The following is a 71,895-nucleotide window of genomic DNA, read 5'->3' on the forward strand; positions in this document are numbered from 1 at the left end:
CCTGCTAACCACACCCCTTCTAATACACCCCAGGATGCCATTGGCCTTCTTGGCCACAAGGGGTACATTGCTGGCTCATGGTCATCCTGTTGTCCACTAGGACCCCCAGGTCCCTTTCCCCTACGCTGGACTCCAACAGGTCTGCCCCCAACTTGTACTGGTACATGGGGTTGTTCTTGCCCAGATGCAGGACTCTACACTTGCCCTTGTTATATTTCATTAAATTTCTCCCTGCCCAACTCTCCAGCCTGTCCAGGTCTCTCTGAATGGCTGCGCAGCCTTCCGTTGTGTCAGCCACTCCTCCCAGTTTTGTGTCATCAGCGAACTTGCTGACAGTGCACTCTATTGCCTCATCCAAGTCATTAATGAATATATTGAATAGTACTGGTCCCAGTACCGACCCTTGAGGGACTCCGCTAGACACAGGCCTCCAACTGGACTCTGTCCCATTGACCACCACTCTCTCGCTTCTTTCCTGCAGCCAGTTCACAATCCACCTCGCTACCCGATCATCCAGACCACACTTCCTCAGTTTAGCTGCGAGGATGCTGTGGGAGACCGTGTCAAACACTTTACTGAAATCGAGATAGACCACATCCACAGCTTTACCATCATCTATCCACCGGGTTACATCCTCATAAAAGGCTATCAAGTTGGTTAAGCATGACTTCCCCTTGGTGAAGCCATGCTGAGTGCCCCTAATGATCCCCCTATCCTTGATGTGCCTAGAGACAGCACCAAGGACAAGTTGTTCCATCACCTTTCCGGGGATGGAGGTGAGGCTGACCGGTCTATAGTTACCTGGGTCCTCCTTCTTGCCCTTTTTGAAGACTGGAGTGACATTCGCTTTCCTCCAGTCCTCAGGCACCTCTTCCGTTGCCCACGACTTAGCAAAGATGATGGAGAGTGGCCTAGCAATGACTTCCGCCAGCTCCCTCAGCACCCGCGGGTGCATCCCATCAGGGCCCATGGATTTATGGACGTCCAGATTGCTTAATTGGTCCCTGACCCAGCCCTCATCAACCAAGACAGATTCCTCCTCTATCCTGACTTCTTCTGGGGCCTCAGGGGTCCGGGGCTCCTCAGGACAGCCTCCAGCAGTATAGACAGAGGCAAAGAAGGCATTCAGTAACTCCGCCTTCTTTTTATCCTCTGTCTCCAGGGCCCCCACCTCATTCATCAGTGGGCCTACATTGCCTCTAGTGTTGGCTTTACCTGCAATGTATTTGAAGAAGCCCTTTCTGTTGTCCTTGACCTCTCTTGCAAGGTTTAATTCCAAGGAGGCCTTAGCTTTCCTAGTTGCCTCCCTACATCCTCTGACAACAGACTTATATTCCTCCCAAAGATGCTGAACACCCTTCTGTCATCATGAGTGAAATGTGCTTGATACAACCTGCCTAGATACCCAAATGACTTCAGCCACTGTAGTATCTGATTCATCACATCCGAGGAAAGTGGGATGGGATATTCTTCCCATGGTGCATGTAGGAACAACAGAGGAACTGAGACACAGGCAAGTAAAGCGTCTTAGCCAGAATCACACAAAAAGGTTCTTAAAAAACTGAGGGTCAGACACTGTTTTCTCAGTTCTCAAGCAAATACCTTGAACAGGGGAGATCTCACAGAATTGGACTCATGGCCTCATATTTCTTAAGACTCTCTTTATTCCATGCTGCAAAATAAAATGGTGGTTGGCACAAGGCTTCATACTATGTCTGTCCCTTCCCTGACACTCTGCAGTGTGCTAGACATGATTTGTGTGTGGTTTACTCTAACAAAAACCCTTGCTGAGAATATATGTTGACATTGAGTAGTGGTATGTGGGACTGGAAAAAAACAGAATCCAGCCTCAGCCCTGAGTCTTGGGGGCTTGAAACAGCTGGACCACAACTGCCAGTATCTCACTGCCAGTCACAGAATGCCTTATGAGGAAATGGGAACTTGAACATGACTGCAAGTACCAAAACAACTCTGGGAGATGCAGCAGTTGCTTGAAAGGGATAGTATGTAAAGGCTCTCTCATTTATAGAAATGCTGTTTTCTTCAGAGGAGATGTGATCTGATGGCCTCTGCCTCTTTAAGAGTGTTCTGGGCTGTTGGTCTAGGGTGGCTGTTTTCTTCCTCTGTGGAGTGGTAGGTGATACAGGAGCAACTCTTCATCTTGAAAGCCTTTTGTAATTATTATTTTTTTTGAGGAAGGGATCAGCATCTGGAAACAGGCCAAATGAAACCTGGCCATGCAACTCAATTGACAGCGGCCACCCAGATTTGGGTGCAAAGTGAATGGTTCCATGCTGATACTTCAAATACATAGACTGTTGGAAAAGGTTACTTCTTGAAGTATCAGCTGAGGAAAGGGCCCACAGTCATTCTGTTACAGCCATTTGGCTGTAATGAGGCAGTAAATTCTGCTATGCTTTGCAGTCATATGTGCTGTCAAGGCTTTCTGTATTCACATGGTCAATAGAGACATGGGAGAAATTGTCAACAACTTTGGAAGCTTCTACAGAGACCTCACCAGCGACAGGCAACTCTTCTAAGTAAGACACATTGGGGGTGCTGTTGTGAAAACCATAGTAACAAAGACATAAGTTGTGCATTGTCACAAAACATTTCCATTTTTATTCTTGGAAATTGGGAACATATCTGGTGCTAAGGCAAGCCAGTGTGCAAGTGACCACTCAGAGAGTTCCAGGTGGGTATTTGATGCAAGTCGCATCTACTTCTTTTGTAATTTTTAACCAATACAGATTCCTTCTTTTTTCCAGTATCAGTGACTTTTCCCTTTGCTGTGTTATCAACAGTGCTATCTTTTAATTTCTGGCGAACAAAATATCATTTAACAGAAACCGAGACATCGGTGAGTATCAAACCATTGTGGCTGACACTGGTAGATGTACATTTGTTTGCTCAACAGATTGGACCAGAGAAGGGTGCTGTGCACTTGGCCATAGCTGCTGTCCTGAATGCTCTGTGGGCCAAGTGAGAGGGAAAGGTAATGCTCATGGGATCTCAGTATAAGAATGCTCATTAATTCAGAGAGATTTCCTGCTCCTGGTTGCCCTTATTTGCACATCTGGTCTTGATTTTGCAGTAATTTATACATATGTTTAACTTTAAAATATCAAATAAAGTACAGGCATTGATGAGTTCTTGGAGATGCTGCACATGCTTAATTTTTGCAGGAGAGAAAATTGTAGCAACTGCACAGTGCTTAGTGGTGGAATTGGTCAGAACATTTCAGAGTCATTTTGTTGGAGTTCTGGCATTTCTGAACGAAAAGATTTTTGCCTAGCCCTGCTTATCCGATGTTTCTCTGTATGCCCTTCATAGAATCATAGAATCATACAATGGTTTGGGTCTCTTGATTTCATCTTCCTTATTTGGAGATTTTAATCTGAGATTTTAATCTTTTAGGCACTTCACTACTGAATGTGCTGTTGATCTGGGAGCCAAATCTTGTATACTTAGCACGTTGCTGGACATTAAAAAATAACCTATGTAGGCAGTAATGTGAGCAGCCATAAAGGCAGCCTGGTTAGAAGGGGAAATTACTGAGCAAAAGATATTGTCTGCTCAAAAATACTGACAGAGAAAGGGCTGCCAGCCTGGAACTGCGAGCCTGGGGACTAACCTCATGAACCATAAAAAAAATCCTTGAAAAGTACAGCTGGCCTCTTTGAAGTGCAGCCGGGGTACCTAGAAACCAGAGATAGCCACAGATACCACTGACAGGAGCAAAACAAGGGACTGTAATGGCAATTTATTGTCCGAGAAGGCAGAAAAGAATCTGAAAAATATAATTGCTCTGAAGGAATGGAAAACAGTATCATCTATTGGCTGTAACAGGTGAAAAATAGAAATTAACAGCATCTGTCGACTGCTCAATGTCCTACTCCCTCTTATGTGTCTGTGACATAAAAAGGACTTAATTTTTACCCAAAATGGAGCCTTTCTCTTTCTGAGAACTTCCCAGTTGAATCCCACATGAACTTTCTATGAGCTCTTGGGCTCTTCCCAGGGACGCCTTGCTGAAACCAGAGTCTGTGATGCGCATCATTTTGGAAGTAGGACTCTGCCTGCTGTCTTATTGACTCTGTCTGTCCTCCCCTCTTTTGGGGATGGTTGGTCCCCTTCTGGGATCTGTTTGTTCTCCCCTTTTGGGATGGTTTGGCTACTTCCGAAATCTGTCTAATTCACTTCTTATCATTATATATGTTCATATAAGTAATCTATCATAAATATATCTGCTGTTATATTGTTGGTAAGTTTGCTTCATTAATGATAAGCTGTAGTAATCTGTAATAGTACATAGCTACTTCGCTGCTGCTGTTATTGGTTGTACTACAGTACTGATTGACGCTATTATTGATTGATACCATACTATTGATTGATACTATATTATTGATTGCTGATAGTAATTTGTAATAGCTTGATATATATTCATTCATATTCATTTTATTAATCATAGGTATGTTTGCTAGTGGCAATTTTTGTGGTAGTATACTTACTTGTGGTGATTTTTGTGGTATTTGTGGTAATCTGTAATAAAGTAGAGAAATTTAGAGGACAAAGCTTCCATGTCTTTGTGTATTACAGAATCCTACAAACCCACAGTCATGATCTCTCCACACCTGTAGGCCAGGTAGCCCTTTAGGTTGTGACAGTCAGGAATTGGCCTTTTGCTCTATGAGCTTAAAATCCTTGGTATGGTGGAGTCCTAGTCCAGAACTAGTACTTCAGTCCCCTGCAGGAAGACAAATAATACCTGGTACAACATTGCTGTGGCCATATCCTGACAGGCACAGTTGGCCATGCTTGGTGTTTGCAGACCTTCTGATTTAAGAGGACAGAAACAGCAAAAAGCTGTAGCTAGCACTGACTGGAGTCGCCACTGTGCATGCTCATGTACCATGTGGCTTGGGACGTGCCACTACACTACCCTGACTGTAGAGCTTGCAGGGGAGAGTGGGCTTGAGTCCCACCAGCTCAGGCCTGCCAGCATCCACACTTCACTTCTGCTCTGTTGGATTGAGCCTTCATCTATCATTGCTTGTGAAGGCAATCAGCAACCTTCAGCTTGCCAAAGTCCAAGAGAGCCCAGAAAAGAGGCTCATAAAAAATTCACAGAGACATCTTATGTGTTGAAAGGGTAGTTTGTACGCTGATGATTTCCAGCAAGGGAGGGGGCCAGAAGGAAGGTCACCATTTCAGATAGATGGTATGAGGCGCCTTTTTTTTTCCTTTTTAATAATCACCCCACCAATACTGCCTCAATAATGAAACCAGGTTAAGAAGGATGCTCAATCCTTAACGATTTTGAGGGGAAAGTGTCAAATGTTCTTATTGGGGGTTGAGAACCACATTGCTTTGGCGTCAGTAATTAATTTTGTGTGCCAAATGTAAACACACTTGTACTTTGTGACACTTCCTCATAAAGAAAAAAGCATCTGCATGTTATTTCTTTTATGGCATCCATGTGGTTCCAGTTATTTAATTTTTTTTTTGTTTTCTAGGTTATGTGGAAGTTACTAGTGGCCATGGTAAGGAAATCTTGTTATATTTCCAGTCTGAAGGCAACTAACTGGGGCCCATTGTTTTTAACTGTATTCGAAGAGTACATGTCTTAGTTGGTGTCCAAACTAAAATGGTCTTACAGCTCATTTCAGACAGAAGCTGTTTCCCTGGTGGTGGGTGTTACTTTCTGCTCAGAGATGTCCTTCTCTCCCAACATACCTTCTTCATGTGTCTACCCTCATGCAGAGATGCAAACTAGCCCCTCTTCTGGGGAAGCTGGACAGCTTGTCTTGTCGCTCTAGCATCATAGCTGGCAGTGGGAAATGATGTCTACTGCTACTAGGAAGCTGTGTACTTGAAGATTGTGCTTTAATCTGTAGGTCTCCGTTTATGATTTGGCAGAGGAGCTGCTTTTCTTTAAGTCTGCATAATTGGGGGGTTGTTTTAATTTTTTTAATTGCTGGGGGCTTTTGCCTAAAAATAACTCCTTACTGAAAACTAAAAACTCAGTAATTGAACTGTATATGCTACCAATGCGTGCTAGCAAATGCTTGGGCCTTGTGTGTTGATCTGTTTGCTGTCATTTTGGGGGGAATTCTGTTCACTATTAAGATCTAAAAGAGCCTGCACTAAAATAACCTGGTTTTTCCTTTCCTGAGAGCAGGAGGTGTGACAACAGGGGTGCTTCACTGTCTTAATTTGACAGCTGAAAGTGTGACTTGGCTTTCCTGTTTAATTTTTCACTCCTGCTTGGATAGGGTTTAAAAGGAAGCTGAAAAGGGCTTATTATCAACTACTCACAGCCATGAAATTAGGCTCATAGACATTTGGCAGTGCAACACAGGCTGATGGGGCAGTTTGGAAGGAAGGTTTAGAATATCTGCTGTCTCAACTCCCTGCAGAGAAATAGGGAAAAGATTGACATCCATTCCTCAAGTGACTACCATTGCTTAATTTTTTTTCATCATACTGATGACATAGGTCTTTTTATTTTATATGTCATCCATGAATCAGGATGCCAAACAATTGCTGTTCTGCATGGAGATACATTTCAGACACATTACTGATGTGCTAACAGATTAAGAAGCTTATGGTAAATCATCTTTCCTTCAAAGCTGGACTTTGGTATCCTCCATCTTCCTAGCCCTTCAGTTATCTCATCGGTTTTGGTGGGAGTAGCTCACTCAGGAACACACCACCAGCCTGTGAGACTAAGGTTGGAGGGACAACTGCAATGATGAAAGCTGGAGGGTAAGGAGAAGTTGGTGTTCAGTGTAATTTATATTTTTCCTTGTTCCTCTACAGAAATACACCGCAATGGCCTGCTTGGGAAAAAAGAAAGGTGTGAGCTTAAACAGATCTGTACCTGATGAAAACCATTACGCTGCATCTCTTAGAAAATGGGACTGTGTGAGATGAAGCCTGTTGTTTGCTAGCATCTTCTCACGTGTTCCAGGAGTGCAAAGTCAGACATTTTTTTATGCTACGTTGGTGGCTTTTTGACATATAACACTTTCTGTTGGGTTAGCAAGGAGGTTGTGCTGTTCTCTGCTTCTTCCAAGGATTTATCCATTTTGCAGTCCTCTTGCAATGAAATAGCTAAGAAGAAGAGGGAAGGGTTTATTCAGCAAAATTGATCTATTTGATTAAAATTATGGCTTTCAAGGAAAAAAAGAAGTCAAAACACCTCAAAACCTTCAGTTTCCCCAAAGAAACATCCCCTCTGATGCACTATTTAACAAAATAATCCTCTGTCGACTAAAACACAGCCTGACTTGAAACCATCCTCATCTGCTTCAGAACAGCAAATATTGAAGCATGGAGATCTGGCTTATACAAAATCCTGTGTCTGGCTGGGCTACTCAGACCAGCAGTTAAACCAGGTTTGAATGTTCAGTCTTATAGTAGTAAAATTTTAAATGGTATGTGAAGTGGGGAAATGCTAACAGATGATGATCAATTCTCACTTCTTGCTCCTAAACACTTGGAAGCTTGCTGGACTGAGTAAAAATCTAACATTGCAGATCCATTTTGGGAGGTAAAAAGCAGGCCCAATGCCATTTAAGTAATTTTCCCAGTAAGGCAGAGTGTTACAGTCCTGTCTATGATCAAGGACATACCCAAGGAATATGAGTATTGAGAACAAGGTATTAAGGTAGAAATGGAAGTCTCTTTAGGTTGGTATATTGTGTATAACAGTGAGTTTGCATGGGTGCAGCTGTGTTGGTTTAAGCAAGGAGCTTATGCACATAGGGGTACTCAGAAGAGTGATGTGAATTAACCAAAAGTGTGATCATTAAGAGTGCTAATAAAAACACATAAAATCTGTGCTTGGACAGCTATGTTCAGAAGCACAGTGCCCTTAACCTGCAGTAACTTCATAGATTAGAAATGGGGTCGTCTCCTTCACAGACAACATGAACCTCAAAAGTTTGATAATTGCTGGTTTCTTCTAGAACTTCTGGTTGCCTTGGCTTTGAGGAGTACTCTGAAACTGTCAGCAGCAGAGGGCCCTTAGCTTCCTTTGTAGAGCAGCATCCTTATTGCCAGAGAGAGTTGCATGTGCTTGGCTTTCTGTGAAATATTGTGAAAGCTTTGGACAGTTTATCGGTGTCAAATTTAGTTAATACAGCTGGGATTTATCTTCTGGGAAATGTACACCTTGGTATATCTAGAAACAGTCTTGACGAGTCATAGAATGTTCATACCTGGATTAGAAAAATTTATCATGTTACAGTTGGCTGGGTTGAGTAGTTTGGTTCAGCTGGATGTTATTCATATATCTGATCTCATTTTATGATGGTTTTCTGCTACCTCCTAGGAAGAAATAAAAAGATTATTCTTATTCTGAAAATGTGTAAATTAATGTTATTCTAGATGCAATGTGGTAGAGTTGCTTGGAGGTGTATAACTGATGTAACTTTGCTTGCAGTTACACGCATAGGCCTTGAGAGAACGCTAGACAACATACAGTGAACATTTGTATTGAGTGTTATTTGTCTGTGTTTTATGCTTTGAACAGATGGACCAGACCTGGCCTAACTCTTCCAGGTCTATGATATGGGCAGTGATGACTTTGCTTCTGTATCTCTCTCAGACACTTCCCCCTTCTACTACTGCATCATGCTGCACTGCAGGAAAACAGTAACAGTATGGCAAAGCTGAGGGCTGATCACAAATGAAGATAAACGTGTTTCCATTCATTTATGAAAAAAACATTGCTGTTTTATTCTCAGAGTAGGATGAAGCTTAATCACAAGGGAAGAGAAGTAATAAGAAAGTTCTTTCTGTAAGACAGTGATGCAGAAATTGTAAATTCTAGTTTATGGATTCCAGTTTACTGCTGCATTAATCATTCAGAAGTGATCTATATTTTGTTCCAAATATGCATCTAGGTTCAAAGTAAAGGTGGGTGCAGATCTGCAGGATGATATTTGCAGATGCAGATTTATACCATAAATGATTGGCCCAGACAAAATTACAGTGAATATCATTTTTTGCTACTATACTATGTTATTTTCTGTTTAAAAACATTGGATGAAATATCTCTCATTATACACATTTCTTGACAAATATTTTTTTCTTCCTTCTTCAAATCCTGAATAATGATGGCAACCAATGTTGATATATATCAAAAAGAGCAGTATTGGACATGACCAAAGTAGATGTATTACTAAGAATTTTATCCTGTATTTCTGTGCCAGAACTTCCAGTCAAGTCTGCGGGGGAACTCCACTTCCAGGATTGTCTTCTGGAAGATTTAAAGTGCCTTTTATACCCGGGGAGGAAAAGGTACTTTTCCACTTCCAGAGGAAAGCCTGTTAATATTTTTTCACTCATGTTTGGCCAAAAATAAACAGCAAAAGAAGTTTTTTCAAACTAAACTATTTGAATGAAAAGTAATAATAGATGGAAGTCACACATTTTGATTTGGAAATGTTACTCTGTTGACAGCTATGGGCTGGATTCTTTGCCCCATGTGTTCCCTGACACGCCACAGCTGCCGACCTACTCTGGGTGCTGTGGTGCAGCACGGAGCTTTCATGGGATGCCATATATCATGAAGTGCTGAACCAGGAGCTCTGTGAAGACAGGATGGCAAGGACCTGAAGAGCCTGCAGAGGAACTCTGGTGTCATTTTCAGATGTTTCACTTCTTGTAGGGAGAAAAATTCTCCCTTGTGTGGGAGAGAAGTGCTGCTTGAGAACCTCATCTTATTTAAACTGCTGCACTTTTTTGTCAAGAAGCTCTTCTGCTGAAAATTTCAGGCAGCCACATCCACGTTTTAGGGTGCTGTACTCAAGTATATGCTGCCAAGGCATACTCATTCCCACAGAAGACTCTGCTCTACTTCCTACAGCTTCTGATCTGCTTGTTTCAAACCTAGTCTGGATATTGCTATAGTCATTGCAACTCAGCGTTAAGTGTGGCTGAGAGTACAATATGGACAGAATGGCAATTCCAGCTCTTCACTTCCTTTCTATTTCCTGAATTTCTACCACTTCATATCGATTTGGCAGCTCTTTCTATGAAAGTCTGACAGAAAAAAGAGTCAATAGAATCCTTCAGTGTATTTGATTCTTATTTTCCTTATCCCCAGATGCTGGATGCAAACCAACAATGGGAAATAAAGGAAGCAACAGAGCGGGTCACTAAACCAGCTGAGTTTAAACCCTCGTGGATTAAGAAGCCAACTTTTCCAGATGAGGATAAGCATGTCCAGATGGGACATGCAACCATTTCAAAGGTTGGAGAGTTATTTTTTTTATTTCAATAATAATACAGTGACTCCAGTCAGTACTGTAGTGTAATGTTGAAACTGTTCCTTCACATTTTCAGAGTTCAGGTTGAACTAGTTATTCAGTACCATTAAATGTATTTGCTACAGGACCTTGACACACAATCTGCACCTGTATTCCCTTAAGTTTAAAGAAACAGTTTGTTTCTAAAAAAAAATGCGTGAAAGGACTGTAATGGCTGCATGAGGAAGGCAGCCAACATTTAGTATGAAATGTGAATGAACTTTTTAAAAAAATGTGTGGTTTCCAGTGAAATTGGAAGTTTGGTTCAGAATTTGTGCTCCCAACATGCTATACGGCGGGAGTAACTATGACTCTCTTTAAAATGGGATTATAGTTACTGACTGGGCTGAGCTGCAGAGGCCACACCTCCTCGCAGTCCCACCGGATGCCCTTCGGGGTAACTGAGTTGGCCTCTGCCCCACTGGGAGTTATGGTTACTTCCTCCCTATCGATAGGCTTCACCAACCTATTGATAGTATTCCTAATGGTGAAACGCAGTCCGGCATGATCCGTGTGTCATTGCCTGTCCCCAGCCCAAGGCTGGTAAAAGTTGGCAAAAGCTGGGTGACTCCTGAGGGTGGGTTGCTTAAGCTAGGACAACCCTCACATGGATTGTGACACACGGCTTTGTGATGTCGGGATGGAAGTGCCCTTTGTCGGAAGCTGTGCACACCGATAACACCTGTCTCGGTTACTGGAAAAGATACTCTGGCCGTTTCAGCACTCGAAGGAGATCCTGGATGAGACCCGATGGGATGCCTCCAGCCGTGTCGGCATGTGGAGAAGATTCCTGATGTCTGTTCTACGGTGAACCGTGATTAGGACTGTTAGAGGTGCTAACCGAATGTGACAGCCGATTGCTATTACCCTATGGTGACTATTGTAACTTTTGTAACTAAGCTTTGTGCCTTATCCACTTTGTAACATCTTTGTAACATTTAACCTTTATTAAAGGTTCGCGGGTAAAGAGGACTAAATGGGAATCTCGTAATGATTACTTTTTATAATGACGCTGTCACATACTGGATGTGACAATAGGTGGATGGGCCACCTTTACTTAACCCGGAATAGGGGCATGTCTCCAATGCATGCTCGATAAATAGCAGCACTGTTAAAACTCCAGATGTACAGTATGTGCATTTCTTTATTGCTCTGCACACCCTGCTATAGAATTCTTAACATTTCTTGTGGAGCAGAGCAAGCAGAAAAAGAAAAATCAATAAAAAGTTTTATAACGTGTGTTACATTTTCTATAAAATGAGTAGAAAACAGTATGCTGAATCAACTCTTGTTCCATCCTTCATGCTACTTAGTAACTCAGTTGGAAATTAAAAACCAGAAGCAAGTCTTGAATGTTTGTTATTTCCTTGCAGGCCTTAGCACTGCTAGGAACTGATGTGGCAACCAGAGAACATGTGAGTATATGTCTAAGTGCTTTGGGCTTTTTCCTAATTACTACTTTTTTAATCCAACTACTGCATAACCTTTGGAGCTGGTGCCAAAACTCCTTTGCATTTCTCACTAACCTTAAATACTACAGCTGAAAATTACTTGGTATCTGTTTCAGCTATTCCTTGCCAAGGTTGCCTCCCTCCACCTCATTTCTCTGGTTCATTCTTCCCACGCACGATTTCTGTGAACAGCCTGGAAATATCTGATTTTTTAAATTATTATTACAAGAGTAACTGCTAAAATTTCATATTCTCACATCAGTGAGAAACAGGAAAGAATACACCATGATCATGATTGCCCATATGAAAGGTACAGAAGCAAGGTACAAAGAGTAGGTCCATGCTGCTCCGTGGAGCACACTGCAGCTCCATGAGACAACTCAGATGATAACGTCTGTGCAGAACAATGTAGGCAGGACAATGTGGTCTGTAGAGAGCTGCAGGCTGCTGAAGCTGATATCCCCTCTAGCCCAAGGATAATTACCACAGCTCCCATTTTGCTCTGTGGGATTGGTGCTTAAGTGAGTGTTTTGCTCAGCACAGCAGCACATGTGTAGACATGACCTTGCAGTGGCTATACAAAGGAGTGGTTTTTAGAGTGGAGAGGTTCCTGGCTCCTCTGCTTGTGTCATCTCTATTTGTGCTGCACTAACTCAACTGTAAAGATCAAAATCCCAGAAAATCATGCTGTTAGCAAGCTGTAGTTTGTCCTCTTGGTAGCACTAGGGGCACTGACAGGGGTGCACGGAGGGCTGGGGAGCCAGGACCAGATAGCAGGGCTGGCAGGGCAGGTCTACGGGCAGCCAGGGTCAACTGAGAATGTTGCCAGACAAGGTCATGGTGAGGAGACAGCTCTGAGGGCAGGGTCTGGCCCAGTGACAGGAACCAGGGGCAGACACAGCCCAGTGACTGCCAGCCTGTCCATGGTGATGAAGGCAGACCCGAGTCGAGCTGGGCCATCAGCCTGCAGTGCAGGGTCCGGATCAGTGAGGTTCATGGCTTGGCACAGCTGCAATGCAACAGGAGATGGTCATATCTGTGTGTAGCTCAGGCAGGCACTTGGGGATATGGCCTGAGCTGAGATGGGTCCTGAGGGCAGGTGGGGTGGGGGGAGGCCTCCAGGAAGACTGGACAGGGCCAGTAAGGCCACTTCTGCCTGCAGTGCCCTGACGGCAGCTCCGCCCCCCAGAGGGATGTGTCATAGAATCATAGAATCGTTTTGGTTGGAAAGGACCTTTAACATCATCGAGTCCAACCACTAACCTAACACTACCAAGTTTACCACTAAATCATGTGCCTAAGCACCACATCTACACATCTTTTAAATACCTCCAGGAATGGTGACTCCACCACTTCCCTGGGCAGTCTGTTCCACTGCTTGACAACCCTTTCAGTGAATGATTTTTTCCTGATATCAAATCTAAACCTCCCCTGGTGAAACTTGAGGCCATTTCCTCTCATCCTATCACTTGTTACCTGGGAAAAGAGACCAACACCCTCCTCACTACAACCTTCTTTCAGGTACTTGTAGACAGCAATAAGGTCTCCCCTCAGCCTCCTTTTCTCTAGACTAAACAACCCCAGTTCCCTCAGCTGCTCCTCATAAGACTAGTTCTCCAGACCCTTCACCAGCTTTATGGCCCTTCTTTGGACTCTCTCCAGTACCTCAATGTCTTTCTTGTAGTGAGGGGCCCAAAACTGAACACAGTGTTTGAGGTGTGTCCTCCCTGCCCCCCAACCCCAATAAAGATCTGTCGAAAGGGGGATTTTCAGATGGCCCCTGAAGAGCCCTGAAGCCCCCCTATGAGGGGTTTACTCAGAAGCTTAGGTTTAGGCAGGGGTTGGTGCTGTGGGAGGGCCAGAGCCCAGAACCAGGACAGGTTTGCAGGGTAAGGCCTTGCACAGCCATGGGCTTGGCTCTGCAGTGCTGGCTCAGGGCTTGCGACAGCCTGAGGTAACTGGCAGGGTGCCACAGGGGCCAGCTGCTCCCAGGTGTCCTGGTTTGGATTAAAACAGACCAATTTTCCTTTCAGTGATTTTTATTTTCACAGAATCACAGAATCACAGAATCACAGAATCAGCTAGGTTGGAAGAGGCCTCTGGGATCATCAAGTCCAGCCTTTGACCTAACACCACTGTGTCAACTAGACTATGGCACTAAGTGCCACATCCAGTCTTTTCTTAAACACCTCCAGGGATGGTGATTCCACCACCTCCCTGGGTAGCCCATTCCAATGCCTAATAACCCTTTCTGTGAAGAAATTTTTCCTAATGTCCAACCTGAACCTCCCTGGCACAGCTTGAGGCTATGTCCTCTGGTTCTGTTGCTAGTTGCCTAGGAGAAGAGGCTGATCCCCACCCCGCTACAACCTCCTTTCAAGTAGTTGTAGAGAGCAATAAGGTCTCCCCTGAGCCTCCTTTTCTCCAGGCTAAACAATCCCAGTTCCCCCAGCTGCTCCTCATAGGACATACCCTCTAGACCCTTCACCAGCTTTGTTGCCCTCCTCTGGACTCACTCCAGCACCTCAATGTCTTTCTTGAAGTGAGGGGCCCAGAACTGGACACAGTACTCGGAGGCGTGGCCTCACCAGTGCCGAGTAGAGGGGGACAATTACTTCCCTAGTCTGTCTGGCCACACAATTCCTGAAACACACCAGGATGCTGTTTGCCTTCTTGTCCACCTGGGCACACTGCTGGCTCATGTTCAGCCAGCTGTCCACCAATAACCCCAGGTCCTTTTCCACCAGGATGCTTTCCAACCACTCTTCCCGCAGCCTGTAGCGCTGTATGGGGTTGTTATGGCCAAAGTGTAGGACCCGGCACTTGGCCTTGTTGAACTTCATACCATTGGTCTTGGCCCCTCTATCTAACCTGTCCAGATCCCGCTCCAGAGCCTTCCTACCCTCAGGCAGATCAACACTCCCACCCAACTTAGTGTCGTCCATGAATTTAGTGAAGGTGCACTCTATACTCTCATCCAGATCATCAATAAAGATATTAAACAGGACTGGGCCCAGTACTGAGCCCTGGGGGACACCACTAGTGACGGGACGCCAACTGGATGCAGTAGCGTTCATCACCACTCTCTGTGCCCGGCCATCCATCCAGTTCTTAACCCAGCGAAGAGTGCACCTGTCCAAGCTGTGGGCTGCCAGCTTATCCAGGAGAATGCTTTCAGCTAAGTTTCTTCTAAGTAACTGCACTTTCTGAAACTAACTGCATGTTTTGCAGACAGTGTCTGCTTATAGGACTGATAACACTCGAAGTTTATAGTTATCATCGAGGCACCAGTAGGGATGTTATGCAGAAAGGCTCTTGCTGTACTTATTCTTAGAGAAACCAAGGTCACCGCTAAATTCCTCACTGCTTAAGAGTGAAGAACCATAGAAGGGTCGCACCTGGAGGGAGGAGCGGACGGGAGTGACCCAAAATTGACTAACGAGGTATTCCATCCCATACATGTCATTCGCAGTATAAAGCAGGGGGATCACGAGGGTCTCGCTGCCTTCTTCTATGGCCGGTGACTGAAGAGGACTCTGTCCATTTTCCTGCTGCTCGCGATCCCGATCAGTGCATCCTTGAGTCCAGTTCCCTGGGCCTTCCTGGAGCCTGCCCTGCAGTGCCGGGGGTGACGTGACTGACACCAAGGGAGCTCGATCTTGGTTTTGTATATATTTGTATATATTTAATTACTTCCATTATTATTATTATACTATTTTTCATTATTATAGTTCATTAAAACTGTTCTAACTTTCCAACCCATAAATCTCTCTCCCTTTTCTCTTTCCCTTCCCCTTTTGGGCGGGGAGGAGGGTTAATAGAGAGTGTCTGGCACCTGTTTAATAGCCAGCCCAGCCTTAAACCCTGACACCAGGGGACCAGCAGCTGTGGGGGGTCCCCACGGGGGCAGCAGGGCAGAGGCCTCCCTGCCAGGCCCGTCTCACCTCCAGGCAGAAGTGAGGCCAGTGGAGGTTCTGGGGTAGTCCCAGTCCCAAGAACAAGGCACCACCCTGGGGACAAGGATGGGGATGGGCTGAGCCTAGGCCAGGCCAGCAGTGTGTGAATAGGGTTCAGGATCAGGCCTGGTGAGGGGAACCAAGGTCACACATAGCCCAGGGTGTGTCCCGGCAGGGCCACGGCAGAGCAGAGCTGAGCCGAGCCGTGGTCACGAGGGCAGGCCAGGGTGTGGGTCCACAGCCAGACACATCCACAGCTGTACCGCAGCTGGAGGCAGGCACACCTGCAATGCAGCCCAGGCAGAAAGCAAGGCCCATGGGCAGAGGGTGTGGGCCCCAGGTGAGACTGGTCAGGGCAAGGCCTGTCTCTGCACTCCGTGCCCTGTCTGGCCTTAGGAGGAATTTGGCCAGTATATATGCAGCTGTTTTATAAGGTTGAAACCTTTCCTTTCCCCCCAAGGAAACTCGTTGCTAGCATTAGTAGTAAATCACTGCCATCAGTTATATTTAAATACTTTTTACATTAAATATTTTAATGAGTCTAAAGACCAGAACTAATTCCCAGATATATCATAAATAGTGAGGTGTCAATAGACAAGCTGGTACCTTTTAGAATACTAGTCTCCAACCTAAAGTAAATTGTTTTATATTGCACCCATCTTTCTGCCAAGTCTTGACACCACATCTACAGAGCCAAACAAAGTGAATTAACAAATTCTCGGTTCTCTGCAGCAACTGGAGACAACAGTGACTGCATTAGCATAGTTTCTCTGCTGCCAGTTTCTCATGCCAAGCCCTGCTACCAACATATTTCATTGTGCTTCTTGCTCTCAGCTGTTGTCTACCAGTAGATATGACACTTAATTTGGGGAGGAGGCATGTTTTATAATGAACATCTACTAGGACGGGTATGAATTACCCACTAGTATAGTCTTGCTTTACAAAAAGTATAGGCCAGTCTTGAATACTGGCTTTACCTGATGGTTTGTATAACCTTTTTCTTCTTTTCACCATAATATCTGAGAACCACATAAGCATTTAATGTATTTATCCACAGAATTCCCCTGTGAATAAGGGGAGTACTATTATCCATATTGCAAACCTGCGAAATTAATGTGAGGCTTGAACTGACTGAACAACTTAGCCAAGCTCCAGACAGGAAATCTGTAGCACAGCTAGAAATGGAATCCTGACTCTTATCCAAGTGCATCTTGTCTACAAGCCCATCTCTCATCTGGCTGGACTGGTCTCCAGAAGAAGGAATTATTTCCTACAGCAGAGTCACTGCTATATTCACTTTAGCTGTCTCAAAACGGGAATAGCTGCTCATTCACATAGGCTAGCACAGCTCAAAGCTGTGCAGTCCTGAGTGTGCTGAAGTGGGGCTAAGACAGCCCAGTGCCCAGTGTACCCCAAGTCCCTGCCAGGGTACATGGTTGGGTGATCAGAGGAGGGTAAGCTGGCTTCTAAAGGAGCCTAAATCCTAAAAAGATTTTGAGGCAGCCTGTGAGGCAATTATCTGGCAGAGCTGCCTGATCAGTTCATGCAAGCATTACATAATGGTTTCACTACAAACTCTGCTGCCTTTGTGTCGGTTAGGCCCCTGTCCTTACCCTGCAATGGAAGAGCCATTTTCACTTGGCATTTTTGCTTCACTTTCACTTATGTGGTTCAACATCCAGTTAAGGGGCAGTAATTTCCAAACTCATTCCAGTACGACTATGCCCTTTGGCACCCAGTGATTTTTTTTTCAGTGTACTTCAGTTCATTGTGTCAGGTGTAGTGCTCTTAACATTACAAGTATAAGCTGATTATTTTTAATATTGGCAACATCCTTGAACTTCACTTCATCCAAATTCTCATGTGATCTCTCATTTAAATGGAGTAATTAAAATAATTTGGGTTTATTGAGACCCACAGGAGGACATTGTACAAATGTTTTTATATGAGTTGCCAGCAGCTCTTGTAATATGCTAATTTGGGAGAATTCAGGTTTTAACGTTTTTTCCCTTACACTGCCACAGTAGAGTGATATTTAAACAGCTTCTACAAACTAAGGCCTTGAGTTATCTCCAAATTGACAGCTGCAGGCTGAGGAGTGTGAATGAAAACTTGTCTGTGCTGCTGATGGCCAAAAAGTGCCAGAGTAAGGCTCTGCAAAATGCAGCAGCAATGAGAAAATCTTTCTCTCCCCACCCTCCAAGCTAGTCAGATTAGTTTCTCCAGCTGTCATGCTTGTGATTTCTGAGCATAAGCTTGCATGCACTGCTGTAATTTCTTTGTTTCATGTCACGATGTAGGGCTGCACCAAAGGACTTTCGATGCCTTGGTATTGCACACTGTCTTTCTCTAGTATGGACTTGGGGGTCTCTGTGAATTAGTCCAGCACTTGACAATGTTTGATTATATCCCAGTATCTGAAAGCCTTGAAAGCAGGTTAGTTATATGAAATACTCCAGTAGCAATTTACTATGGTGATAATTTTTTTTTTCTTAAAAAAGGTGTTGCTACGTGGTGTTCACAGCATGCCTTTGTCTTGCTACCCTACAAGCCCATCTACCTGTGGGCTACAAAGAGAAGACAGAAGTGTGGATTAAACTTCAAGCAGGTGAAAGTGAACGTTTGTGGTTTTGATCAAGGTATGTGAAACCTGGGCTGTATTCCATGTTCAGACACTGCACAGATGCCAGTCACTATGGTGGCAAACTCACCAAGTCAGACTATTTAACAGATTATTGATTTTGATGGTTGATCAGGTAGGCGTTTGTCTCAAAATTCAGAAACAGTTCCTTGTTTTCTGACCCCTCATCTATCATGACCAGATAACTAATATTCTTTCTGGTACTGCAGTAAGGCCAATTTTGCAATGTATCATAACACATCAGAAATAACGTTGGTTATGAAAGCTTCTCTAAGAAGGTAGAAGATAGAGGGAGCTGGTATATGAGCAAAGTGCTATGAAATTTCTTTGCTGTCTCCGAGTTGATTGAATTGCCCTTGGAAAGTGGGGGAATGATAAACAATGCATTCAGAGGAGGAATGACAGGACAGGAAACTCTTCAAGGACAAATTGTGGGGTAGAACAAGCGTAGCAGTCAACAGGACAAATGGCAAGGACACAGAAATGCTATGGATATGCAGAGCTGGTAAGGAACTGACTTCTAATGCTACCCGTACAGCTCTTTAAGTCATCATCTGGGGAGTGTGAGGGACAGGGAGCTGCTGGGACAGCTTATTCATCAGGTGGTAAGTCCAAGAACATCCCCTGCTCTCAGTAGGCCTATGGGTTCCTTTCATAGCGTCCTAAAAGGATCTAAAAATGTCCCTGTGTTTTGTCTAAAATACTGCTCTGAATATAGCCTGCAGCCACACTAGTCATCTTTGCAGCAGTGAACAGTCTTCATATTCCACAAATCAAAATTCCTTGAGTACCTCCTGTTTGTCTATATATTCAAATTCTTTGAATATTCATATTTTTTGCTTGGAATCATCAAAGTCTCATACATATTAATTTAAAACGTGTATTTTCACTTTTATTTACATTGAAGTCTGCTGTGTAGAGTCTGCTTTGTACATCTTTCTGATCTTTTGAACAGTGTACACCTTCTTGGACTTCAAGGTACAAGCTTCATTTCAACAACTGCTACTGGTAGTGAATTGTGCTGATAAACGGCAACAGTGAAGTTGTTAATTCCTACATTGAAAAGCAGTAGGTCTTCCAGAGCTATATATTGATCTGTTTAAGCATGCTATGTATGCCCGTACACCTACGTGAGAATAGACCATTTGTCATATTTCATAAAGGTAATACGTAAAAGGGTTTTTAAAAATTTCCTTCTAATTGGACTAACTCCTCTTTAATTTATGAAAGGAAGTGAGTTATTCCCATTCTAAATTCTTCTCTTGGTTGGGTATTCCTGTCCTGGTTAACTTCACTGAGACTGCTAATTCTCACTAGTCAAGCCCTGAGGCCAACATTTTGTTTCACATTCTCTCTGGCTACACTTGCTAAAATGCCCTGCAGATTCCACCTTATCTGACATGTTACATGAAGTGGCTTCCAGCAAAAAGGAACGTAACTTGCTAAGTGTAGGCAGAACTGTTAAGTGAATTTGCAACCTGAACTGTTTTCTTGTACTTTAGAGGACTGTAAATACACTCAACAAACCTTTAACTTGTATGCACATGGTAAGAAGTTGCTGACAACCTACAGCTGGGAGGTATTATCAGTGCAGATGACACCTGGAATATCCAAACTAGGTGACTTTAAAATATAAGACTACTAGAGCCAAGATGAAATTTATTAGGAGCATGTGACATGGCCTTCAAGTCTAGTAACACGAATACTGCTGTGAGTTCAGTGATTTGAAGAAGGTAAGACCCAAGTGTGTTTAACTACAGGTTGGCTACTGAGTGTCCATTTAATGCAGCCTCAGAAAGATAGGTTTGATCCTGCCATGTATCAAGTTTCTTATATGATATCAGCTGGAATAGCACATAGTCTGATCCTCTCTGTTCAAGAAAGATGGACTACAGTAGATACTGAGGAGAACCTTTCTAATAAGCAGTGGCCTACTTACATTTGATGTACTTGCAAAAGATAATGACATCCTTTTTCTGCAATTTTGTTGAGTTAAGCTAAACATCAGGAAAAGAGAACAACTTGAACATGACATGGCACTACAAAAAATTTAGTCCAAAGATCAGTGATCAGTATAATGAAGATCAGTATAACAAGATTTGCAAATAATTTTGATGCAAAATATGCTTTTGAAAGTTATGATCAGTTTGGTTTAAGATGCAACGGTCCTCTTATGCAGGGCCCTGCATGAATGGAATCAAAGCACACTGTTTATTTAATGATATATATCATTTTACTGACTTTAAAAATTAATCAAAAAATTACTACGCATTTCTCCATGTGTTCAAATACATATGTCTGAATATTAACCATAGATCTATTAACAATTGAATTCCTGAAGAGGAATTTTGTAAGGACTGAAATTACTGCAGAAGTTGCAAGGATAAGGAGAGATGAAAGCTGAATTCTGCTAAGATTTAATTAATAAGCCCCAATCCTACAAATACTACTATATCTAACTTTTACTGCTCCAGGCTGTAAAATTAGTCCATTTGTTTGTGGGATCTGGTTTTAAATGATGACAGCCAGATTATTACTAATACTATCTGGTAACCTCTGTTTAATTACAGCTCTGTTTGGTTTATATCAAATTCATCATTCATGTAAGGTTGGGGAATAAAAAAAAAGTGCTGATACAGAGATGTTATGCAGAGATTGCATTTCAGACAAGGCTCCATTAAGATCTTTTGTCTTCCTACTGGTTCATCTATGAAGACCACAGGAAATTTGAGTTTGTTCTTCCTTGCTAGATCTCACCCTCCAAGATCCTAAAGTAAAACAGAATTTACTTTTGCTTTCCAACTCTTATTTACTATTAACTATAAACAAACATACTAAAACTAAATATGCATCATCCCTTCCAGAAGATTTTTTTAAAAAGCTTTATTAAACACATACTCTTTAGAACATATTTAAAGACTTCTACAACTTTGGAGGAATCCTCTATCATACAAGTTCTTATTTTCAATACTAAATAAAGCATGTAAGCAAGTGCTACTCACACATAGTAACTGAACAGTAACAGAAGTGGCCACTGGTAACTGAAACAACCTGTAGAAAACTCTCTCACTAACAAAACTGGGTTAGCATCTGCATGGTACGGCAGGAATAAATAATCATCTGTTCTGTACAACTACAATTTAATACTGAAGGCAGTGTTGGTCTACTAGTATCTGTTTCTTTTTCAATAATAAAGTATGTATCTCTTGAAGTACATAAAAATCCCATAACTTTAAGTACAGAGAAAGTTAAATAGCTTATGTACATTTCCACATTAATAGAAGCTGCTTTATAGCATCAAACAGCCATCTCCATTTTAATAGGTGGATGGGGATTATAATCTTCAATCTGAAAGTCTTCTGCCTTAAAGTCACTGATGTCTTCAACCTTACGAAGAATTCTAAGTTTGGGGAAAGGTCGTGGCTCCCTCTGAAGCTGAAATAAAAACAAGCTTATCGTATAAAGCTAATACTTGAAGGCAGAGATTTTGTGTTATAAATTAGATCTCATTAATCTCAATTCAGATTACACTATGCAGATTTTCCCTCCTCCCCAAGATTTATACTCAAAAAAAAAAAAACCAACCAAAAACAAAACTGTATAATACAGTTAGGTGGAATCTACTTTAGTATTTTGATAGGGAGCAGTAGCGTAATTTTAAAGTGGATTCCCTGATCATCCAAATGCACTGCAAGCATTTTCAGTTTGCAGTGCAATTCTGGTGGTTACAAATTAGATTCCTTCCAGAGGAAACTGAATCAGAAATTCTGACCCAGATGTGCATCAAATGTGCTGCAGTTTCTCACAGGAACGTTCGGGTCTGAACCAATAACTAGTCCTCTAGATGGTTTTGAACCATATGAATGGTGAGGACATTCAGTCGAGCTACGTCTAATCAAAAAAAATTCTGATTTGCTCCTACTGCAACAAATTACTTCCTGAAGAAAATATAGCCTTATTCAGCCAAATAGTAATACTGATTAACTCTGTGCATTGGTAAGTTATCTTTTACCGATATACTACAAAGACATTTTATTTTGTGTTTATCTCTATTAGGCAGAATGGTTTTCTAAGGTTTTGGAATGATGAAGTCAAAAGTAGGGGTACGAATTCTGGATCTCTAACTTGCTTCTAGAATAGTACACTGATGTACATTTCAATCATGCTTGTATTGTATTTCTGTTTGCAACCTGAGTTGAGCACAGGTTAAGGTACTACAATTATTGGGGTAGAAATGAGGAGAAAAGCTACACAAATTAGTATTTGCAAAAGAATATTTATAACATCAAGATAACTTTGTATCAGATAAGCATTGGGGAAGATAAAAGAATACAAGAATATAGAATAAGTACCTACTTGAACTTTTAGAGGTTCCACATGATTCAGATATACGTGAGCATCTCCTAATGTGTGTATGAACTCTCCAGGCTGAAAAGAAAGGAGAACACATGTGGCTTTCAAATAGTCAGGTTTCAAGAAAGCAAAACATTACAATGCTTACAGTATTGATTCTTAGCATCTTACATCTAGTGCAGAATTGCAGCTTCTGTACTGGATTGGATTATCAAGACATCCTTGCAAGATTTGAAGGACACTACCTTCCCAGACTAATGCATAATTAGTGAAAAATATAATGAAATTTCCACTAGCTGACCAAAAAAATTTGTCTTAAAAATCCTGCTAGGATAATAGCTTCGGTAAATGAATGGAGCACTACTGATCTGCTCACCCACATGGAAACAGATGAGGCAGTGACATCCATCTTTTCCACTCCATTTCTAATAAGTAGGACTTGCCAAAGCTCGTTTCAAACTAGTTGCCTTAGCCACTACTAAACAACGTAGGTTGTGGCAGTGGAGGTGTCCGTCACAGGCTAAACCCCAAAGCACTTATCAAGCATCCATATGGGTTTTGCAAGCCTGCAAGTTCTGTGACTTAGCAGCCCCTGAACAATCTAATTTAAGTAAGTTTTATCAGCTATTTTACTGGCCTCTGACCAATGTAGATCAGCCCTCGGATATATTATGCTAAAAACCAATAAACCTGGGAAAGGAAGTGGCTGCGAGGCAACAGCTGCTTTATGGACATAATGTTGAACTTCACTTTTTCTAGTACCTTGGCCTAATTTCTTAAGTATGTCTGCAATTGCTGTGAAGTCCGATTCTTCCCTCCTCCCCTATTTTAAGTTCCCTTTCATGTTGCTGGTGGCAGGAGGATCAGGCCTAAATGGCCTTGCTAGTATAGTTTTTTACATGCTCTACAGAAAGGGGAGTTTCACTTGTACAAGATTGTAGTGCATTTAAATTACTCTGCCAAATTACAAATACAGCTCTGGAGTCAGGGCAGCAGCTATTTGAGCACATACTACCACTCTACACAATCATCTACAGTAGGAAATGAAAAAAATACCCAGCTGAAATTATAGCTGGAAGTTAGGTGGGCAGAATATCCAAATTGGAACTTTGACAGCAACCGTTGAGCTACTGTTCACTTCCAATAAAAAACACATGCTACAGAATTTAATCATGTGTATGTTATTATCCCATAAGGACAAGTGCTTGGTTCAGATTTCTAAGAAGCTGACTAGTAGAACAGGTCAGTTTTGACATGTTCAGTTAAAAAGACCTGGAGAATCTTCTGTCTGTTTGACCTGAATTTAAGAATTCTTACACTGTTGATCCTAACTGCCCATACAGACCAGAAATGATTCACATTAAATTCACAGGGGCCCCTTACACATATTTCAGCAAGATTTTGAACAGTATGTTCATTTCAGTTTTTCTTGGGCATGACCTGAAGAGTCTTATCTTTTAGTCCCTCACTCAGACAAGTTTAAGTAAAATGATTAAATACCCTACCTTTAGCCCTGTGACATGGGCAATCATGTATGTGAGCAGTGAATAGCTGGCAATATTGAAAGGCACTCCTAGTCCCATATCTCCAGACCTCTGATAGAGTTGGCAGGACAATTCACCATTTAGAACATAGAACTGGCAAAGGGCATGGCATGGAGGCAAAGCCATCAGAGAAATATCTAGGAATTACAGTACAGGATGGAGGGGAGAAAAAAAGCAACAGCATTAGTGTGTTATAAATGTAGAAGATGCAAAACCTGAACAAGCATTTAATGAGATAGAGAGCAAAAAATCCAACTGCACTACCATTCTGTTGCTTTTTTCTCTCATTTAAAAGCACCTGCTGCCTAAGCAATTAAGTCTGGGTCATGACAAGCTGTCTCCTGGGCTGTATGACCAAAAAAGTCATAAACAGATATTCCACAGAAAAGATTTATGCCATAATGCTGCACAGCAGTTTAGTTTTACTCACCTCGGTGAGACAGTTGATTTCCCTAAAGGAAGACGTTAAGAGTAAAATTAAGCAAGTACCCTAAAGCAACTTCCAACTGCTTCATCTTACTCTCTTCCCATTGCAACATGCCTCTACTGCTTGTTGAGATATAAAAGTAATGACCAATAAAAAAATACTAAACAAAAAACAAAAGATCTTTTGAGTGTTTATTTACACTTTAAAGTGCAGATAGTGCAATTACAGCTTGGTAAGGAAAACTTTAACCAGGTATCTCCTGATACCTGAGAACGTTTAACCTTAAAAAAAAAACAGCAACAGCATGTGGCATCCCCTTTCAGGGGCACAAGTGGTAAATGCTGGGTGATACTTTTTGTGCATGCATCTACTGATGCTGAAGTTAAACATTCTCTAGCATGTAGAGAGCCCTACAGAGCGAAGGGATATCTAGACAAGCTATGTTCAAGGAAATGATCACAACACAAATAATATTTTTGTTCCCTAGTTTTAAGGGTTTTGTTAAGTTTAGCATTTATTATATGGCTAAAAACCAGACACACTGCTTTGGTATAATCTTTTTTGGTTTTGTTTTTTTAACCTTTTTAAAATAAGAATTGCTGTCTTTGAACAGAGACTGTACATCAAAGACATTGGTAGCCAAGTATATCCCTCACTTTAACCCAGAGAGAAAAACTTTGAAGTAATGGTTCAAAATTTTTGAGGTCTGAACATGAGAATTAAGTAGAAAGAGAATCAAGCTTATAACCCCTGGCCATTTTTACTGCATTCCTGGTAGTTTTACAAAGAATAAGCAAGGACACCAAATGGAACTGACTGTTGACACAGGATTAGAACATAGTTTAGCATACAGCAAGATAATATGCAACTGCATTCAATTAAAGTCTGCTGTTCAATACCTTTGGGATTCCAAGCACACATAATGATTCTTCTGTCATCTGGATTGGTTTTGATCATTTCAATCACTTTTTGCAACTGATCAACTCCTTGGTCAGAGTAATCTGAAGAAAGATACCACATAAGATGGAAGACAGATAGATTCAAGTCATGGTATTTTTTTAAAGCCAAGCCCGCATCCCACTGAAAAGGGATACCCAAATGGCAGCCTCTGAAGATTTTATTGCAACTTTGAAAGTGATTAAATTTATCAGTTGGCAGTCTTCAAATGTAGACTATTCTTGGTCTTCCTTAGGGTGCTCTAAGGCTTGTGAAAGTTTCATGATAGTATTTTTGTATGTCCCCCCTTCTCTTTTGTGTGCTTTGAGTACCTTTAGCACCCACCAAAATAGGGACCATTCCTATTTAGAACACTTTATCCCAAGCCTCAACAACTAGACATTTTTAAAGACCAAGTAAGAAGTCTGCATGAACACTACATCCTAGGAAACACAAGTTGCAATACAAAAGAATTCGGTGGACAAAGCATGTTACTTTATCACTCATGATGACTTGTTACCTAAATAGAACAAAAGCTGTACTGGAATGGGCAAGATATTACCATCTAGTTATTCATGGTATTTAAACTAATTTGCTCTTTGCATTTATGGATTAAGATGCCTTTCTAGATGTTAAACATGCATGCTACAGTGCTGCTTCTTAAAAAAAAAAAAGAAATAAAAAAAAAAATATGCCCAGACCAGTAACATGGGCATTCCTTGCATGCTCAAAAGGAGCAATTTTTTGACAGAGGAATAAACGCATCCATCTAGCACTTGCAAGGTTGTGTATGAAAACTAAATTTCCATAGGGAAAAGGGAACCTTAATCATGTATAGCACAGGATATTACATTTCACCCAATGACGCTCGCAGGCTAATTTTTAGGCTTGATACCAGTTATATAAGAAATTCACTGGAATTAACTGAACATTAGAACGGATTCCAGAATAAAAGAGTCATTAGTTGTTCTCATTGTCAGTGAACTCATTGTTCTGACTCATGCCAGTGAATCAGAATGGCTGGCAGCTAATTTTTTTGTAATAACTCTTATTGCAAAGCAATACCAAATTATGGCTACAGGGAGACCCAAGCTAGCAAACGAGGTAATAATATATAATTAGCATCTCAGGAAATTCTTCTGCCAGAAATACTGTACCAGAAGCCTTTTCAAATGGTTATTTTAGTTCCTGAGGCTAATTACCTATCCATCGGTAATGCACTTTAAGGAAATCTATTAGTAATGAAACCTATGGGAATTTATCTTGTTCATTTTTTCCAATCTATGTTATGCCTCAGACCTTTTAAGTTCAGGAATGATGAAACATTTTAGTAAGTTTTTAGACATGTTAGTTCACAATTTGTATCATTTGTGTTAACATAAAACTGTATTCTGCCAGCAACCAACATGCTGATACTAAGTCAAATATCTGTAACTAATGTAAACTTTAATTTGAGACTGTATTGACAAAAAAAGAAGAGGAAAACCCATAATTAATCATGTTGTTATTCTGAGTTAAAAATCACACCAACCAGATAGGAACAATCTTTTATGACTTTTTTTTTTTTTATGGCAGTCTTCTAAACGTTTTGTACATCCTCTCCTTCAGTGACTTAGAAAAGAGCCATCAAAACTCTTCAAAGTTTAATGAACGAGTTCCACTGAAAATAATATCAACAGGTACTGCATCACATCATAACTTGTTACAGCTATTCTGTCCACAGCATCATCTGCTATGGATACATCTTACTTTGTTCCAGCTGCAGAATGGAAAAATCTTTCTCTTCCACAGTCTCCAATGAATGTAGTTGTCTTCATTTAGCCCACACCTGGGGCTAAACAATAACAGTCGTTCTCTCACCCAAGGTCCCTTCCCCAACCGAGGAAAGGAATTGGGAAAAGGAGGGAGACTCATGGATTAAATTTAAACAGATTTAATAAAATAAAGAAACCAACATCAATGGTAATACAAACATACAAAATTAAACTTAGCCCAGAGTTGCAGCAAGTTTCTCCAGGAACAGCAATTGTTAGAAACAAGAAAGAGAGATAAGAGGAGAGCAAAAAAAGCTACCTCTCCCCCTGCAAGCATTCCCCTTTATAGTGAACTTGATGTTTATGATATCATCATTAACACCTGTGGGCCAGCCTGGGTCAGCTGCCCTGGATTTAACTGCTAATGGCCTTGATCACCATGGCTGGCCACAAACTGAAACAAAATCTAACAGAAACTTGATTCTATAAATAAAAAAGGAAACCAGGACAATAGTGCACCAGTTCTGGCCAGCACAATTGTATCATAGAAATTAGGACCCTGCATTGGTACTCTGGAAGTGAGGTGTCATAGTCATCTCACTAAGCAATCAAGATTGTATTTGTATGTGCTTACCTGTGTGCATATCTTTGTATTCTGCTCCAAAGTGCCTCCACTGGAAACCATAAACTGGTCCCAAATCCCCCTCCTCTCTAGTGCTGAAACCTTGCTTATCCAGGAACTCACGTGATCCATTAGCATCCCAAATCTTCACACCCTTTGCAGAGAGCTCTTTGGCATTTGTAGAACCCTACAAAACACAGACAGTAAGAAGCTTACATCCTAATCCCAACACGGAGGACATGATTTGAAACAGCTGTATTAAGCTTTGCTAGTCCACAGTATTTCTCCACTTCTAAAGGATGACCAGTCTGATTAATGTACTGGATGAGGTTCTTGCACATGGACAGAATAGAACTTATGAGCAACATACTAGGATGAAGTTTGAAGTGCCATGCTGCTGTTCTTTAACTCAGGATTCTTCTAACTTTGTGAATGCACAAACAGTACAGTCTCAAGGTCAACTGTGGTGTATCATTTCATACACACATTTGCAGAGACCAAGATTTTACTTTACAGTGGTAAAAGTAGACAAACAAAAATTTACAGCCTAGGCATTCTCTTTGCCAAGCCACCTATACTGGGCTTAAAGTCTTAAAAATCCTTTTGTTCAAATGACAAAAATGATAAATATGACAAAATGACCCCAAGAAATCTCACTGAGTTCTGCAACATGTCCAAATCAGCACACTCAAAAATCCAACATAGAAAGTGTTCTGTTTTGGGGAGCGTGTAGTTTTTTTATACTTGAAAATGAATGTGTATTTGACTCCTGCTACCTAACAAATGGTTAGGTAGACATTCCCATACCTGCGCAACGTCACAACATGTAAAGGAACACTTACATCGTAATGTATTATCTACAGTTGAATTTTAATACTCTAATTACAGCTATTAGCTCCATTAGATCTCAGGTTTTTGCTACTAAAAAGCCTAGTGTTTACATCAGTCCTACTTCACCTGTGGTTCTGCACTACTTGTTTCTGTTCAAATCAGTAAAAGCTATTTCATTATTAAAAAGCAGATCATTAAATTGCCTACAATCTACTTCATATTACTATTTTTTATTCAAACACTAATAAAAGAGACTGTACTAGGCTTTATAACTGTGGGGTATATACAAATTGTCGAAAGCCCTCACTATTTCAGAGTATTTTCCTTAAAAGGAACAGAGGAAGAACTCTTCTGACTAGTAACAATGCGACAGTCTCCACTAAAATGCACAGAATGTCTTGAAGAGAATGGCCTTCTGCATGTAGTCAAAATATTCAGTGGTTGCACTTCTTCTGTTCTGCTGAACAGAAGCATCTGCAGTTACCCCAAATTCCTTAATCCACTCCGCACTAGTTCGTTCTTTTGACACCAATGCTCAGGCACACCACCCACAGACATCTCAATACCGAACCTTGATGAACCACAGCAGCTCCTCCAGCACTCCTTTCCAGAATACCCTCTTCGTTGTTAGCAGTGGAAACTGATCTGAAAAAAGTTTCAGAGTCAGAGATAACCAGTGATTTGTCAGGGTGACCCAACTTAGGTTCTTCTCCACATAGAGGGTAATGCCACCATCTGCCATTCAGAGGTTGGGATATGAAGTAAGAAGTTGGTAAAGGATGTGTAATTCTCATATTCAGATCAAGGAAGACAAGAACCCGACTTTTATTTTCCTGAACAGAGGGGGAAGCTGAATTATCCGTGGGGACTTTGATGAACTCCACCATGAGGATGCAGCGTACAGATGTACGTGTCGGCATTTGCAATGAAAAGTGGAGGTTTAAGATCAAATTCTTGGCAAATCTATTTCACAAACCATCCTTCCTACTATGCTTGAATGGTAGGAAGGACCAGGGCAGGCTATCTCAAGACCTTATCCGTTTTCCCTCCAGGTGACAGCTACGGGGCCTTGCCAGGCCTGGCTGTGGGGCCGCGAGGAGGGGTCCGAGCTGCGGCAGGCTGGCGGGCAGGGAGAGGGCAAAGGAGCTGACGGTACCGACATAACCGCCCCCACCGGCCCCTGCAGCGGGGCCCAGCCAGGCCCTGAGCGGGGGGAGGCCTCGCTCTCAGCGGGCGGGAGCGGGACAGCGCCGGGGCAGAAGATGGCGTCCCTCCTTCCCCCCTCCCCAGTGCAGGGCGCCGACCGCAGTGGCCGCGGCGGGCAGGCGTAGCGGGCGGGGCGGGGGCCGCGGGTCCCGGCGGTGCCGACCTCTCAGGCTGTACCGCGCCTGCATGCCGAAGACGGAGATGGTGCCGGTGCCGGTGCGATCCTCCTTGCGGTGGCCGTGCTGCAGGATGTGCCGGACCTGCCGCAGGTACTGCGGCTCGCCGGGCTCCGGGTGGGCGCCCGCCGCGCTCGGCAGCTCCCCCTCGGCAGGCATGGCGGGCGAACGGCGCCCGGGGCGGCTCCCTCCGGGCCGCGGTGGGCTGCGGCTGCCCGGCTGTTCCGCTCCCGCCGGCCGCCTTTCCTCCGAGCCCGCCAAAGCCCGGCCCTTCCCGCCAAGCGGCGCCGAGGGGCGGGCGGAGCGAGGCGCACCGCCTCCTCCCCCCCTTCCCCTTCCCTCCCTGTCCGGCCGGGCCCCTCCCCTCGGCCAAGGCACCTTACCGCCGCCTGCTTCAGCAGCCCTCGGGGGCAGGGCAGTTGCGGCGCCTCCGGGCCCGCCGGGCCAGGCTCAGCCCAGCGCCGGAGGGGAGCTGGAAAGATCAGGCGGGGCCTAAGAAAGCCCCACGGCCGCGCCGAGGCGGGTCGCGTGTGTCCGTCCCTTTGCTGCCCTTGGAAACGTCCTCGCCTTATGCTGGAAATCCTCCACGGCCGCCCTCTCCGGCCCCGCACGGGGCTTTTCCCCACGGCGGAGGGCTGTCGGAGCACCCGTCCCAAGTCCGTGCTCCAAACCACACTGATAAGCCCTCAACAGAAGAAGGACATGGAGCTGCTGGAACGAGTCCAGAGGCCACGAAGATGATCAGAGGGCTGGAGCACCTCTCTTATGAAGACAGGTTGAGAGAGTTGGGGCTGTTCAGCCTGGAGAAGGGAAGGCTCCGGGGAGACCTTATAGCAGCCTTCCAGTACCTGAAGGGGACCTACAGTAAAGCAGGAGAGGGACTTTTTACAAGGGCATGTAGTGATAGGACGAGGGGTAACAGTTTTATACTGAAGGAGGGTAGATTTATATTAGATATTAGGAAGAAATTCTTCACTGTGAGCGTGGTGAGGCACCGGAACAGGTTGCCCAGAGAAGTTGTGGATGTCCCCTCCCTGGCAGTGTTTAAGACCAGGCTGGACGGGGCTTTGAGCAACCTGATCTAGTAGAAAGGTGTCCCTGCCCATGGCAGGGAACTTGGAACTAGATGATCTTTAAGGTCCCTTCCAACCCAAACCGTTCTGTGATTCTATGATTTTGCCTTATTCTGCTTCCAGCATGGTGTCCTCTGAAAATTTTCTAGGTATAGTCTGTTAGTCAAAACAGACTGACTCTTCTCTAAATATTTCTTTCTTAGTATATCTTAGAAGTCAAGCATTTTGTAAGAGTCACTTATCTCTCAGATAAAGCCAAACTTTCTGACAACTGGTGTGATTACAGGAGTTACGGCTGCTCATCTCTCATGATTAGCAGCCTGTAAAACAGGCGTATAGAATGGAGGTTGAATGGAACAGAAGACTGGACTAGAAAACGCCACTTCTCCTTACAGCAGGCAGGAGAACATCTCTTTCCTACTAATTAAAACAATGAAATGGCCTTTTTCTTGTATAAATGTGTATACTTGCATGTATAGAAGTAAAGGTAAAGCTATAGTGTACTTGGGGTATGGTTATTTTTCTATACTCATATCTCATATAGATAGTTTTGTACGCTTTGAAATGAATACAGCTTATTTAGCAGAGATACAGTTGGAGATGGTGAATATAACAGTGTGCAAAAAATGCTTAGAAATGCCAGGCACAGCAAATGAAACAAAATCACCTAGAGCTCTGCTTCTAACTGAGAGATATAGCAGCTCTTAACCTTTATTATAATTTGCAAATACCATTGCAAGCTAATGTGTATAATTGAGTAAAAAACAAACATCTTTTCTGATAAAGGATTCTCTGTTAATTATGACTCCAGAGGCGAACTACAAGTAAGAAATGCCAAAGGCAGAAGACTTACTCATTACTGCACAGAAAAGTCATTTAATATACATGATAAACATCAAAAGCAACTAGAAGAAATGGAACATTTTAATTGGAAAATAATATGCTACATGCATATGGAAATCTGGTTGATTCAGACTTAGCTGAATGTGCAACATCTGTAGGGACCAATCTTGAAAAGACTTAAGAATGTGCTTGAATTTAAGTATGGAAATAGGAATTATTTGTGTGCTTAGAGCTGATTATTTCCTTAAATCTTTGCATAACCAGGGCCATAGCTGGTTATCAAAGATTACCTAATTTACAACATGAATAACATTTTATTTAAATAAATGAATATTAAAATTGATTTAAACTTGGTTTTGAATTAAAAGATTTCTACAGTCTTCAGTTGCTAGCTCCTATGTCACAGTATTTACTAAGCAAAATTTTCTTTATGTGCAACTATTTTAACCGTAGTCATTTAACAATTAGCTGTACGTTGAGCTTAGGGATATAAGGAGTACATACTGGATTTCAGGAAGATTTCACACATCTTCTCTCCTAGGAGAAAAAAAAAAATGATTAAGCATTTTGGTTTTGGACTGAGAAAAAGATGTTAGAAAAATAAGTGTATGGGGAATGTATCAGTGCCCCGCTGTAGAAACATACACCACATAAAAAACAGACTGAAACAGATCTTTTTTTTCTCTTTTTCCCTTCTTTCAGAGTTTTTTCTGAGTTCTTTCGTAATGCTTTCATGTACCCTGAATCTGTTGTGCAAACTGAACATAAAATGTTATTGTGATTTGGAAATTAATGCCACTTACTTTTCTCAGGTATGAAATGGCTACACAAAATATGTTGCACAGAAGAATCAGACTAAGATTCAGGCTACAAATCGTAATCAGGCTAAGGAAATTAATGTTGTCACATTAGGCCTTGAAGATTAGTCTTACATGATCTGAAATAGTATATATCATCAATAACTGCATATAAATTACAGAGAATTTTGAAGGAAAACTGTAGACAAACTGTGCTGAGCATTTTATTTTAGATGTTTATAAATACTTTTTTAAGTTTCTGTTTTAAATATAACATACACATAATTTCACCAATATTTACCTAATCAAAGTTCATAGGGAGGCTTTTTGTGTTCTAGATTCTACAGCCCACCTCAGCTTCTCTGGTGGAAGTGATTTCTTCATCTGTTTAAAAACTGTGAATCTGACCTCAAAAGAATAACCAGAGTCAATATAAAATGCTGAAATTTTCATTTCTTCATCTGGTTTGTTAATGTTGAATCCTTTTTACATGCCTCCTGAGACTTCCTGTGCATTCGGGTCATGCCTTATTAGCTGAGATGAGGATATCAGACACCCATGACCTAAAGAGGAGCCATGTCCAAATCTAGTGCTCTTCAGAAGATTGATGGGACGCTGCAGTGATTTTCCTGTAGGTCTCAAGCCTCTTGTGTCTCTGGCCCCTAGGAGAGCCAGCTGTGAGAGTTGGAGGCCACCAGAGCTGTGCACCCCGGAGCCCCCTGGGTTTCCCTGCGTGGCTGGCTAGCCCCACAGCAGCAAGATGCCACCTGAAACCACCCCATCTTTCCTGGAGATTCCCCGTGGGGTTAGAGAGTGTGAAGCATTGTTTTCCCCTGCTTCTCTGCCTGTTTTTTCCCTCCCCATCTAGAAATCTCTTAAGCATGGAGAGAGGCCTCTGTGAGCCCTTTCTGCAAAAATGGTTACAAGTTATGAGAAGGAAATTTCTGTGCACGTTCCTACAAGTCAAGCTGCAGACTCTGTTGACACTTAATCTGAGCAGAGCACTGCTAATGGGAAAATGTTATGGTAAGAAAGCTCTTTCAAGTCCTTTATGATAAAAAATCATAAGGAGCACAGTCTTAAACACCTCCTAAAATAAAAAACATAATGAATAGTGGTAATTCCAGTTCATTTGTGATTAATGAACACAAAGGCATGGTTTCCAATGCCAAGGCTCTAGACTGTGGTTGCAAGGCAATTATTTTCTGAAGGAACATTTATCATCATATTACCTCATCCCAGATGTTACTTAAAGATTGAGGGTTTCACAGTTAAATAAGTCAAGTCTTTTAATATCATCATGTTTGTGTTTTGCAGGCTAGAACATTGAGCATTTGTTTTTGTTTTCCATAACACTTGTGTTTGTCTTTCAATCAATGCATCATTTCTGAGGAGACAGTCTTGAATATACCATAACTGAATCCTGTTCCAACTAAAGTTTATTGCAATGTAAACACCTCTTATAAAGAATTGCGTACATTTCTCTATGAAAGGAGAAAGAATGAACTTACCACTTAAAAATTTTGCTTATATAGTTGCAGTGCTTTCCCAGCTACGTATTCAATGAATTCAGCACTCTTTGGGTCTATATTTGGAGGAACTTTGATGGTGAAAGTAGGTGAAGTCAGAATATTCACATCTACCACAGTTTCATTTTTACCAGAGGGGTCCCCGGGTACCACCTAGAAGAGAACAAATCAGTACTTCAGACACTACAAACTACTGCGTACTTTCAGTTTTGTTTATACCTGTTGTGCCTACTGGCTTTAATAGGTGAAAATTAAATAGAGGAATATTTTAGACTTGCCTAATTTCTTTAAATTATTTTCTTCTGAAAAGACAGTGGGTGTCTGATTTTATGCCAAAGCTTATTGTAGGCGGTGTGAGGAGCTGATGTGGCACTGCAAGACCATATTAAAGAACTGCATGTTAATATTTATACCAAGAACTACATCTATGAAGAGTTTCTGATCTCCTAATGAAAACTTGTGTGTGAGTCGTCCCACTAATTTCAAGACAAAGGTTGTGTGATTGAAGTTATTCATTCCTATGTGTTTTTCTAAGCCAGACAGACTGTAGCTTTATTTTGCTAGAGCAGATAGCTCAGACTCGGTTGGAAAAGAGTGCTTAAATATTGCTTGTCCCCTTGGTCCTGATTTTACAATTTTTGGTGGATTGCACAATCATTTCGTATAAAGTTTTGTAGTAATAGTAGTACATTGGATTTCTGAGTTGGAAGGGAGAATAGGATTTGTCCCTCGCCCAGGAAAATGGTTTGAATTTACCTTGGATATATTCTGGTGTGCAAGATACAGTTAATCACGATGTCTTTATTGGAATATTGACAGATGCTGTTAAAGATATGCAGCTCCGCTGTAATAACCTGCATAACATTTGCCTTCTTTGAGCTTTGGGATATATAGGTACAGACATAGACATATAGCTAGATATTCAGTGATCCAATAAGGATGTGTTAGTGACTGGTACAATGAAATTTACCTGGGAAGGTAATCTGAGGCCATTCAAAGCTGCCAGTGTCAATTTACTGTTATCAGGTGGTGATTCAGGTTACCCTGTCAGCCATCCATCAGACTAAAAGGATTTAGAGGAAAATAGTTTCTAATCTCTGGAGTTTCGGCTCATTGAGGGATTATCAAGCATATATAAATTCAAGATGAGTACTCTCTGTGTTGTAAAAACCAATCATTACACATGTATAAACATCCACAATCCCCAAGAGCCTAAGTATGAGCAAAGCATAGGTCAAAGACAGCACTGTGCAATAGTTCCCTTCGGAGGATAACCCTTACCTTAACTATATTGAAAATGCTTTCTGGTCCGATGGTCATATCGGATAACTCAGACACCCACCCAAATCTTTCTTTCATTTTGTTCAACAAGTAGGAAGTGTCCTCTGTATGACGCTGAACTACCTGGAGAATCTGCTCATACTGCTCCCCCGAGAGATTAACCAGTTTAAAGGCTTCATCAAACTTGATGTGCAATTCGGGAACATTTGGGCAATCTGTTAGAAAAGACAGCCAGCATGAAGCTTATAGAAAAGTAGTATGTCTTGTACTTCGTCTTTGCTATGTGAAGTATAGAAAACTGTAAAATAGTCTAGCAAGGGGACATGTTTTGGGTTGGTGTTTAAATAATGCTAAAAAAAAAAAAGAGAGTAATTCTTGCTGACCTATTTTGATAGATTTAGTTTAGGCTCATGATGACTAAATGGATTAATTATCCCATTTGCTGTATTACAACGACTTACCAAGTACTTTAAGGTTTATATCATATTTCATGGCAATAGATTTTCTGATATGCTGAATAAGAACTTGTAGATTTTACATATAGCAACTTTATAACCATCTTATACATTACTTTTTGTTTTAATTGCTCATAGTCCATTATCAATCCTTCCAAGTATATAGGTTATTACAAGAAAGCCTGTAATGTGTGTTAGTATTCCTGTTGAGTGTTAAGGCCTAATATTTATCTAGCAATAGCTAGACATTAGTATCTGAGTAGTATCATCTGCCATGAATTCAGAACTGAAGATTGCTGGTTTTTTCTTTACTAAAATACAGATTGTAAACAAGAACATTAAATTAAACCTATACAAAAATTACTATGGAAAAATTCAATTTACTCTCTGTCAAATAGGTCTGTCAAAGGACACATTCAGGCTGATAGTACAGTAACCACGGATACAAACTGGTATCTGTAATACACAGTTGTAGAGAAAAAGATACTTTTAGTGAGATGGAAGTGGTCCAATATTCTTTTCAAAATGTGTCATTAGATCATTAATATTGCAGCACTGGATATATTCTGAAGACATTTGGGTTTAAGTGTACTCTGCGGCTTTTAAGACCTAAATAATTCTGGATTATTCTGCTGTAACAGATGTGTTACGCTGCAGCGGCAGTCCTGAGAGCAGTCCTAGGTGATGCAGTCTGAATTTTTTCCTGGTGCCCATGGAGAGTGCATGCCAGAGCTTTGTCATCTCCTCACGTACAGACAAGCAGTCCCCATTTTGTCCTTCATGTCAGCCCTATTTGCTGACATGGCTGGACAAAGAGTAATCGCAGGCTCCTCAGTGCTTGCTTTCCTTGTGAGGACCTGAATGCTACCTGACGTTATGTCTGGTTGTCTGCAGGAGAAGTGAGTGTCAGGAGTTTGAGCTTCTCCTCACTTTCTGCCCGGCGCTTCTGCACCCAGGCACGATTGATTACTGCCTGACCTCTTGCTTCTCTGCAGGATGGCAACTCTAACAAAACATATAGGTATTTTGTTACGGAGTATTAGAACTTCTCTTTGGGCCTCCAGCAGTATGTTAACAACTGAGTTATACTGACACTCTGTGGAGACAGTGGGGAAAGGTAATTGAAATCATCTGAAGTGAGGAATAGTGTTTGTATCCGTAGTTACAGTAAAAACTCAGTGACTGAATGTTAATTCCAAAAAAACCGGAAACCGCACAGTAGAAAATGACAGCCTCAAAATCTGCAAAGCAGGGATCAACGCATTACAGAAAAAAAATTGGAAAATAGCTATTTACCATGCAAAAGATTGTCTTGACATTTCTGACATCTCTCATGAAACTGTGGGCATCCAGAGGAGTTCTCCCGAAGCTCCCTGCACAGAGGCCTCCGGCGCCCTGACACAATTTTTGAGAACATGCCACTTCTGTCAGGATCTAGAATGAAGTCACAGTATTTTTAGACTGCCATTAAGCCTAGGGTCCTGACAAATACATGTTTGTTACCTACCCTGTGTGCTAGAATATAATTTCTTGCCCTTAATCCAAAATATCAGGCATAAATCCTTCCCTCCTCCCCTCCAAAGAAAAAAAGGAATAAAATGTTAAAAAGTAGAAGTCAGGAGAAGATACAAATCATGTTTTCTTTCAAGGAATTCATGCCACTATAGTATATTCCCTTATAAAAGCATAGTAGTGTGTTCCCCACTAGTAGACAAACAATTGCTAATATTATTACACATTATTTCTAAAACATGTGAGTTCTGATAAGATCTTTTTTACCCTTAGAAGTCAAGATGTTTCATAATCACGCAAATCTAGATGAGAGCACAGTACCAAAGCTTATTTCTGAGGTAACATGGGTCATGATACAGGAAAAATTAAAAAATACTGTTGTAGAATCACTTAACTTGATATTTTCTGATGACCATATAGAGGTTATGTCACCTACCACTCAGAGTTACGACATGTCCTTACTGTGATCTCCTTACAGATGGGCACCAGCATGTATTTGAATCACAGAATCACAGAATCACAGAATGTTAGGGATTGGAAGGGACCTCGAAAGATCGTCTAGTCCAATCCCCCTGCCGGGGCAGGATTGCCTAGACCATATCACACAGGAACGCGTCCAGGCTGGTTTTGAATGTCTCCAGAGAAGGAGACTCCACAACCTCTCTGGGCAGCCGGTTCCAGTGTTCAGTCACCCTCACCGTAAAGAAGTTTTTCCTCAAATTTAAGTGGAACCTCCTGTGTTCCAGCTTGCACCCATTGCCCCTTGTCCTGTCAAGGGATGTCACTGAGAAGAGCCTGGCTCCATCCTCATGACACTTGCCCTTTACATATTTAAAAACATTAATGAGGTCACCCCTCAGTCTCCTCTTCTCCAAGCTAAAGAGACCCAGCTCCCTCAGCCTCTCCTCATAAGGGAGATGTTCCACTCCCTTAATCACCTTCGTGGCTCTGCGCTGGACTCTCTCTAGCAGTTCCCTGTCCTTCTTGAACTGAGGGGCCCAGAACTGGACACAATACTCCAGATGCGGCCTCAGCAGGGCAGAGTAGGAGGGGGAGGAGAACCTCTCTCGACCTGCTGACCACACCCCTTCTAATACACCCCAGGATGCCATTGGCCTTCTTGGCCACAAGGGCACACTGCTGGCTCATGGTCATCCTGTTGTCCACTAGGACCCCCAAGTCCCTTTCCCCTATGCTGGTCTCCCACAGCTCTGCCCCCAACTTGTACTGGTACATGGGGTTGTTCTTGCCCAGATGCAGGACTCTACACTTGTTTTTCTATTTGCATTAGTAAGATATGAAGGATAAGGCCTATTTGTATTCTAAAAGTTGACCAAGGGTTGTTTCCTCTATTGAGAGTTATCACCTGAAACCAACGTTATGCCCAGAATTTTCCTGGTCCCTGGAAAACCTGATGGCTGGTCTGTGTTTGATTGGCACATTGCATTGCTGTGGAAGCCTAGAACAGGGCTTGCAGCTGTCTGCCTGAGCTTAGTGCCTTTTGACAAGGGCAGGGCTATGCCTTGACATGTCATAGAATTACTCTGATTTTTTAGAATTGATGGCATGTCAATATGATGTGATACATATCATATCCTGACAAATTCTGAGATCAGACCTGTCAGTCAGCCTTATGAAAACCTGCATCCATCATGAGTTCAAGCGCTCCTGAGGAAGTCCTGCAAATGCTTTGAGAATTGCCATGAAAATCAGGCTGTGTAGGACCCTGCAAGTCCCCCTGTGACATTTCTTTGAGATTTTCAGGTGATTTGTACCTTTTAATTTAACTGATAAAATTATCCTTGACCCACACCTGTTTAACCAAGAAAGCCTCCAGAGCTTCCATACCATAACTCCCACTAACATACCTCAAACTGAATCATTAACCATGGTTTAGCAATCCCAAAGGGTTTGATGTCATTGACAGTGCAGCTGATTTTCATTTTCTAACACTTGCCTTTGGCTTGTTCTGGCACATCTCTTCTATTATCTCTGTATTCAGCAAATACTTCAGTAATCACCTCACTGACACCTTCAAACACTGTCTTACTGAAATCAAAAACTATCTGTAAGAAGCCAGGTATATCCCAGCCTTTCTGTGAGCCGTCGTTTCTGGTGGTGTCCTCAGGTAAAGCTGGCATGCTGGGGGACTCATTCAAGTCCAGATCAGACATGAAATACATCTGAAAAGACTGGTCAAATTCTCTTTGAATCTGTTTGAAAAAAATGAAACTTCTGTCAAATATTGAGCCCATGTCTGATAATAGTTGGCTAAATAAATCTTCCATTTTTACTAGCTGGGTATCCTCTTTCTCAGGCTTTTCATTAAACTGGATGTCTTTTCCTCGATCCTCATGAAAAGTAAAAATGAGTGCAGGTATTTTCCTCAAAAAATCTTCAACCTGTATATAAGAAGGAGATAGATCAGCTGCATGACAAGTTATCAGTCTTTCGTCTCTCGGGGAAGTGGCTCTAATTTTTCTTTCAAATACCCATAGAAACAATGCCCTCTTAATAACTGCAATCACAGCATAAACTCCAAAGTAATTTAAGACACTAGACTCTAAAGAGTGAAAGTACATACCGTTTAAATCATTAGCTCCAAATCAGATCTGGAGTAAAACGGTTGCCAGTTGGCCTTTAATTCAGTGGAGGCTCAAAGTTAATATCGGCGTTTGGGTTTCTTCCAACAAACGATTTGGACTTTATCTTGGAAACATTTCTGTGGTACTTATGTGCAGTGTAGGGAACAGAAGGCGATTGTTCTTGCTGCAATCTGTAAACACCCTACCGTCTCCCACCAATGGCCAAGTCCTCACATGCTTGTACAAACTGAAACCCATTAAAAGTGGCCCTGGGTCCGCGGTTTGATGATGGAAGAGGCTGAGTGTTGACTCTGCTTTGTGGAGTTCCCAGTCCCTGGGTCTCAGCCACTGGTTCCCTGGTCTGTGATTTAACACACTACCTTCGCCTGAGCAGATAAAATGTTTTGTGGAGTTGCATTTCATGGCATTAGAAAACTGGTAAGAGTTAAGGAACACCCTGCCGAACACGTATATATTATACCTATACCTATACCCTTTTTTTTTTTTTAAATCAGATCAGCTGCTTGGTCTGACTGCTAGTGCAGCTCAGAGGGAAGGTGAATTGTGAAACAGGTCTGCAGGAACAGCCTGAGCCAGTATTGCCCCTGCTGCCTGTGTGTCATCAGCCACAGCTGTCATCTTTGTCATCTTTTTTTTTAAAATTATTTACGTCACAACACATTTCTTACTTTGAATGCTTCAAATAAACTATATAGCTCACTGAGGGAGTTACCAAGAGGGTCAAAACCAGTGACATTGCAGTATATAACTTTTACTGCAATAATTTCAACCTGACATGCACAGACTCTTGCAAGTCCAAGAGGTACATTTGAGGTATCCATGAGAGGCATCTAAAAAGCCAAAAGTATCACCAATCGTCTTAAATTTAGTATCTTCCACATTTTTACCTGAATAATTTTAAGAATATGCACAAATGTTAAAACACCTTTGCTCTAAAGCTTGTTGCTTCTGAAACACACCACATTTAATTTTTAAGTTGTCGTATTTTTCAGTGCCTGGGGATGTGAAAGCTAGGTAATCTGGCTAAAATTTCAGTAGCAGTAATTGCACAGTTTCAGTTGTTAAGCTGCACTTAAAGCATATACCCAAATAAAAAATGTGATTATAATTTTGTTAAATCTTGTAATAATAATGTGCCAGCCAGGAAAGCATGTTTCTTTCTGGTAGAATTAGGGGAATCTCCTTTGCTGACAGTTTCCTTTATTAAAAAACTGTTAAGCATTTTAAAGCTATTTTGTTACTTAAATGGTAAAGTAAAATAAAATAAATATAGGAAAGAATGATGTTGTGTAAGTAGGTAATTTTTTTCCATGGAATTTTGCTAAGTATATCTACAATTTTAACTCTGCTGATTTTCAGATCGACCATAAAGAATCTATGCAGTATTTTTCACAAACAGCTATTGAGCATCTTAATGCAAGTCCTACTGTGAGAGACAACACTCTGTATCTGGAGTGGCTCTGTTGGAGTCAGGGTAATAATCGGTGTCCATGGAGTCACACCTGGCTGCAACTGAACTCATTTTGGCTCAATGTTCAATGAATATAATTGCATGTAATCTCTGACATATAACTTCGCATCTCCAGACCCTCCAACTCAAATTAATTTTAGTAATCTAACTGGCAGATCTGGGTATTGAGAAAATAAGACGTGCTCTCTCTAAAACTGTTCGGTGAATTCAAGAGTATTTCCCAGATACAAAATTTCTTCCTACCTTGCTTCGAAGTGTTGACAAATCATATTTGCATGTTGTATAATATCTCATGCAGGTACTTTCTAAACAAGATTCACATTCATCCCATAAATTTTTCAAGGATATTTGACATTGTCTTTCTTCTTCTTCTAATCTTTCCCTTACTTCATCCATAAGTCGCAAGGCTTGCTAAGTAAAAAAAAAAGATTCAGTTGAGAACAATTTTCAGATTAATATTCTAAATGCTTATCCCAGTCTTGATCACTCATTTTGGCTATTTATGGTTCCTTTTTTGCTAATCCCTAACAGTTAGGGTAGGTTGTCTTCTCAGCTGCAGTCACATATGGAGAGAACTGAAAATTGAAAAACTTTTCCCTGTAGAGTTTTTCTGATGTCGTTCTCTCAGAGGGCACAGCCTACAAAACCAAACAGATCTCTACAGTCTACCTGGATCTTTGAGATTATGAAAAAAACACACATCTTTCTGTGCAAGAAGCATTCAACCTCTCACAAGGTCATGTGCTCCACTTGAACCATTTTTTTCTCCATATCATATCTGCAGTATTCCTCTGTTCCACAAATAGCCCTTTTTTGTTGCTTTTCTCTGTTCTTTAAGAGACTGGTATTTCATGAGGCTAGGTCCTTGCCATACATAAATTCTTTCTCTAATGCAGAAATATGTAAAAGTATAACGTTTCCTCTGTTTGGGATTATACTAATCAAAAGACTGTAGTGAGGGGTTTTCTTCCTGCTCTTGTGGAAGTGTGAGGCACTCCTTCCGTACTGAAGGGAAATGATGCATTTTACAATGCTGCTTCTATTTACTGGATCATTCTTCATCGAGTAGAGCACAAAGCTGATCAGATCAGAAGCAGCATTTTAGAATAGACTTGGCCAAGGAAAGACAGAAGAGTTCTTCCCATTGAAGTAGACTGCACATCATCAATTTCTTTCTGCAAATACAAGATATTTTAATAGTTTAGGTTTCCAAACAATGTTCCAAGTTGTTCCTAAGTATGACAGAAACCTTTTCATTGGTCAGTCTTTTTCCTTTCTGGCAGCATTTTCAATAGGGAAGAGACTCATGGAAAAGAAAATTTATGTCAGAATGTGCTTGGTGAGACAGTAACTGTGGTCTTCATAGTCTATGTTTAATTATTTTCTGATCTTTCTAATACATTTATTCAGTGTTTTGTGAACTCTCACTGTGGATGTAAGTTCTGTGTAAATGAAATCATCCAGTAAGAGCTACCAACAGCACAGATCACGGGAGTGTACTGGTGTTCCTAGAGATGTTAGAAAGCTATCAGGTACTTTTTGGCTTGCTAATACAAATAGTTTAAACCAACTACCAGATGTTGGGCCAAGAGGGACTTTTCCTTCAACTTCATTGAAAGCAATAGTTAGGATCTTCGTATTTTTTAAAGTATATAGTAATCTCTGTTTCTCAGGATCATCTGAGCATGTGGCTGTGAGCCTAGGCATTGCACTAGGACATTTGAAATTCCCTTGATGCCCAGTACTTTCTCTAGAGCACATTATCATTTGTGGCTTTGATATTTTTCTGAAGGTCTGACGTTTGCAAAGCAAGCTGAGAAACATCTTGTGGCCTGAGGTGTATAAAGACATGCAGGGCATGATCTTCCGCACAAAACACCTTTATACAGTCGCTTGCAGTTGCCTTGGTGTGAATTCAGTGAAGAAGGGGATTTCTAGAAATAAGCAGTAAGTGCAATACTTTATTCAACACATAGCTGTTGCAGCAGCTCTGGCTTCTGGATGTTCTTCTGGAGAATAAAACTCAGATTCTCTTTCCAAAGTAATATTTGAGTCCAGATACGGCATTTAATGTCTCCTTTTACTGCAGAACTTCTGTATCTCCAAATGGTGGCCACCATCAGCTTGACTATGCCTAGGCTCCTGCTGGTTACCTCCCAACTGCAGAATAAAATGAGAGATCTCAAATCTCAAGGAAGGTTGTGTGAGACAACATGTTTTACCTTGCAACCGGGATGGGCTGAGAGAAGGTAACTTGCTAACTAGTGATAACTCAGCTCTATTTTGTCTAGCGTTTGCTCTTTCCATTTCATTTTAGAAATAGCTTAGACATTCAGCCACAGGGAAAAATTAACAGTATGCCACTCAGTTAGAAAGCTGTATTTCTGAGGAAAGATGGAAACTCTTCACCTCTAGCTTTCAAAAGAACCGTGCAATCTGGAAAAAGCACCAGTAAGGCAGGTGGTGTTCTTATTAAGTGCTTTATTCCAGCACAGTCTGAATGCTTCCCTCAGGGTTGAAGCCTCAGTCTGCCAGGGTCCTGCCAGCAGGCAAGATCTTTCTTAAGAAATTGGCAAATATGAACTAATGTTTTAACTTCTTCTGAAATGTGAATATCCAGGTTCCTGACAGGCTAGTAAAGGATGTCTATTGGTCCACCTCCTGCTTCCAGGAGACAGGCAGTGAGAACCTCTATAGAGGTGCCATGAGAGTTTTCTTCCACAAGTGAGAGAAAGGGGCAGAAGCAGATTTCCTATCAATCCTATGACCACATAAAGAGATGTAGGCTGCTCAGAGTGTGCATACAATGTGATTTACGTTCTTCACAGAAAAGGGGAGACACCAAGGGATCCCTTCTGAGTTGCTTATTTGCCTAAGCACAATGGCATTCTGTACTACTTCCAGGAGGTGGGCTAAATCCATGTACAACCTGCCTCATCTTTGATTTAAAATAGCCATAACTTCACAAAAATACAAACAAAACCCCCAGATGCTCTTCAGTTACCTGTTTTTCTTCACTGCTCTTCTTCAAGGTTTTCATCAGATCTACGTGCTTATCTTCATTTCTTTCCATCATAATTTTCATCTGCTTAATACCAATCAAAGCTTTCTTTACCTCTTCATCTACATACTTCTCTCCAACTTCAGATAATACTAAAAAAAGCCAAATTATACAGTGACTTAATCAGATTTTAACACTATCACAAATTGTCATGCACAGATGACGGAGAATGAAACAGCTCTATGTTTCCCCACAGTTGCAGAGCCAAATCTTGAGCTAGTGACAGCTGAGTAACACAGAGCCAAGACGATTTCCATCAGATAAGAATCTGGCCCAGAGCCCTTCCCAGTGGTCAGCTGTGTGTAACTCAAACTATATACTCTGCTGCCCCACTGCTGATCACTGAATCCCAGAACAGTTGGGGCTGGAAGGCATCTCTGGAGATCATCGAGTCCAAGCCCCCTGCTGAAAGCAAGGTCAATGAGAACAGGTTGCTCAGGACCTCATCCTGGGTTTTGGATATCTCCAAGGATTACTCATCAGTTTTTTAATGACATAACCTATATATTTATCTTTGATCTGCAAGCAGCCTGTGACAGCTTCCCTTTACATTTTGAAAATGTAGATTACAGGTGCCTTCCACCTGCTTTCGTAAAAACACAATCTCTAGATTTCCTGTGAAGCAAAGATCATAGAGTTTTGGTGAAAGCCCGGGTTGGCCCACATGCTGTACCTTGAATCTCTGCATGATTGCCTATCATCCTTTATCTGTATTTGTTCCCTTTGCAGAAATACCTTGAATATCACCGGAGTTATACGAAACAAGTAAAGAACTCGTGACCCTGAGACTGCCAAAAGCACGTCAGTCATTTTTCCCCCTTCCCTATCTTTTTGTTTGTTACAGAAATATTAACGTAGACTGAAGCAAAGGAATATTTCATGGCTGATCCTCTTGGGATTTCTAGCCACAAAATAAAGCCATGCTTAAAAGTGAGTATGTGTAGAATAGCTGCTTTTTTCCAAATTAAGTCATTTCATTTCAATTATTTGTAATAACCATCCTTTCCAGTGAAGTATATAATTGTAGAATAAACATTTTCAAAGATTATTTAAACCAATAAAATAATTCAGAATCTGTTGAATTGAGTTTTGCATTCAGTTTATATTCTAATGATCTATGAGGGACCAAATAACCTATTAAAATGCTGTAAATACTTTTTTGTAAGGGGATGCATATCTGTTAATCCCTTTACTTTCTCATCTCGGTTGTTCTTATCTCCCCATTGTGTGCGTGTGGATGCATGTAGCCAGCTCTATGATGGTTTCTAAGCTCCACACATGAAAGCAAATCCTCTTGATGCCAGTGAGTGTGGAAGTCAAAATGCACCAGGAGACTGGAGACCTGGGCCCACGGGCTTCCAGCATGCCCATGGTAAGAAAAGCATACATACGCTTCAGGTTTCCCTGGAGATTCATTTCTTCCTGCCTTGTCGGTACACACTGATGACCATTCAGCCATAGCACATATATTATAAATAACCAAGAGGGCTTCATATTCTCTCTGTTAAAGAAGCAGGTCGGTACAGTTACATGTAAGCATCTTCATAATGCTCAATTGCCTAGGTGTAATGTTTACTAAGTATTATAGCAAGTTCCCATTAATTTTGACTTGGTTTCTGAGATCTATAACATGCACCTAAATGCTACTCTTTTAGTGAAAACACATGAGTAAGAAGCTTGACCTCATTTGTAATTATCTATTCAAACTAACTAGATGAATTCCACTGAGTTTGCACAGTGGTGCAACAGAATCAGGACATATATATATAAAACCAAAAGCTTATGCAGCTCAGTCTGTCCCTTTTCTACCTTGTGAAACACACTAATTACTGATCTCACACTATGTTCTTAGTTAATATTATAAATACATCCATGCTAAACATTATTGCCAAATTTAGAAAAGGAAATTTCTAGAATGTTGTTCCCTTCCTTGTCTCCAAACATGCAACTGCTTTCATTGTCCTTCAGGATAATAATACAGCAGGCGCAGTAATAGGTGTGCCACAATTGGCAATTAGATCAGTTTTGTAAACAAATGCATCAGCAATTGAAAGAAATTCCTACAAAATAAGGGAAAGAAATGCCATTTGTTTTTATTTCCCTCCCAAGAGCAGTTAGAGGAGAAAGGTCTATTTTTTAGAAACCATGCAAATACACTTTATAGTTCTCATCTGATTAACTGAACACAGTATTTAAGTGCCGCCTTGTTAGCCAGTATAGCCTTCTTGGAGGTGCAATTATCATCAGCTGCAAGTGTGTATGTAAATTAAGAGCCTGGATTTTTTTATAGCCTGGATTTACTTCTATAGTTACTTGCATATTGTACCTTTACATTTATAGCAAAATAAAAATTAACTTTGCAAAGAAATACAAACCCATTACCAAAGAAAAGTAAAAAAAAGAAACCCAACATATTTACCATTAATACCGAAACACCTCCTCTGCAAAATTGCTCCCCACGTCAGGAAGGGGTCGGGCTGTGTTCTGATCTGATTGATGGGAGTGTCAGGGATTTTGCCATGTTCTACTTATCTGACGAGAAGGTACTTAATCCTATTAATGGGACATTTTGTCATGAGGCTGGAGGACTGTGCGTGTATGGGACTTCCTGCTCATCTCTGTGGGCAAAACCACTAGGGGGAGCGTTGGGCAGAATTGCAAAATTTAATGTGATTTGGAACTGCTACTCTTCTGTAGTCAGTAGCCTTTCGTCTTACTAGCTTTTCCATCGTCTTGCTTTTTACCTGAGGAGACATCTGCAGCTTATGTTCTTAGTGAAACTGTTACAATTAGTTTGGCTAAAAATAGCTTAATTTAATCTCTTCAGCATAGTTTTAGTTTGCTATAAAAAACACTGGATTGCATAATGGCCTTCTTTGTATACCTTCTGAAGATACAGAAATCAAAAAAAATTCAGGAATCCAGATACAGACTGGCATATGAGTAGAGTCTGAAATGAGATAAGCAAATTTTGGCATTGTGTACATTATTATACTTGCTAATGTTTTGGGAATTTTCTCTCTTAATGATTTTCTTCAGTTAATCCGTGTGTGCAAAATATGGCTGGGATCTGACCTGCATGAAGTTTTGGATACTTTGAAATGAGATAATTTAAATACTAACAGATGCTTGATATAAAATATGGACAAGTATTTTTAGCAAATCATACCCCACCTTGTGATGTTCAGCAGTAATTCCCCCTTGAAGTCAAAGAAGAGATGGGGAAAGTAGATGTCTGTAGCTCATAGTCTGTAACAGCAGTTTTAAAACAGTCCATTCTTTTTTGTTTACCTCATAGTTCATAAAAGCCAATTGATGATTGATGGTTAAGATCTAGCGTGATTAATGCTGCTTAGGCAAGAGATTTGAGGATTTTATTTTTAAACATGTTATCAGAAAGAGTGAAGAACCTGTTGGCTCTAATGGGAACTGCAAGTCCTCAATTTGCATTAAAAATTGAGATAGCTCCACTCTTATTTTCTGAAAATGATGCATGGGATGGGAATATATATTTTGTTTTAATATATATGAATTGCTGGCTGACTGGAGTGCTGCTAACTCCTTGACCAAGACTCATCACTACACAAAACCTTTCAAATTCTCTTTTGTGGCAATACCAAGCAGGCACCCCTGCAGGCTTCGCAATCCCCTGGCCAGACAGTTTGTTAAGCACCCTTGAGGCTTGGGCTGAAGTAAAAGGGTCAGTCTCTCTCTCTGGGCCTCATGCTTGGCTCAGGATAGAGAGTAAATGGAAAATACATTTGCCCAAAGGAAGACAATCTATTATAGACACTTGTGAAATGCGTGTTATTAGTCTACATGTGTAATGAATCCTAACAAAGACTTTAATCTTTCACTACAAGGCTTTGCCCCCTCATTTTTAGCATTTATCTTTGCTAATACTTATTTACTAGCAAAAGTTACTGCTGGCCTTTCTGGACTGGACTCAATGTAGAGAAAGCTTTACTCAATCTAGAGCAAAAAGGGCATTTTCAACACATCACCCATAGTTCATAGGAATTTGCAAGCAAGCAGGCGGCCTCAGCCCTGCAGGGAGGCGTGAGCAGCACTCCTGCCCCAGGGTGGAGAGGCTGGAGGCTGCCTCTGGCACAGATCCCACCACTTATTTTCAGAATTGCCCATCTTCTGAAGGGCTCTCTGGGAGTCTCTGCTCAAAGACACTCTTGCACCTTGCAAAGCCAGCCCTGAAAGGAAATCTGTACCGAAGCTAATGCTGCGACATGGAGTCCTGGTAGGTGTCAGGCTTGTTTTCTCAATTCAGTTGATTTTGAACATTGCAAAGTGTGTTGCATTGTCTTAGATGTTATTCCTCATACTTTATTATAACCACTATGTAACCACATGGAAATAGGCATTACTATATACATCTTTTTACAAAAACACCAAACCCTATTTCTTTGCTCTCATGTTATTTCACATATATCTAATGGCTGAAAGAGGAGGTCTAAGGAACCTGAGGACAAAATTGTCCAGAGCTAGTAAGCCTGTTAAAGTTAATCTTGGGCTTAAACTTAACCTTTGAAGTGCATTTAAGAACACAGCACTCTGTTCCTGAAAGGCAGTTAGTTGTGCTCACTCTGGAAATCTTTTCCTCCCTCATTTCTGTTTTGGATTTAATTAAACAAAAATCTCACCAATTGTACCTTCAGGTTTCATATCAAATATCCACTCTCTTTTCTTTTAATGTTTCAAATCTGCTTTGCAGTGACCTATTATGGAGATCTCCAATTTTTCTCTCAGCTGCCATGTTCAACAGTTTCCTCTTAATATTTTATTTTCTTCTGAATTTGAGTGCTTCGATCATCTCTAGTATGCCATGTCATGACATTGTGCTAACATGTTCGTTTTTTCACAGTCTAATACAAGCAGAAGATTCAGTGCTCACTGATGCTGTTGCAAATTATAAGGTACCCTTCTAATATTGAATCATACTGGAGACAGTCTGAAAAAGCTCTTGTGAGCAAGTTGTAGAAAGTGTATTTTTCCCCACACCAAATGTTATTCCAGTACTGCTGTATTTAATTGAAATTAATGTGTATATATTGGAAAAATTAAGGAAATAGCTTGAAAACGGATTTCAGCAAAAATAGGCTTTTTGCAAGATACTGATAAATTGAAGCATAAATAATTGTAACGATACAGATAGACATTGAGCTTGAACCTAGCTGAACTTGAGCGATGAGTGTTGTAGCTGCTTTGTGGAGTTTCCTTCTGTCCTGTTGGATGACCTCCACAAATGTATAACATTTTTTCACGATGTACTGTGACTTCTCCCTTTTTGTTGATCCATTCCACCTGGCAGGATTAAACATCAAGAAATATGTTGAAATGGAATTTCCTGTGTTATACATCAGCTGTAGGATTTTGTTCCAGTTATGTATTTACAGAATTATTTGCTGTTTGGAAGAATTGTTTTCTACTATGTATTTTCACTTTTCTTTCTGAGCTAGGCCAGTCATATAATGATCAGGCTGAAAATACCTGTACATATTTATAGACTTTCTGAGTCATGCTAAGTGCTACATATTGACATTAAATCTCTTGATACTTTTATGAATAGTCCCCAGTTTTACAAAATCTTAATTAGCTTTATTTGTAAGCACACCATTAGTTCCACTGCTTTCAATTGAAATTAAATCCTAGTGGGGGTTTATGGTGTAATTACATGGCTAATCTAAAGCATGCACAAAGCTTTGCTAACAGTATGGGTTTAAGGCTATAGAATTGAACTTTTGTTGTGTGAAGTTTTGTTTTGGTTTTAATCCTTTCGAGTACCTCAGGAGCCCCTGAGTGGTTTCTGCTTTCTCCTGTATTTCAAAGGCTCTTGGAGCCCTCCTTCAGTTTGTATTCAGTCTGTCCTTGAGCTCTACCTGAGTAGCCAAAGTCAGGAACCAAGGCTCCTTCTTTAGCCCAGAGAGAGAGGCAAGGTCCTGAGTTGCTCTCAGTCACGCTGGAAGGCCTCAGACTAAGGAGCTGAGACTACCCTAAGTTGGATAGCTAGAGTTAGTCTAAGCAAAACATCTTGCAAAAATACCAGCTCAGGCCCCAGAAGTAGCAGAGCTATGTTAGCATGGCAGGACCCCAAAGTCCATGAGCCCTGCAGCTCAGAGTCAGGCTGACACAATTGCTGTCTGGAGGAGGGTCGGGCAATGCCAGGTCAGGACTCTGCACTGTGCTCAGCACAAACATGAAACCAGCAGAAGGCATGAAATCAGCCTGCGTAACTTAGAGCATCCCACTAAGATTTAATGTGGCTTTATTTGGAACTATTAAGCTACAGCTTTTGAGGTCAGCAAGACCATCTTCCCAAGGCTTAGCACGCTTTAAAATGTATGAGCCTTTTCTAATTCCCTTTTGCTTGTCTATCCATGGAAACTCAGGATGACTATTAGGTGTGGAAAAAATCTTCCACTTCACTGCTGAGATTTTTTTTTCCAAGCCTTCCAGGGCTTTGACACAAAGTTCTAAACACCAGACCCAGCAGTAACGTGACAACCATTGTTCACAGGGACATGCAAAGTTCCTCCACTCCTTATCCAGAGACGTTGCAGAAGCGACCTATTGTGATCCTGAACACCATATTTGGGAAGACAAATCTATAACATAAAGGAATTTAATTAATTTTAAGGAACAGAGAATTAAAACCTTAGAGTTGAATGTAAGACAATATGAAGCTGAAACCTAAAAATTATGTGGTTGTCTTCAGAATTTGTGCTTGGTATATCAGCTAACTATTGAACTTGGAGTAGCACTATTACTGATGTTATGTTATCAGCAGGAGATATCAAAGTCAGTGCAAGGATAACAAAATGAGTTAGAAACAATTTATTGTAAAGCTATGAAGCAAACCTGCATGGTACAGTTACACAAACAGATTTCAGGAAGCATTTAATATTAAAATGCTGAAGTTTTGAACCAGATGTTTTGCAAGGATTTAGTTTCAAGCTTCCCTAGGAACATTAAAACAAAAAAGTTTTATTGCATGCAGACATGTAATATATCAGCTTTCAGCCTGCAACTGAAAGGAACAGGGTTCCTTGTGTATATCCATCTGGTTTGCTTAAGCATATCTTCGTCATCCAGCTCTGTATCAGCTAGTTAAAAGAGTGGCTGCTTATTGGAAACAACTCTGGAGTTTAATGAAATTAAGATGACTGAATTATCAATTTCTGAGGCGCTGAACAACTCTTGAAGACGTTGCTAACTATCCTGATCTGCTGCTTTCTTGAAAAGTAATTGAAGGCATTCAGGACAGGGCCTTGATAATATTCAGTGAGGAAACTTTGATGGGGAATAGTCGTCTGGCTGGTACCTTGGCCTCTTGCTTCTGCTGCATTTAAAGTGGAACCTGCTGCAGTGCCTGTGGGACAGCAAGCCCAAAGAGGGATGTCTGAAGATAAAGCTGCCTCGATGTAGCCGATAATAGGACACACGCAGTCCCCTTGCTTGCAGTAGCACGGAAGTGGAGAAAGTAAAGCTGGAATGCTGCCTGAAGCTGACTTTTTCTCCATTTCAAATATTAGGGACAATTTCTAAGAAGAGCCTTACTGCAATTAGAATTAATGACTTCATGCTTCTAAGAGTTCTTGCTTAATTGCCGTCGCACATGTTTTTACAGCTGTCCTTTTATATAACTAGTACACTGCCCCATGCATCTGTCTCAGTACTCAAAGCTTTTAAAGTGCTGTGAAAAAACAACATTAGTTACAGAGACCTGACAAATGGGAGGAGAATGAAAAAAGACAAACTGAGTTCAGAGCAAATGAGAATTAGAAATGAGACAAAAAAGGCAGAAAGGGAAATGAAGGTGAGATAGGAAAGACCATGAAGTACCAAAATGTCAGGGGAGACACTGATAAGAACAATCTCTCCAACTGGAAGTATATGAAGTAAAATATACTTCCATTACCTTTACCAACAACTAATTAGTTATTGCAAACAACAATAATGTCGGAAGCCCATGAAGATGCACATGTGGCAGAACAGGACAACTGTATAGCCCTTGAAATCCTTTCTTATTCCTCCTGTTTCCTTCTGCTGTGATACAAAACCATTCTAGCAAAGACTGGGGGATTTGCCCACAATTCAAGTTGCTTAATACATTTGCAGGCACTGTGAAATACTGATCACTAGGAAAACAATTGTGGGACTTATCAGTCCAGATTTGAGTGTGCACAGTGTGTGCACCTCAGCCAGTGAGTGATCTAGGTTTTCTTTGTAGCCAAAGAAGAGCTCTAGGCTCAGCTGCAATTTAACTGACCTACTGTAGACCTTGACCTCAGAGTTAGATGAGCTGCACTTTGGAAGACCCTGTTTTTTTCCCCTGACTAGAAAGTGAACACAGCAGACTACCTAAATGTAGATTTCTAAAACTGGGACAAATGAATCTCATTTATGTGACATGCGGTTTTCAGCAAGACCTGGCTTGTTTGTGTTTGCCAGCAGCATCCATTAAGAAGAGGATTTCCATCAGGTCAAGTGAAGTGATCCTTCCTTTCTACTCAGCACTGGTGAGGCCACACCTGGAGTGCTGGGTCCAGTTCTGGGTTCCCCAGTAAAAGAGACACGGACACAATGAAGCAAGTCCAGCACAATGCTGTAAAGATAATTAAGGGACTGGAGCATCTTTCACATGAGGAGAGGCCAAAAGAGCTAGGACTCTTTTGGAGAAAGAGCTAGGCCAAAAGAGCTAGGCCAAAAGAGCTAGGACTCTAGCCTGGATAAGAGAAGGCTCAGGGAAATCTTACCAATATGTATGTATATCTGATGGGAGGGAATGAAGATGGGGGAGCCAGGCTCTTTTCAGTGGTGCCCAGAGACAGAACAAGAGGCAACGGGCACAAAACACATGAGATTCCATCTGAACACAAGAAAACACTTTTTTTTACTGTGGAGACGGTCAGACATTGGAACAGGTTGCCCAGAGAGGTTGTGAAGTCTCCATGTGTGGAGGTATTCAAAACATGACTGGACATGGTCCTGGGCAACCAGTTCTAGGTGGCCCTGCTTGAGCAGAGGGGTTTGACTAGATGATCTCAAGAGGTCCTTGCCAACCACAACAGTTCTGTGATTTCTGTGTTTATCCAGTTTTGGGGACCCCAGTACGAAAAAGACATGGACCTGTTGGAGCAGGTCCAGAGGAGGGCCACAAAAATGGTCAGAGGGATGGAGCAACTCTCCTATGAGGAAATGCTGAGAGAATTGGGGTTGTTCAGCCCAGAGACGAGAAGGGTCTGAGGAGACCTTATTGAGGCCTTTCAGTACTTAAAGGGGGCTTTAAGGAAGATGGAAAGAGACTTTTTACCAGGGCCTGTAGTAATAGGACAAGGGGTAGCAGTTTTGAGCTGAAAGAGAGTAGATTTAGACTGAATATAAGGATGAACTTTTTTACGATGAGGGTAGTGAGACCCTGGAAAAGGTTGCCCTGGGCAGTTGTGGATGCCACATTATTGAAAGTGTTGAAAGTCAGGTTGGATGGGGCTTTGAGCAACCTGATCTAGTGGAAGATGTCCCTTCCTGTGGCAGGGGGCTTGGACTAGATGGTCTTTAAAGGTTCCCTCCAACCCAAACCATTCTGTGATTCTATGATTCCATGATGTGTATGATGCAGGCCAAAATGGGATACATAGATAGCCTGCTAAATATGGGTATGTGCAACATCTATCATGCATGGAAGTTGATAGGTTCTGAGCATTCACACTTAAAGCACAACTATGTTAGAAATTATTTCAAGCTGTACAAAATCCTGTCTACCGTTTCCTAGCACAATCTGCAGACAGCCAAGATGGCAGCTACCACATCTATATCATCATCTTTCTGAAAACTTGAATCAAAGTGTTAAACTCATAAAAGATGAAGGCAAACTCCTATAGAGCACAATAATTTACTTAGGATCAGACTCTAACCTTTCAAAGTCATGCTAGATTTTCGCTTAGGTTTTGGGTTAGCTGCATTATAACCAGTGTCCAGCACAGTATCACTCATCCTACTTTCTGGACAGTGGCTTGCAGGGATTCCTGATGCTGATATTTTTATTTTGTTCCTACAGATAAAGGATGTTAAAAAAAAATCTTGGAAGATAGACTCATTGTGGCTATTTAGCACAATGGAGAAAATTCTGTCTCCAGAACTAGAAGTCCATGAATTTCTACATGCTGGAATGATATTTGGGGTAGGCTCTTATTTATGGATTTACATGGCAGGTATTTGTTTTCTCATAAAAATGCTAAAGTGAGATACTTCACTATTTTTCATTGGTACTATTTTTTTAATGGCTTTGCTTGTCTGACTCATCAGTTGCATCAAAGTGTTATTCTAGAAATTACTGGAGTGATGACCTCTTTGCTCTTAGTGGGTCTCATTACAGTGGAGCCCTGCCTTTCCTGAGCTGTGGAAAACTAAGCTGCCTCCTATGCAAATCAAGGCTATTTTGCACCTCTACATTGATATTTTTATAAGATTTGAAGATGTGAAAATATTCACCTCAAGTCCAATTGGAAATTAGGCAGAAAAACATAACCATTTTCTCATTCAAGTTGAATTTTATTTAGGTCTTTAAGAATTTGATCTCTGTTATGTACAATATAGTTTGTATATGCAAATTACTAATAGGCAATTTAATGAAAAAAGGTTTCACCCTAGAATATTGACAAAAATTTTGAGTATTGGGGTAGTAGTTTGTGTTAAGGAGTAGTCTCACTGTATATTCTGAGCACCTTACAGAAGGGGTTCAGCTCCGCATCTGGTCAACAGACAGATATAGAAGCCTTCAGAAATTAATTGAAACCATGAGTTAGGCAATACTTAACTTCCTAGCTGGGCTGTTCTGAAATGGCCACTCCACATTGTTTGCAAAAGGAGCCAGAGCCCCTGGTCATGTATATGTAGGGCACAGGAATGGTCAGTGACTAATACTGAAAATTCTGAAATAATGCAGTTTCATTTGAAACACCTTAAGTGCTAGAAAGCTTTCAAAGGTCCATAGTACAGATGTAAATATCTTGCAAACATTATTCAAAAGTATGTTGCCATTGGCACTGGGACACAACACCATATTATGCATTTTCACACTTGACCTCAGGAAGAAAGAAGCTTTGATTTCAGCCTTTTGCCCTTGTGTCTCTAGTATTATATCTCATATCCCAAGAGCAGATTATTGAAGGCCTGTTCCTCTGCCCAGGTCTTACATGTTTAACTGTACACATACACACATTTATACATTAACACAGTAGACAGCAGGTCAGATCTTTAGCTGATGTAAATAAGCATAGCTCCCTCATCTCTGCAGACAGCTCTGATTCATACCAGCTGAAGACCAGTACATTTTCCCTAGGTCTGGATTCAGTAAACCACACACGCACAGAGTGCAAAGCAGCCTATTGTTGGAAAGAAACCTTTCTTGTTTAGGGCACTGCTGAACAAATAAACCAGGCAGCAGAGGGAATTAGCAGGAATGAAGAGCATTAGTTCCTCAGAGAAAATAACATCAAAAAAGCCCTTGGTACCCATCAGTCAGAATTCCTTCAGTGCTAGACAAAAGCTGCAATGGAAATTGCTGTGTTGTAACCTACGTGATCCCATGCTGAACTATTTACTTGAAGTGCTGTGCTTCCAACACATTGTACAGATCAAGTATCGTGAGCAAGAAATGAGAGTAAATGAGAAATTGAAAAGAACTTAAATACTGTTCAAGCAAAGCACTTAACCATGCATTTAACTTTTAACCTGAGAGTAGTCCCATTGAAGTCAATGGGATTACTTACGTACTTAAAGTAAATCATGCAATTAAATGGTCCTCTGAATCGGGATTTTAAAAATCTGAGTAGCTATTACTTAAAAATGGGTACAGTACAACAGGGGAAGGGAAAGAGAGAAGTCTGTTTTCCATCCTCTGTTTCAAGTCTGCTGACAAAGGCATGATAAGATCTAGCACCGGGAAGTTAGAGTTGGAAAAATCCAGCCTTGAAATAAGACATTTCCTCATAGCTGTGAGGAAAATATTGAGACAGATTATGAGAAGGAAGTGGATTTACCCTCACGTAGAGTTCTTATAACGACATTAAATGTATTAAAAGTAAAAGGAGATTAATCCAGATTCTGGGAATAAACTCAATGACTTAAAAAAAAAATTACGCAGTTCCTGGAGGAGAGACCCCTCCATCAGTTTATTGCAGTATACTGGTCAAGGTCCAACCTCCAGTTCAAGAGATACCTAAACTACTGAATATGAGACAGATGATTTTATTTTGTCCTGCTTGTTGTATTTCTTGTAAGCATCTGTTACTTTTGGAAGTAGTACTGGGCTAGACATATTTTTGATTTAACCTTGTACAACCATATTTCTTTTTGATATGGTATTATTTGTACACACACATTATGAGAGGATTGGGCTGACTGGTATTTGCAGTCTTTTCTGGCCCTAAAGTATGTCAGCCTGACTTCTGCTTACCACCCTTGTTCACGAGTTTGATGGGTAACTGCATTGATTAAATTTTCTTCAGCAGTCTGACAATCCTCAGCTTCCTTCAGGATTTGGGAAGGAAGCAGGTACCGCGCTGTGCAGTCGGCTGCATCGTGGTGGCTGGCCATGGAGCTGGAGTTACCTGAGAACATCTCACCTGAGCAGGTCCCAGCAGCCAGGGTGTCACACCATGAGGAAGGGACCTCCGCTTCTCCTCTCCATGGCACACGCTTTCTAATCTCCCGAGGAAAAAAATGCTATTTCAGTAGTAGCATATCTGGATAAAACTTGCATATCCTGTGATTAACTAGAGATCGGACCAGATGATCTCATTCAGTTTTTTCTGGCTCCAAACGCTGTAAACTCTTGTCCTTGGCTCGGGGGCCCATCAAAGCCCATCTGAGTGCCTGGAAGTACTCCTATTGACTTCACTCTGCATGAACAAGACTTCAACTCAATCTACAGCCTCTGTCCGAGTCAACAGGAGTCTGAAAAGAATGCAGCTCAGCTTGCAATAAATACATATACCTAAACAACCACAAGCAGAGCTATTCAGAAAGGAAGAGTAATAGCATCTTCACAGAAATTAAATGCGTGAACGCTCAATTAGCTAAAGATATCTTCAGGAAATATTCTTCTCAGCTTTCTCTGTGTAAGGTCTGTTGAAGTTAAAAGCTTTTAAAGCTACTTAGAGGAGAGAAGTTTAGCACGGGCTATAGGGCCCTGCAGGATTCAGCCACTGAAGAAAAGCTGTTTCACCACAGTTTGTCCATTTCCCAAAACAAAACTGAACTCAGCCCACATAATTTACATGAGTATTGGCTAGGTTTTAAGTGAGAAAAGACTCATGCTCTGGGCCAGAAGCACAGCTGGTATAACCCTAAGGATCTAGTTCAGAGCAGTAATATTTTTCTGCAGTTTTAAGCCAGAGCTCCTGCAAGTTTCAGTATGACAGCTCTCAGCTTTAGACTCAAGACATAACGGAGTGCTGGGAGCAATTAACTGTGCACTTTTCCCCAAAATATCAGTTTAAGATGCCTGTGTCTTTCACGGCAGAGAGATGATCCCAGTTTAAACGTTAGGCTTTTTCCTAAATACTAAGCTGTGATTTTTCTGTTCTTGTTTATGCAATGATACAGAATCAGTGAGAAATAGATGCATATTTGCATATAAAGTAAGACATCATTGTCATAAGAGAGGTGTTTATATAGCATTTATGTGTCTGCCATTTAAATAACTCCATTTAAATGATAAGGTATTTAGGAATGTTAGCTGAGAAATGAGCAATATTTCACTTTTTACAAGTTGCAATAACACAAACACCTCAACAACTTCGCAACATTATTGTCTTTATGCATAGTCACAACAAGGGAGATTTGCATATAATGGTTTTGTGTCTTTGTGGGTGGATTTGTCTTCTGCACTTTCTGTCCTTGGAATATAAAAGCTCAGGACTTTGTGAGGCAAAGGTAACTTGACATATAACTTTGCTCTACTTGGCAATTCAAAATTCCCATAGATGAGACCAAAAATTTTAAAGCGTATAAGGATTAGGGTCAGTTTTCTCGATGAAGGTATATTAAATTAGAGAGGTAGCTGGTTAGCCAGGCATGATAACGAAGGCCCTGATTTTCAGATGTGCTAACCACCTCAAACTTCTTTTCCAGAGTCTAAGTCTCCTTGGCTACATCTATTCTGCCACGCCAAAATGTGGACATTAATTTTCTGAACTGTGCCTCAAAGCGTTAGTTTCTACACTGTCTGAAGGAAAGGGCCAGTTCCTCCCTTGTTCCTGAGCTTTTCTAGTTGTCAGCCTACTAGCTTGCTTAGGTCATCAGCCAGAGCTTGAAGATCCATGTAGGCAGTGTGGTCTATCCGATATTCAGGCTCAAGCACAAGTCTGACCCCAGAGTTAACAAGTATCACTGTACCCAGGATTGTCTTCTGGAGCTGCCTGCCCTGGCCCTAGCAGAAGTTGAAGGTGCATCACCTCAAATCACTTGAAAGGTTGAGGTCCCACATAGAGCACAAGTGAGAGCCTGAAGTCTGGCTCAGCCTCAGGCACTGGCAAGCAAAGGAGACCTCATTCATGGCTGTCGGGGGTGCTTGAGGGAGCAAGCAGTTGAAAACACGAAGCACTATGTATGTATATGTGACCATAAAATGTGGTAGCTGGTCAGATAGCAGGGCTGTGTGTGTTTGAGAGAGATGATTGACCTGGAAAATTTATTTGTGGCTAAGATAATCACCTGCTTTCATAAGACACAAATTATTTTTTTTCCCTGCTTGTTTATGAGTTGTGCTTTGTTTGCATTTGCTTTCAATTATGTTATTTGTAATTGTTGCATTTTCTTGAAAAATTATAACTCATACAGTTGAAAACCAGTTTTCCTCTATGTCAGAGGCATGCACTCAAGACAATTAGAAGTGATGTGTTTGCTTTTTAATATGAAATTAGCTGCCACAGGAAATTATATTGGTAAAAAAATCCGGCGAAGGCTGCCTTTGGTATATGATATATTTTAGAAATGCCTTAGCTTTCTCCAAACTGCAAAAACTATGCCTGTCATTTCAAAACGCTCTGGGGAACGGCAGCTGAGTCCCACTTTTAATTGTGAAATGATAAGCAGAGTTTCATGTGTTTTGGGGAATGTAAAATATTTCTATTATTGTTTCTTCCCTTTCTCCTAATCCCTGCCTCCTGCATTTCTCCTTTCCCCCTCACTACTCAAAGCAACATTTGGGATGGGAAAGCCATTTATCAGGAATACATATAAAAAGGTTGCAGACAGAGTCTCTTCAAAAATATCTATTGATTAGAGACCAGGGGAACAGGCTTTTTTTAAGACAAGTATTAATAGGAGAAATTGAGTATTTAATACAGTGTGGAGAGAAATGCTGGACCGGTGCCATAGGGGCTGGCAGCTGAGGAGGGAGCAGAATGGTGTGAGGTAGCACAAAGAGATCAAAGCAGCAAAAAATCAGCCTAAATATAAGGGGAAATACCCTGGCACTGTTGGACTGGAATAGAGTCCAAAGGGAAATTTTGGTGTCTGAAGACAAGGACTGGACAATGGACTGGAAACACTTCCTGGGCAAGAACTCTGCACTGATGGGGAGACAGATGTGTGTCTGTCAGCTCAAATACCATAACCACAGGATTATGTCATGAGCTACTAACTTCCACATGGTGATCCCTGGAGGCTGCAGCACTGACACTGCCCATTATAAATCCCCTGTGAAGAAGCATGGTACCCAAGAAAGATGTTTAGCACACAAACAGAGAAATGGGAGACCAGACTTCCACGTATCTCAATACCACATCCTTCCTGGTTGTCTTATCTGCTCAGATGCTGAGTTTCTTCTGGAGACACTTAATTCCAGAGAGGCATCTCAATAATGTAGATCAGCCAATATCACAGCTGTTTCTCAAACCAGATGTTAGAAACTGCCTCTGGCAAGCTTCTCCCAGGAGCTGAGTCACCTGTGGTTGCCTGCGTGGACAGCTCCTCCTCTGCCCTCCTCCCCATCCCACCAGACCTTAAAGCCCTGTTCTCCTTGGTGCCACCCCACCAGGCTGGTTGTTATTACGAGTCAGGACAGATAAGCCTTGATCTGACAGTTCAGAGCTGTGGTTGAAAGAGAATTAGATCATTATGGAACTATGTGTCTTTTCAGATTGATAAGTAATGTTTTCATTGCAGATGAGGATGCTCAGGAAATATGTTAATTTATCAGAGCTGTCTTCACTTCCAGTTCTGGGTCCAGGCTGTGCTGTGTTTCCAGACTGACATTAGATACCAGTGTGCATCAGCTAGCCATCTCCCCTGTCCACCCAGCCCTGACATGCCTGGATAACCTACACAGCCTACACAACCAGCGGAATGGCACCTAGGATATGTGCATAGATGCAATCTAAAACACACATAGGGAAGCATGGTGTAAGGTATCACATCATGATGCTCACCACAAAAACTTTCGCTAGTTGGGTGATGAGCCCAAGGGAGACGAGGAACAGCTGTAGAAGCTGCACAGGAACTCATCTGCAGTCTGAGTTTAAGAGCCATGGCTCCAGGGGAAACTGTCATACTGCTGGCCACTGTTCTGCATTACCAAATAAAAGGGCTCCTGTCCTCTCCTGCCTCAGTGACATTCCTCCATTAAGGGCTTAATTGTCTCCCTAGCTGCCACTGTCCGAAGGAGAAGGATATAGTGGAGAAAGGGTTTTAGGAAACCTGGTGGAAGACAAAGTATCTGGCCAGTACATTTAATTCAGTAGATAAAAAGGATTTGAATTCTTAAATGCCTTGTGTGCATGTGACCTGGACTCACATTTAGAGTTTAGGTTTCTTCAAGATCAAGCAACATTTAATTAAGATTTACTATATAGAGTTGCAACTTACAGTGTCCTGATAGTAATGCAGCCTTCCATTAAATGACATTTTAAAGAATAAATAATACCTACTCTTTTACCTAACAAATGCATAAAATAATATTTCTTGCTCACCCCCTAACAAAGGAATTTGACGCTGGATCACCTCCTGTTATTACGTGGGTTGCTGTTTTCAGTATGTGTGAGGAAACAAACCAGACAAGGGACACATTCTGCAAAGTATACTTTAAAATGTTTTTTTGGCACCTTTGAACTATTTATTTAATTTCACTGCCATTACAGAAAAATACAGTTAATAAACATCAGTGAGAAGCTTTCTGTTCTTGTTTAAACAGAAGTAAACTTGAAGACCTTGTCAAAACAAGTAGGTTAAGCTTGACTAATCAGCCTGAACTCATTCTATTAATAGCAAAGGTGGCATCATTATTCCATTAAGCTTTGTCTGGAATATTGGGGGCAGGTACATATATCCATACAGAAGAGGTTAAATCAGATAAGCCTTTCCAAAATGAAAATAGAATAATTGTCATTTATTCTATATTGCTTCAATCTGGTTTAACAAAACAGGACACATGAAATTGAGACTTTTTCAGAAAACTTTGTTATTTTGCTTTCTGCAAGAGGACATTTGCTTTGTTATGGCTTAGTTAGGTGGAGTCTGAAGTGATGTTCTCATTCTCATGAAATATGTTCACATCTGTAGCCAAACTATGTGCATCGTTCGTCCTACATAAAGTACTTACCAGACAGATTATGTCTCAACTGGGGCACTAAATGCAATCTGATGAAATGAAGATAATCAGGAAACAAAGACACACTTTTGATTTATCAGTCTCATCGTAGAAGGATATAAAATTGAAAGAGAGGTAAAATCAGGCTTTATATTTTCAGATTAAGTAAATGCAAATTTATCAACTACCTCCAAACTATGACCGATTACCTGGGAACTCACATTCTGTCGCTATTCACCATTTCCTTCATCCATAACATGAATCACTTAATGTACCAGTGCCTCATGTAAAGAAGCCAAGTCAGCACTAGGGCATCCACTGACAGCATTTGAGATTAGTTTTCTTTTTTATGACAGATTCCTCTCCAACTCTAACTGATGTGTTGTCTATGGCTCCAAGAGGGGGTTGAACTTTAGCTATTTCTGTGTGTAGCTTCTCTAAGTGATCATCCACAGTACTGAAAAACCTGGGCGCTTGCTCATGAAAACTCTTTCCCAGCAGCAGTTTCTCCCTCTCAGCTCTCCCAGGAAAATGTTTCCATCTCTGAATCTTTAGGCCAACAAACAAAGATGCAACAAAATCTTTACCTAAGAGAAAAGGCCTGAGACTGATGTTTAGGCGTCACTTTTAGCCACCAGCTGGGGCAACAAACTGCAGCTGAGAGCTGCTATCTATATACTACTGAAACCATAAACATAAGCAACTAGGACAAGCACCCCAAGGTCCCAAGTATCTGGGGTTTAGGTAAGAGCTCTGTAAGCCACCCAGAGTGCAGGGCCATAAGAGAAAAACCTGTATTTTAGCCTGCATACCTCCAAAAGATTAACTCTATCACTGAAATACTTTCTCATGTCAGGAAAATGAAAGCATCAAATGGACAAAAGATCCCCATCTCCCCAACAACTGTCATAATGTTGTGGAGCTATAGGTCACTTTCAATAAAATAATTTAATAATCTTTGCCCCAGCCCTTTGTTGCCATCTCATGGCATCTATACTTTCCTTTTAGTAGTATAATCATTTATTACAGGTGTAAATTTCCATGACTTGAGACCTTGAGGAGATCAGATCCATCACATAATTTATGGGAACATTAATGAGAAAAAAATAGACTACAATTCCCTATCTGCCTAAAATGTTTATGTTAAAAGAGCTGCTTGTGTAAGGGCACAGTGGATTAGTAAGAGAGATGCTATCACGTAAGTAGTAGGGGCTCCCTACTTTTCTTACAGGTCACTGTGTTCACAAAGGACTTAGACTATTGAAAACACAGCTAACTTCTGTTCTCGCTACACATAACAAGTATTGTAGTGTGTAAGTCAGGCTTCAGTTCTCACATATGCAAACAGATTTAGGATATTTTGGTCATTGAAGAAGCGTACACACTCACATGTAATTCAGACTGGAACAGCTACGAAAAAAGTTATAATAAAAACTAATCCTCTGTGACACATAGCAGCATTAGAAAATAGTGGTTGTTTTAATTGTCAGATTGTGTCCAAAATCCACTTCCAGTTTTCTTGAAGAACGGAAGTGGTTTTAGAAAAGAAAGATATGTACTTCATTTTGCAACATGTTCAGAAGTATGAACATGTTCAGACAAAGTATTCTCTTAGATGTTTTCAGTGTTCAGGCATAAAAATAAAATATTTCAATTTTTTTAAATTTCATGCTTTTATACCCACAATTGCTGATAGCTACCGTTCTTATTTGCTCCTTCCTTTGAATTTTATATGGGGAAGTTCTCTTCCCATTCCCTTCAGCTAAAGGAACAACTTCCTTCCTGTTCTAGCTTCAGAGCTAATAGATGATATTTCTTTTTTTTTTACGAGAAATTAGTTTAGAGACATTTTGACAGAATATTCTTCAACAAAATGCTTTTACTTGTAGCCAAAGGCCATGAGCAACCAATATGAGTTTATCTTCAATACCAGGAGAACCTTCACATGTATAATCCCATCAGTTCTTCAATCACATGTTCTTCTGGCAATCCAGCAAACATTAGTTAGGACTGGGATAGTCATATAAAATGCTCGCTTGTCCTTCATGCATCTTGACTTGTAACTATTACCAGAGTAGGGAAGAGTTTAGAGAATAAAACCTTATAATCTACTTAATTCAACACTGGACAATATTAAAGAGAAATGTATATCAATAGTCTTCCAAGTGGGAGTAGATGAGCAGTTGCATTCACTCTATTATGTGCAGTTAAAGCAGTTGCTCTTTGCACAAAAAAAACCCCATGTAAACTTTGCTCAACTTACATTTGTAATGTTTGCTTGCAATTAAATAGCATTTGCTAAGTATAAGCCTTGGTGTTTGGACTTACTGCAAAAATAGAAAAGGAACTTTTCATGTCATGGAGAAAACAGAAAAATTAAATTTTGTCAACAACCCACAGCATTTACCCATATCATGTGAAAAGTCCTCTTAAAGGTGGACATTTGCCAGAAATACCAAGTCTATATCCTTAGCACATGATTTTTCTATTTCTTACTTTTCAGCTGGGTCCTCTAAGGTCTTGCTCTTCCGTTTCTTATTCATTGTGTTCCAAGTAGCCAAGAAACTGATGGTAAAATGAAAGAGATTTACTGACAGACAGGTCCCATTTTGTGATTATACGAAAACCTTATTTGCATATGCAACTGGCGGCAAGTATATTAGGAATCCAGTTCTGTGGCTGTGTTTGCCACTGCAGATTTTCCAAGATATTCTCATAGCCTTGCCAATCAAAAGTTTTCCGCAAACGTTCTCTATAAATCATCTTGCAGTTTCACTGGCAGGATGATTCACACCAAGAGCTGCAGGTAATCCCTCCAAACCAAAGTAAGCTGTGCTGATCATGTCTGTATGGCAAAGACAGGACCGGCTGGGGAGGGAGACTTCCCTGGAGAAATCCTGGGGCTAGAAGAAGTGCTCGTGAGATCTCCTACCTTTTATAGCCCTTATAAAATGCTTTGAGTCAAGGTGGCAGCATGGTATTGAATAGTATTGGGCTGCAACAGATATATTACACACTGGGTGAGAGACCATGCTAAATATATCCTCTTTGCCTGGCTTTTCTGGTTTATTTCATTGAACAAGGTGTTTTCTTCACTATCCTCCCTCTAAATGCTTTCGTGTTGACACTAGCACACGGCAATGGCTGCATGTTGCTGATGCGATCACAATAAGGTAGATTTTGTCTATTCCACTAAAGCACTTGGTATACAGTGTATTTTGTTGCATTTTATTTTTATATAATCCTCCACAAGCAAAACACCAAGTACAACAAATCTGAGTAAGGACTAGAGGAATTTAGCCCACCAGTAAGCGCCTATTAAAGGTAAATGCCTCTTCCCATCTGATAATGTACCAAGCCTACACTGGTGAAGAACAGAGGCGTTCACTGGATTGTGTAGTTTCTTGTTAGCTCTTCTTCAGGTAACCCAGAGTATTTGCAGAGCCCTGGCCTGCTCTGCTTTGCCTGGAGTATCGGCTGCAATACAGCAATAACTGCTTAGTATACCCAACTCGTACTTAATTTTAGCTTCTTCCTGGTTAGTCAGGACAGGAAAACTTACATTGCCTAACGTGCCAGAAATAAAGGTATTTCTGCTCATTGTCACATTTTCTTTAGCTCCAAGTTTAAGGCCACCTGCTTCACTGCTTTCTTCATCGTGTTTTCTAAATGTGCTTTCTTTCTGTCTGTTTGGATCATGGAGGTAATACATTCTGGCTGAAAACTTTAGAGCTGCTTTTCCAAAAAGCAAAATCTACTTTTCCATTTTTCAGTGTATATCTCTTTAACTAAAACAGTCCCACAGGGAAGTCATAAGGGAGTTTAATCCTAATACCTCTGTAAGCAGTTGTACAAAAGGAAGTATTTAGAGACGGAAAGCACCTATTCTCCAGGCTCAGGCTTGGATTTCGATATATTGAGCAAAGAACATTATCATCCACTCTCTGGGGAATCTCCTGCTGGAGATTTCTGTGGAAAACATAGGGTTGCACAAAAGTAGCCCTGCTATAAAAGGGCTGGTGTTTGCAGAGGGGTGGCTCACTTGCTGATGGGTAGCCCGCTTTCTTAGGGGAAATAGATCTCCTGCCCACTAAAGGATCCTTGAAAAATCAGAGGTGGTAAGTTCAGTCCTTGAACGGGTTGGGTGGTATTTCCACCGAGGAAAGCAAAGGCAGTCCCACAGACAAGCCTTGGGGAGAAAACTTGGTTTGCAGAGTACGTCCCGTAGGAGCACCTGATCCCAAGCAGTGGCCTCCCAAAGAAACATGAGATGCTGCTCTTTAGTTTGGTCACAAACTAAATGGTGTTATTTCTGGATAACTTTGCTTCCTTTTTTTTCAGTCTCTTTCTGAGAATTTTGTGGGATTTTGCTAGTTCCTTGTTATCCACCTAACATACATCAAAACTGCTTGGTATCTATTAGCTTTTTGTTCTGTACATGCGGACGGAAGCAAGCAAGATTGCTTTGCTGCTGTCCCAAGCAGTCCTGCAAAAACAGCCGCTATGATGTCAAAAGAAACATTAAATCTCTGGCATAACAAAAGAGAATCAAAGTGACTTACAAAACACCACGAAAGTGGTGTTATTTTCCCAATGCACACACTCAACAGTATTGTAGAAAATTCCTTAAGCAACAGAAATGGAAAGAGAAACAAAGTTTAACATTTCAGTGTCTTAGTCAGCAAAGTTTTCTGAGGAAAACAGATCAGCTGAAATAGTACACTTTGTTAGTTTTTCCATATTCTTTATTCAAATAAAGATATGTGAGCTACATATGTTCCTGTTTAATTTGGAGATTTTATTCTAAATGCCTTTGATGTACATTAACTTGATATTTTTATTTATTAGTTATTGAAAAGATTGACACACGGGGATAATGTGCTGTAAGTCAGTGCAGTATTTAGTTTGTAGAGATTTAATCAGAAAAACAAGATTTGTAGAGGGAGGAAATATCTTTTATTAGCCTAGCTGCCATAGATGAAAAAAAACAGGACACAAATCTAAAAGCATTGCCTATTTTTCCAATTAAGTCATTCAATCTAATAAAAAAATAGTACCTTTCTTGTAACCTTACACCACAAAAGCTACAGCAGCAACAGTATGACGATACCAAAGATTAATCATTCGTGCAGACATGGCCGTGAAGCTATGTAACCTCATTGTATGCATCTTCCCCTCTGCCCAGAATATAAAATACAGTTATTGCACTCACAGCTAATGATCTTGTTAGAAAAGGAGAGGCTGGGTTGATGCGTTTTGTGAGGGAAATGAACTTAGGCAGGTAAGACTAGCCTGTCTCAGCCTCATGTAGCAGGCGGGAGGATGGTGCGTGCAGGACGGCTGCAGTATAGCACAGCACATATGACCAGGAGCAAACCCTTTGTTTCAAACCCTGAGCACTCACAACAAAACAAAAATAAATCACAGCTCTGTGATTCTTGGTTAAGTATTGCTCAGGCTCATGAAAAGACACAGGATTGATTTTGAGTGACAAGTTTAGCCTCCTCTTAGGGCAAGGGTTTGAAATTCCTTTACCTAATGAGTAATTGTATCATACCACCCCCGCTGAGCTGCTAATAGCAAATGAGAGACATTTTGGGACAGAAGGAAACTAGGAGTCCTTTCTAATTAAGTGTGCCCCTCTATGAGTCTCTAGATAAATTCCACAATACTTTTTAGCCCATACTTGCATACCACACCTTTTTCTTCCTTCGCTGTCTTTCCTGCATGCTCTATCCACTGCTCTGCAGGCAGAGAATTCCACTTGAATTCCTTTTGTGTCTGGTCATTCCATAGATTAAATCAGAGCCCCTTGGTTTATTATTAGGAATGCAATCATCTCTGCTATCAACATGTCTCTGGACCCTTCCTATTTCTATTTCCACCCTTAAGGTTCCTTCGAGTGTTTTATTTTATGAAGTCAAAAGCCCCATTTCTTTAACCTTTTTAAACTACAATCTGTGAATTTATGCATCATCTGGTTTATCTCCAGCTCTTTAACTGTACCAAGAAATACACAGAATGTCATGAAGTGCGCTCAATTCTGCTCTCGATGTATCACTACTTTTCTCAGACTTCAGCTAGATGCGTGCAAGGTCGCTCTGAGCCCAGGAGCCCTGCAGTGGCTAAGGTGCTCTGTAAGGGCTGGAAGTGGCTTACCACAGACTTGTGCACCATAGCCTCTATGCCTCTCGGTGAATCGTCCCATTTCTTCTTCGTGTCTGCATGAACATGCCATTCTGCCCCACGCCTTCAGTTCCTCTCACGTCCCCCATGCTTCCCACCATTGCAATACAGATAACCCCCTCCAGTGTCCTTCAGTGCCCCTAAATCTTCTGGGCAGCACAAGCTGTGGCTGGCAGGGATGTGCACGCACGCCAGCCAGCCAGCTAATGTGCACAGGGGGATGGGTCGGTGGCCACTTTCAGACCGAACAAAGGCTGAGCTCTGTCTGCATTCCCTTGAGGAACAGATGCTCTTCTGGCTCTTGTTTCTCTACACGGACAAATGGTTCAATCAAACATTTGGGAACTGAACAACTTCGAGCCCTGTGCCCTTCTGCTGAATCTTATTGAAACTGGTGAATTGCATTGCAAAGTTGTTTAGAAAAGAGTGATAGAAGACACACAGATCGTCATACGTACAGGCTGCAAAAATCACGTAGGAATCATTTTCTTAAGAAATAAGGCTAAAAACCTAATAGCCTGGGTGCAGAATGACATCAGGGAAGCTGGATTTGGCTTCCTGATTCTGAGACTCAGCCTCTGCCTTGCCATAAATAACGTTGCTGACAGGCAATTTTAAATTGCACAACAAATGGACCAGGGTAGGGCTACTTGATGGAGCAGAGCAAAACACATCCCCTCTTCTTTCCTGCTTTTCTGCTCCTTGCTGCCAGATGCCTCCTCCTCCCCCTTCCCTTACACAACCAAGTGTAAAGAAGAGTATCTGCACTAGCAGGCTTCTCTTGTCCTGAAGGGAAAATAAGTCCTGATGGTTATTGTACCCTCTTCATACAAAATATGTATGGACCTCAGGCAGGTTGCAGCAGTGCTGACCCCCCCTCCTCTTCAGCCAGCTCTGGTGCTCTCTGGGTCTGGTTCTTGTGTGTAGTTTAGTTCTGGTGCACGTAAAACTTCATGTGCTTGAGGTGGTGTAAATCCCTGTAGTAGACAGTGGCTACTTGCAAATTTTAAAAGGACATATACTAAAGTAGTGAAGGCACAAACTGAATAAATGGGTAATACTAGCAAGAGAGCATGCTTGTGAAGCAAATTTCATAGTGTATGGCCCTTTGCAACAATTTTAACAGAAACTAGCAATTTTCTGGGGTCTTTGTTATATTCCATCTTCCTGGCACGTCCTCTATGATGTGAAATGGAGCTGTTTTGGCGCTGGAATTTTGTCACTCTTCAGATATTCTAATTATCTGCCCCAACAGGAGCCTGGCTTCCTAGTTCACTGTTTCTTTTTCCTCCCTGGAGACTATTTCTGGCATCTGTTTCTGCATCATTATGTGAACACTGAGTGCAAAAATGTCTTTAATGTTTTAGCACGACTCTACCTAGCTTATCAAGTAAATACGGATCTGTAAATCTACTGTCTTTTTCACTGACCCTTTCACACTTTAGGATGAGCTTGAAAAGTGCCTTGTAACATGTATGAAAAACTTCTGATTTCCTCTCCCTTTTTTACCTCCTTACCCGACACACCTGATGTGAAGCATCGCTGGCTGATACTCCGTTTATCTGTTCTTGTCCATTTAGAGCCCAGTCGTAGCTGATGGTAATGGGTGTAGGGAGGGAGGGAATGTGGCACCTCACAGAATTCCTCTCTAAGAGGTAAACCAGAAATACTAAAGAGCTCTTGAAGTCAGATTTTAAGTCTCAGGCAAATTTTGAAAAGAGTAAGTTCAGCTAATTGGGATATTGTAAACAGACTTCAGGGATTTCAAGGAGTATTTTTAATTAAGCTGAAAAAATGTGGTAACTCCCAGAATATTGCTTATATTTGCAGCCTCTCATACAATGGATACAGACTCCTTATTCTGCAGAGAAAATTAAAGAATGGTGGTATGAGTAGATAAGACAACATACTAGTTAAGTCATTGAAAACATTTTCTTTTATGACCTTCCCCTTCAAACTTTGCATCCCTGTAAGATTATCTACAACCCACACAGACCTGCAGAGCCCCCCCCGCCCCAGCCCCGCTCATACAGACATTTCACACCCACACCTTTAGCTGTTTCATGCAAATATATGGTGCCAAGCAGAGGCGCTGAAGGCTTTGCAAGGCTGCCGTGAAAAAGAGAGGCCAGGGATGGTCCCAAAGAGGAGGCAGGAGGAGCGGGGCTGGTGCGGGGAGCACGGGGATAGCAGAGCTGCTGCTCCTGTGCAACCACAGGCGGGCAGGGGCAGGGGTCTCTCCCGGGCTCCCTGGGAGGGCTGTCCCTGACAAAACTGCAGCCTCGGAGGCTGTAGCAGAAGCAGCAGCGAGTCTGTTTGTCCAGAGCTGTGACCCAGGAAAAGGAGGCATCCAAGTCACCGTCATTTTGCCGTGTAGATGCTCTGCCCCAGCAGCTCTCCGCTTTGCCGCCTGCTGCTTTCCCTGGTACAAGCAAAGAGCTGTTCCACGGCTGCTTTGCCCTCGCTCCGTTGGGTTACGCTAAACCAAAACCCAGCCCTTCAATGCATGCATAAAAGATGTCCAAACACCCATTTTTGAACTCCCGAGCGGGCTTTGTAGTTTCTTTGCTGTCCCTGCCCTGCTTTAAAAGAATGTGCTAAGCTGTGCTCTGTCCACAAAGAGAAACATTCCAAGTTAGTAAAGAAGATAATTAAGATTTTATTGAAAACATGCATCAGGAAGAATGTCTACTTAAAAACTGCCTTCCCGCACGTAAGTACAGGCTCTACCTCTTGCTTTCAGCTCAGGAACAAGCGAACCACGCAGCAAGGATTTACAAGGAATGCTTATGAAGAACCAGCAGTTTCAAAGAAGAGTTGGAACTGCAGCATGCAGAAACACTAATGGTGTCATGAAGCATATCAGATTTGCAAGCAAACAAACTGCCTTTTCGTGTTTGGAATCAGCTGCTACTCGCTGATTCCCTGTTTTGCCCTGCCCCAGAGGTGTGTGTATGTGATATGTACACACATGGCAAAGTAAAAGGAGAAAAAAAAAAAGAATGGAAAATACTTTGATCTTAATGGGAAGATGTCTATCTCACAAGGTTTAAAATGTAAAAATCGCTATTTGCTTTTTCGTCACAAAATATAAACCCTTGAAAATGTAGATAAGTGTAAAATAGGCCCCCCAAAAAAACGCTTTAAAGAACAAATTAGTTCTGTGGCATCTCACCAGGCTGTGGAATTTATGAAAGCTACATTCCTTGGATTCTAAAACACTGGCCATCCTGCTGCTCTTTCAAATATTGTTGATTTTG

General features: G+C 41.3%; 3 protein-coding genes across 4 annotated transcripts; 1 reads left to right on the top strand and 2 right to left on the bottom strand.

Moving 5' to 3' along the window:
- Positions 1 to 1,947: 1,947 nt before the first annotated feature.
- On the top strand, positions 1,948 to 18,360 carry ENOSF1 (enolase superfamily member 1). Its single transcript, XM_068397193.1, is given in 15 exon segments — positions 1,948 to 1,957; positions 2,425 to 2,540; positions 2,918 to 2,995; positions 5,517 to 5,543; positions 6,532 to 6,610; positions 6,823 to 6,859; positions 6,974 to 7,040; positions 7,287 to 7,400; positions 8,754 to 8,806; positions 8,913 to 9,000; positions 10,118 to 10,264; positions 11,693 to 11,732; positions 17,741 to 17,892; positions 18,080 to 18,162; positions 18,228 to 18,360. Coding segments are annotated over 15 exon segments (1,224 nt in total).
- A 3,006-nt stretch (positions 18,361 to 21,366) lies between these two features.
- TYMS (thymidylate synthetase) lies at positions 21,367 to 30,390 on the bottom strand. Its single transcript, XM_068396825.1, has 7 exons — positions 30,204 to 30,390; positions 29,406 to 29,479; positions 28,016 to 28,190; positions 25,591 to 25,692; positions 24,226 to 24,401; positions 22,724 to 22,795; positions 21,367 to 21,802 (listed from the first exon to the last, which is right to left on the bottom strand). Exons 1-7 carry the CDS (start codon positions 30,373 to 30,375, stop codon positions 21,665 to 21,667), a joined length of 909 nt encoding a protein of 302 aa, XP_068252926.1. The 5' UTR covers positions 30,376 to 30,390; the 3' UTR covers positions 21,367 to 21,664.
- Positions 30,391 to 34,443: 4,053 nt separating this feature from the next.
- CLUL1 (clusterin like 1) lies at positions 34,444 to 46,338 on the bottom strand. 2 transcript variants are annotated; one of them, XM_068397069.1, is made up of 7 exons: positions 46,236 to 46,338; positions 44,788 to 44,936; positions 42,027 to 42,194; positions 39,664 to 40,108; positions 37,491 to 37,628; positions 35,740 to 35,954; positions 34,444 to 34,611 (listed from the first exon to the last, which is right to left on the bottom strand). In XM_068397069.1, the coding sequence occupies exons 1-7, from the start codon at positions 46,336 to 46,338 to the stop codon at positions 34,444 to 34,446; spliced, it is 1,386 nt and encodes a 461-aa protein (XP_068253170.1). The 2 variants fall into 2 exon arrangements, with proteins under 2 accessions (XP_068253170.1, XP_068253169.1); XM_068397068.1 differs by having other exon boundaries at positions 39,658 to 40,108.
- Between the last annotated feature and the right edge of the window lie 25,557 nt (positions 46,339 to 71,895).

The sequence above is a fragment of the Nyctibius grandis genome, chromosome 3, assembly GCF_013368605.1.
Source record: "Nyctibius grandis isolate bNycGra1 chromosome 3, bNycGra1.pri, whole genome shotgun sequence".
Taxonomy (NCBI): domain Eukaryota; kingdom Metazoa; phylum Chordata; class Aves; order Nyctibiiformes; family Nyctibiidae; genus Nyctibius; species Nyctibius grandis.

Coding starts and splice junctions, on each gene's coding strand:
- CLUL1 (XM_068397068.1), bottom strand. CDS start 46,338: ATGAAGCCCTCTTGGTTATTTATAATATATGTGCTATGGCTGAATGGT. Junction 44,937..46,235: donor TCTCCAGGGAAACCTGAAGC/GTATGTATGCTT, acceptor GGCTTTTTTTAG/TATTATCTGAAGTTGGAGAG. Junction 35,955..37,490: donor TCAAGACAATCTTTTGCATG/GTAAATAGCTAT, acceptor CTTTTCTAACAG/ATTGCCCAAATGTTCCCGAA.
- TYMS (XM_068396825.1), bottom strand. CDS start 30,375: ATGCCTGCCGAGGGGGAGCTGCCGAGCGCGGCGGGCGCCCACCCGGAG. Junction 25,693..28,015: donor ATACAAAGATATGCACACAG/GTAAGCACATAC, acceptor ATCTTTCTTCAG/ATTACTCTGACCAAGGAGTT. Junction 21,803..22,723: donor TGGAACCTCTAAAAGTTCAA/GTAGGTACTTAT, acceptor TTTTTATTTCAG/CTTCAGAGGGAGCCACGACC.